Source organism: Temnothorax longispinosus, chromosome 2 (assembly GCF_030848805.1).
Source record: "Temnothorax longispinosus isolate EJ_2023e chromosome 2, Tlon_JGU_v1, whole genome shotgun sequence".
In the NCBI taxonomy this organism is placed as follows: Eukaryota; Metazoa; Arthropoda; class Insecta; order Hymenoptera; family Formicidae; genus Temnothorax; species Temnothorax longispinosus.
Genome location: NC_092359.1, coordinates 14,507,298 through 14,579,386, shown reverse-complemented (window position 1 = coordinate 14,579,386; position 72,089 = coordinate 14,507,298). Strand labels below are relative to the sequence as shown.

Sequence of the window (72,089 nt, the reverse complement as noted above, 5' to 3'; positions counted from 1 at the left end):
AAAGGCACTGAAATTATCTATAGCTCCATGCTTCTGACATTCCTTAGGTAAGTGACTGACAATGAGTGAGTGTACATTATACACTACAAAACTCGTTCCATAAAGAACTACTGAATGAGAGATAAAAGTTTTAATAAATTGCTCAGCAAGGTGGAAATGAGTATGAACAAGAGTAGAACTAGCCAAAATATAGGCAGCACTATGCAAAAGGAGAAAATGTTTGTAGATTTTATCATGAATCAAATCCTTGAAAGCAACAATACCGTCATACAAGAGTATGCGACGAAATTCAGTGGCCTTGAACAGTTTAAAATCGTTTAGAGATCTTGGTTTTCGATTAAAATCATGGGGACAGAATTTTTTAAGAAACACAAAGACTTCAGATATAAGATTGATGACATCTCTATGAAGTTTCCATACTCCAACAACAAATAACCAAAAATAAAGCAGCCTCTTGAACACACCAATATATAAAAGATGCATTGCATCAAGACGGAATTGTGACACAAGCCCAGTTCCTAATCTTTCAAGTGGTGAGATTCCTTCATGGTGTTGAGGTTGCTCGCGATTTCTGAAAGACTCATCTGTACGGAGGGGTTGATTAAGATCCACGAAAGTAATTCTGTGATTATGGTATTTTCCAATGACAGTGCATTTCTCACAACCTGCATAACCTGAGTGCCCTTTACAACATTTAATAAATGCCCTTGCAGGAGCATCTAGAACATAATTTCTAATTACAACTTCATAATTGTTACCCTCATACTCATAGCCATTATGAAATAAATCTTCTAATTCACTAACATACTTTTCTAGATATTCCTCAATATTCTGAGGATCACTTTTCCCACAGTATACAGCAATAATAAAGGGTTCATTAAAGTCCCAACAAGATGTCCTAAAATTGGCCAAAACTTAAGCTTAGAACTGTTGAAAAGCGGCAAACCGTCAATATTAATATCAATTATAATCTTTCCATGAGTTCGCAAATAATCTTGTAATAACATGTAACGGCCTGACTTTATCGAACGCGGACTGGTGTGCGGGATCAGGAGTCCGATGACAGGCCCAGAAACAATAATCAATTTAGTGAGACATGCAGTAGTTTATTCACAGTTCAATTATATACACGAAATGACGCGATATATACAACGAAAAGGGGCAGTGCAGATGCACTCGCTAACGGACGGGGTAGCACGCTATTCGGCGGACTCGGTATACCCGAAGCGGGATGTTAGCGCGGTATGTGCGCAGGGACGGACAGAACGCGATATATACAACGACGAGGTAGTGCGGATGCACTTGAGTGCATAGGCGGCCGCGGTATCGTTTACGGGCTCGGTATATTACATAGACGTATCACATACAGGCGGACGCGGTATATTTACAGGTAGTGCCCTTGCACTTGATAACGGCGCGGTATTTAACAACGAACGCGGTATCGTTACATAGACGTATGACATACAGGCGGACGCGGTATATTTACAGGTAGTGCCCTGGCACTTGATAACGGCGCGGTATTTAGCAACGAACGCGGTATCGTTACATAGACGTATTACACGGGCTCGGTATATTACCTAGACGTATTACATGTAGGCGGACGCGGTATAATGCCTGGAGGCTCGCGGATGTCGCGGTATCGCGATGACGTGCGGGAACGCGTAGCGTAGGAGGATTTCCGGAGCCCCGGGGCGGCGGCAGCGAGAGCCCTCGTTGCGAGGCCGAGCGCGCTCGACCCCGCGTAACCGTGCCTTCGGGGTTTAAGTTGAAGGAGTGCGAGAACACCTGAGAGCTCTCAGTCGAGGCTCGGAGCACCGGACCTCGTTGGCGTGTTCCCTAGGAGTCGGGAATAGGTTTCGTCTTGGAAGCGGATCTCTAGACGAAGTGTCTCTTTTTCTCGGAACGGCGGTTTATATACCCGCCCGGCGCGGCGGGTTTGCTAGGAGCGCCGATCGTCGCGCTGTGGTGGGGAGGCGCGGCGCCGCGCTCGTCCTCGGGGCGGCTCGGCTCCCGTCGTCGCTCGTCGGGAGGCACCGGTGCCGCGCTTGGCCCGCGCACACGGTGCGTTTTGAAAGGCGTTTAAAATGTGGGCGCACCGCGCCCTGGTTTTCGCCCGACTGGTCGTCGGTCGGGCGGCATCCGGCGGTCGTTTGCCGGGAACGATGCTTAGCGCACGGGGTGCATCGTTACAAACATCTGGTCCAAATTAACTGTAAATTCTTTATACCACATTTTTCCTCCACTTTCAAGATTACTTATCTCCAGATTAAAATTACTTTTCAAAAGTGTCTTGTGACTTTTAGGCATATTAGGAAGACCAACACTGAGGCGCTTTAACAAATTATCAACTTTTAACATGGAAAGGACACCTGATTCAGAAGCCCATTCTCGCACTGATTTAATAACAAATTGTTCCATTTCAGCAACGTTCCTGAAAACCATCACATTCTCTTCGACTTCACTTCTGTCAGACTGTGAGCTACTCTCACTGCTCAACCCACTCTGCATATCAGCCATAATATGTATTTCTTCGGCAACTTGTTCGTCATTTTGTAAAGATATCGTATCACTATTATTATTATTTTCAGAAGCAGTAGCAACATGATAGCCTTCGTCAAAATTTGCAATTTTTTCAGAATCGGATGATATCTCATAATCTGAATTACTATCCGAAGATTCTACATAAATTTTATTGATTCTCAATCGCAATTCATCTACTTTAAGCTTTTTCATGGCAGTTTTTATAGCTTTTCTATGCAGTTTCCTCTTCACAGGTTTAGAATAAATCTGACATATAACAGATTATAAAAAACAAAGTTAATAATACTTCGAAGCCGTTACAAGTACTAAAACGGATAATACTATAAATAACTAAAGTACTAACAGATAAAACATGTAAAAGACACTAAAAGATAAGAATTGATGTCTCTACTACACGCAACTGAGAAAATTATAACTTAAAAATAGTAATAACCTAAAAAATTTACCGGACTTTTTTCCATCGTTACAGCAATCCACAGCAATCGCTTTATGGTCACACACTCAAGCACAGCGAAATGAGATAAAACCTCTTAGGCAGAATGAGTAAATTCACTTTCCTTATTTCTGTATACAGTTTCGTTGAGTGAAACGAAAAAGCGCGGCAAGACACGGAAGGCGTGTGATGGCTGATGGCTCCTGCAGTCTGCACACAGGATGCGGAAACGCTTGTCGCGCGACAAAAGAAGCGGCTCGGTACTTATGGTAGCCAACCAACGATCATTTTTCCGGGAACCAGAAGCTTATTGGCTACCGTGTTGCTATACCGCGGAGCAATATTATAAATGCGTGTCCTGCACACGAAATATACGCGCAAACTATAACGACATCGTTTCGACGTCATTTCGACGCTTAACAACTTCTCGACATTAATGACGTCGAAACGATGTCGATTCGATCTCTAAATAATAAACTTTAAGAATATTGAATTATATATAAACCATATGTTATATAATGTCTAAAATATTAAAAATTACACAAAACTCGCGATAAACTGTCTATTATACGCAATTTTTTGGTTGCTCGATAAATTCTAAATTTCGACACAAATTTCGAATCGACATGAACGACGTCGAATCGATATTATTTCGATGAATCATTTCTGACTGGGTCCAAGCCGCCCGCAACTCGAAAATATAGTGTTATACGCAGTTCTCACTATATCCGTCTCGCCAGTGCCGTACGCCTGATCGAATTTTCGTGACGCGTTTTCGAGTCGCAAAATCGAATTTACTTACCGATCCAAAAGGAGTTTCACTTTGTACGCCTGTTAGTCGAATTTTCGTGACACTATTTCGTGACGTTTTTTCGTGTCGCACAATCGAACTTACTACCGTACCAAAGAAGTTTCATTTCGTACGCCTATTGTCGAATTTTCGTTACACTTTTCGTGTCGCATAATCGAACTTACTACCGTGCCAGAAGAAGAACCGTCTCGCCAACGCCGTTACGCCTATTGGTCAAATTTTCGTTACACTTTTCGTGTCGCACAATCGAACTTACTACCGTACCAAAGAAGTCTTATTTCGTACGCCTATTGGCCGAATTTTTGTTACACTTTCCGTGTCGCACAATCGAACTTACTACCGTACCAAAGAAGTTTTATTTCGTACGCCTATTGGTCGAATTTTCGTTACACTTTTCGTGTCGCATAATCGAACTTACTACCGTGCCAGAAGAAGAACCGTCTCGCCAACGCCGTACGCCTATTGGTCAAATTTTCGTTACACTTTTCGTGTCGCACAATCGAACTTACTACCGTATCAAAAAAGTTTCACTTCCGTTACACTTTTTCGTGTCGCGAATCGAACTCACTACCGTACCTAAAGAAGTTTTACTTCAAAAATTTAAGTATAGATAAAAAAAAAGAAAATTTTAAGGTTCCTGGGTGTTTACCGCTTCTGTTGTTCTGTAATGACGTCACAAGCGAGAAATAACACGTTAAAAATTCTTGCGTGCAATTTCCAAATAAAAAGATATTTGCATAAAAAAACAGTTGAGATTAATTCAGTACACTTTGAAAATACTCCGAGGTCTATCCCTTTCCCTTGACAGTTAATAAACAACCGTAAAATGAATGTAATACGACTAGCTTAACCTTGCAGGTTTATACGCAGGCGCATGACTAGACTTCGTATTACATTCACTTTGCGCCTGTTTATTAACTGTTTATTAACTGTAAGGGAAAGAGATAATTCTCGAAGTATGCTGAAGTAATCTAAAGTATTATTTTGTGATAATTTTGTAATGAAGTGATCTAAGTGTTATTTTATGCAAATATTTTTTTACTTGGAAATGGCACGCAAAATTCTCCACGTATCATTTTTCGCTTCTGATGTAATCATCAAACAAGGATAAAAGCGGCGAGTACCTAGGAGGCTTAATAAAAAATGTGTACTTACTACTGCATTTGGACTGATGTACTAATTCACTTATTGTATCAGAATTTGTAGAATTCTGTCTACTATCTATATAAAAAGAGAATATATAAGAAAAATATATTAAAACTTAGAAAAAAAGCAATTTTTGTTTACTTACAAATTTGTTTCGATGGGAGCAATTGCGACTTTAATAAAATATTTTTATTTTTTTCTTGATTATACTGCATCTCTTTTTTAATATTGCTTATACTAAGAATTGATAAAATAACATGCTCTGCTTTTTTGGTGGATGATGGCAGCATATTAGGATTTATATTTTCAATATTACTTGTTGTTCTGAAATAGATTAAAATTTATGACCGAATCAAAATTGATTTTTTAAAAAATATTTAAAAGCTGACTTTTATAGAAAAAATTTTTATGAAATTGGAGAAAAGATAGGAATGAATAGCAAAACAGAGGGATTATATGATAGATCAATATGAATTATGTGTTCTTCTTAATACAAGATTAAAATTTAAATTCATAAAACGACATTCCATTCTTTTCACGCAACCCTATATATGTATTATATTTATACATGTACACTCGCGTGAACAGAACGATTAAAACACTTGTTATTTTGATGAGTTTCAAAAGACTTAAGAATTGTGAGATCGATATTAAATCTTGAGACCTTGTGTAACTATTGAAACAAGTGTTTGAATTATTCATTGAATCAGTGTTTACAAGTATACACATATCACTTATTAATAAAATTTATTATATGTACTTTCTGTAATTTATTGTTGGCACTAAAAAACGTAAACTTTCGTAAAGAAGCCAGCTGCTCCTTTTCTTTACAGCTGCACTGCCACTCGGAACGTAAGTACATTCTATAGTGTGTTCTTTGACAAACCGATCTCTTAGGCTTTTCCATTTTATTTGACTTGTGCCAGGAGTTGTACCTACATGCAGTTTTTATTATAACATTTAATTTATAGCTTTTTTAAGAAAAACGAATAAATTTAATCTGCAACGATTAATCCCTCTTTTTTACAAGATTATAATTCTCTAAAAATATCTTTAGAAATTAATTAAGTATTAATTTACAAAATAACAAGTAAATATTAATTCAATTTCTATTTTACAAATCAAAGAATATAAAACTGATATCCATATATGTTTCTCGTTACAAATAAATTCAAAAAATTTAATTTTGTCAATATGTAATAATAAACAAAGTTTGCATAACTAAACAATAGAAGAAAACAGAGCTAGCAAACGAAGTTTAGGTATTCGTGCTTAGAATATATATTTTAAATTAGTAACATAAAAAATAACAAATATTTTGACCTTGAATTTCATCTTAAGCACTAAAGATGAAACGTATTGAAGATCGAAACTGTTGCTGTATTTCATGTTACTAATTTATAAGGCTGCGTTTGTCTTGACGCTTTCAGCGCTGAAAGCATCGCTCTATCTTTGTTTGATGTTCGATGTGCAACAAAAATAAAATGATGCTTACAGCGCTGAAAGCGTCAAGACAAACCCAGTCATATTCTAAGCACGAATACCCAACTGTGTCCCCCCCCCCCTTAGCCCTGCCTCCTTCTATAGTTTAATTGCTTCACATTAGTTAAATCTAGTTTCATTCATAAACATGATTAGTGGAAAATAAAGTACATAGCTTTAGGACTTTACACAGTGTTGTATGATTAGTCACAATTTATATATGTTCATAAAACCTTACCCAAACATGTATCCATCTCAGTCCATAATAGTTTTATCTGTAATGGTCCCCTAAGTTTGTAAGGCAGTTTTGAATTCCACAAAATTTTTCTTTCAAATACCGCAGCAATTAACCTCTCTGAATAATCATTTTTATTGGAAGTATTACTAGTACTACTACTACTAATCGTACTATCAACGTAAATACTGCAATCATGATTCTCTGAAATTGGGACCACAGTATCACAATCCTGACACCACTGCAAAGAAGAATGAGGTATAAATTATTTTTTAATATAAAATATAAATAACAATTTGTGAAAAAATATTAATGTAATACAAATTTATTTGTACTATGTATAATTTAAGTTTTATATCTATTATTACATAAACTAATAACCATGTCATACATAACTGTACATGAATATTTACATAACCTATAATTACTGCAAGTATTAATTAGCAGTTTTCTTTCTTATTACTCACTCTATCTTGTATTTGATCATCATCCATTTTATATCACTATTGTCTCTTCCGAAAATAACTTTAAATATTTAGTTGAAACCTCTCAACTCAAATAGTTTTTATTACTCTTCACGTGCCGACGATAAATCGCACAATGCGTCTCCACTCTCCGCGTTCAAGAATTTTTTTAAGATTCACTAGAAATTAATTATGGTATCTATTGGTACAATTGATTGACGTTCTCTTCCGCGCGGCAAAAGTAGGATCAAGTTCAACATTTCACGCGCGGCGGAAGTTACATATCTATTATTTCCGGAAAAGCGGTCGATTGATTGGCTAACGCGTGAGCCACGCGTTATTCCCTAGCGTTGCCGCATCCTGTGTGCAGGAGCCATAATTCAGAGTCGACTCAGTTGGTCATTTTAAATTTTCAATTCTTCGAATTTTGTAGTTTTACAATAGGTGTACTTTAGTGAGTTACGAAATGGAAGAGATGGTAGGGTCCAGTGTTAAATGAGGCCAAATCTATTATAGAAAATTTACTTTATTCGTAAACTACGTCGCGGTATTTTGAGGTCAGTAACATAGTATTTCCCGATGTCTTTACCGGATTTGTAAGCTCTACGACCATTGGCTCCACTATTCTCCTTACAATTACTGGCCTCGAATAGCGATGTGCTAATTTGGAGGAATAATTACCCGACGTTAAGATATTTAACGTTCGTTATACTCTGCACTACACTTTTCGAACGACTTCAATACGTAATTCCCAACGTAAACCAACGTTTTGTTATCAAACGTTGTAAAACGCTAACGTTGTGAAACGTCGCCTATGGCCATTTCTGACTGACGTTGTGGAACGCTGACTTCGCCATTTTCATTCCTCAAAGAGGAAGGCAAATAATCCGCCATTTTCCAGTATCTTTAGATTTATATTTTTTAACGCACTTTATTAACAATTTAAAGCATTTATATAATATCTGTTGTTAAAGTTTTGACAACTTGTTTATCTTAAAAGTAATTTTGATAAAAAAAAATTAAGATCTACATTTTGAAAATTTTAGTTATTTAATAGAATATTTAGTAAATTCGAATATTTTAGAAGGGATTCATCTAATTTCGACCTATTATTTCCACATTTATCAATAAAGTGCATGGGTTTCGTTATAAATTTTCAGTGCTGGGTTTGTGTATTTATGGCAAAATTACAATAGTATCAAAGACTGCGCAAACTATATTTTTCCTCTAAAGCCATTTTATTTGTGCCAAATTGATAAGTACGTATTATGATACATTTATTACACCAATGCCGTCATATGGTTTGAATAGAAGCACGAAAACTACACCTAAAATGTACGTTGTGAAAAAATAACCTCAGGTCTAGCAGAGTGTACAAAATCAAAGTTTACAAAAATTACTTATACCAATGTTAAAACTAGTGGAAAAAATGTAACCTTAATTTAACTTATATAAGTCGGATCCCAACGTTGGTACAACCTAAATTTGATTCCCCAAATTAGTGCAAAAGAGGGTTGAAACGACTAAGCAAAAACGTTGGATACCAACGTTAAGTGTGTTTATCTTAACGTCGGGCGGACGTCAAAATGCTGCTTGGGGTATTTCGCAATTCCGTCGCGTAACGCGATGTTTTTTGTTCTCTGTCGCCCAAGATAAAAATTGACGAACTTCAGAAGAGACAAGAAACATTACGTTACGCGACGGAATTGCGAAATACGGGAGAGTCGTTAAGAGCAGAAAACAGAAAGCAAAGAGCACATTGTAAATCAGCCTTAGGGTCGGCGTAACAAGACACAAAAACAAGATAAGAAATTTGCCATAATTATGATAAACAGATAAATATTTGACATACATAAATCTCTAATTTTTTTGTATGTTTATCACGCATAAAGGTAAGGGCATGTGAGCGGTTAAAAAAAGGTTGAATAATTAATAAAATATTGAATAAATAAAATATTAAATAAAAATTTATGTTAATTCGGTTGTTTTATTTTTTTTTAGTTTTGGATATGGATGTAAACACCTAGTCTTATTCATTTTAGTACAATTTTTGACAAACCATTTTCGACAAACTTATTAATAACTGTATACGCTTACACAGCGACTTACAATCTGATTAATAAATACGTATACTATCCGATCAAAAATTTTTCTTTTGTTCATAAAATAATTATTTAAATAAGAGTTTCTAATACTTAAACAATTTTTAAAGTATATCTCTCTTATAAGTGACCGTAGACAATATTCTAATAAAATAGGAGTCCGAAGTGAGCTCACCAGCGTAAAATAGCGGATATTTCAAGTTTGTTTATTTACAAAATAAATTTTACGGCTCATATTTAAGTGATCATTATGATAAAAAGAAAAATTTTAGATCGGATAGCATACGGTATATAAGTTGCTGTGTAAACGTATAGTCGTAGACTTATAAGGAAAGGCTCAGAACTGAACTCCACCGATTTCAATGAAACTTGCAGGATTTACAAAGAAAGTTCTTAAGAATATAATGAATCGGTCGACTGTCTGCACCCAAAAATAGAGGTGACATTATATTCGGTGGAACTTTCTCTGTAAATCCTGCCAAGTTTCATCGAAATCGGTGGAGTTCAGTTCTGAGCCTTTCCTTGTTAAATAGAAACATAATATTGCGATATAAAACACTTCTAATTGGAATTGTAAATATATAGGTGCTTTTATGAAAACTTTTATATCTACTGCATTTTTGTTCAGCAATTAATAGTTTTGCTACGTCTATTTTTTTAATATTTGGATCGATTATTAATATTTGTATATAAATTTACTTGCTAAGGAAACCCGCGGAAGTGTCCCCCTCCAATTTTGATGAGTTTCTAAGTATGTTGTTCTCTAGATGAAAATAAGGGACACGTATTTTTTACACGTGCCCGTACGTTTAGGGGGTGAAACACCCCTTGAAAAAGAATTGGTTTTTCTTTTTTAAGCCGAATATCTCCGAAACTATAAAAGAGATGAGAAAAACAAGTTTTTTAACAAAAGTTGAGCGGTTTAAAGAGCACTTTAGAATAATAACAAAATAAAGTTTTTTATTTTAATCTTTTTTTATTTTTATTAGAAAATAAAAATTTAAGAAATTTTTTGTCATTGTTTTAAAGTACTCTTCAAACCATTCAACTTTTATTTCATCTAGAGAATAACATACTAAAAGCTCATCAAAATCAGAGAGGGTCACTTCCGTGGGTTTCCTTGTTAGTAAATCAGTCAGCTGTCTTTATAACATTTTTTTACACGATTTCTAAGATTTCTAGTAACGTACTGCATAAGAAATAATTGAACCACAACGTTTACATATAGGTATACTTATTTAGAAGCATTTTCAGAATGTGAAATATTTTTCCGTTTTTTTTTAATATCTTAGACTTCATGAAAGTTATATTCTTTTAAATGTTGTCTTAGTTCATGTCTGTGTGTACGACTACAAAAAATATCGCGTCAATCAGGACATTTTATATTACCGTATATATTGCCATATAAATCTGTTGGAATAAAGTATTTCTGTATGTCACTAAGTTTTAAATTCTTATGTATACGCATAAGCTCATCGATGCTTTTTTAAATTAATTTTTTAATGTTATAACATTTTTGTGCATGTTTCCTAACAATGTCAATGTCCCGTGCATAAGAACGGTATTTACCACAAAGTTTACATTGACCCAAATTTACTTCTGGTAGGAATGTGACATAATTGTCTAGAACCGTCTTATCAGAAAAGTACTGGTTTTTATGAAATATATTATGTGTTGATAAGTGTTGTCTTAGGTCACGTCTGTCTGCATAATTGTCAAAAATCATGGGACATCTAGGACATTTAATTTTAGCTTCACCTGTAATTGGATCAAAGTAATCCCGTATGTCATCCAATACTATAGCCTCGCTCGTCCGCAGAAAGTCCATGATATTTTTAGGCAAAAATTGAGTGTGCGACTCTTGCCTGCCAGGGAGTACGTGCTTTTTTGCCATATCCGAATGAAAACCTGCATAACTTGTTGATCCTGAAGGACCCGGAGCACAACTGCAATATGATTTAAACAAATCGAAAATACGGTATTAAAGAAATTTATTTAAAGTGTTATAATAATGTATATTCCTCATTATCAGATAAAAAAACGTTGTTTCCAAAATTATAATTTTTAACAGTAAAATTTATCAATGTTATATATAATGTATGTATGTATGTATGTATATACACTTACTCATGCGTGCCAGGTAGTACGTGCTTTTCTGCCATATCCGAATAAAAACCTGCATAGCTTGTTGATCCTGAAGGACCCGGAGCACATCTGCAATATGATTTAAAAAAATCGAAAATACGGTATTAGATAAATTTTTTAATTAGATAAAAAACAAATATACAGCGATTGCATTGTCACGTATCTAACTGCCCAGATTATTTGAGTAACGTACAAATACAGGATTCAGGTTTTTCCAGCCAAACTGTGCCAGTATAATATGTTTTACAAGTAGAAATAAGAAAAAAATTTTCAATGGTGTATTATAACGTCTATGAAGATATTCAAAACGAATAATTACCTCTCATCAACTCCTGATGCTTTTCTTTTCCTTTTAGTCATCTCATGTTGCGTGCCAGATAGTATCATATCCGAATGAACTGAAGAGCCTGGAGCACATCTGCAATATGATTTAAAAAAATCGAAAATACGGTATTAGATAAATTTTTTAACTAGATAAAAAACAAATATACAGCGATTGCATTGTCACGTATCTAACTGCCCAGATTATTTGAGTAACGTACAAATACAGGATTCAGGTTTTTCCAGCCAAACTGTGCCAGTATAATATGTTTTACAAGTAGAAATAAGAAAAAAATTTTCAATGGTGTATAATAACGTCTATGAAGATATTCAAAACGAATAATTACATCTCATCAACTAATGCTTTTCTTTTCCTTTTAGTCATCTGATGTTGCGTGCCAGGTAGTACCGTATCCGAATAAACTGAAGGGCCTAGAGCACATCTGCAATATAATTTAAAAAAATCGAAAATACGGTATTAGATAAATTTTTTAATTAGATAAAAAACGATCAACGTCAACAGTACTTCCCTTTACGCTAGAATCAGAGCCGACATTATACCTGACGATTACGTACTCCCGGACAAGCCGACCCTTTAAACGTAGGGGCACGGTTTCCCGTAACGCACTCATGACTCACTATTGTACCTGTGGTGTTCCCCAGATAGCAGGGTTCCTGCAGCGGGCGTGATCCACTCGGATTAGATCAGCCCAACTGACAAGGTTGGGGTGCCATAACACCCCCATTATAGGTAATGCGCAACATAAGCTTCATAGTGTGACCCACACTAGGCCCCCTATGCCGCTCACTCGGCTTTGCGAATCTTCTGCCCCTACGAGTCCGACACCATCTGGTAGGGCACCGGTAGCCTCCCGGCGGGGCTCCCTACCCCCGTAGTACTCGTGTCGAGCGATCTTAGCTCACGTTTGACGAGTCGCCGTGGTCGGTGCCATGCCCCCAGCTACCACGTAATCGCACAAGTCGCCCCGTACTATTAACATTAACGCGTCGCTCATCGGTTGCCCGGAGATCCGGGATTCGGCAGCAGTCGACGCGCCTTAGGAATATACGGCACGTGGTGCGCCATATACCCCGCTCGTATTGGGTACCTCCCACGCACGAGCACGCCGCGCTCGCCTCGCGAAACGCTACCCTGTTCAGTACTACCGGCTGCATCCGTTACCCAGCTGATAGGACCTGGGATTGGGCAGCAGCCCAGCAGTTTTATGGGTAAAGGGCACAGGGTGCGCCGTTTACCCGCGCTTGCTTGAATTTCTTCACGTTGACATTCAGAGCACTGGGCAGAAATCACAAGCGTAAACATACGGCTTGTTTTTCCGTATGTTTAGGCTTCGTTTTATGGCTGTTTGTTTATTGTCGAGGGAAAGTATCTGGTCAATTTTAGAAGTGTGCTGAAACGATCTATAATGATTTTTTATTGAAATGTCTTTTTATTTCGAAAAATACCGCAACATAAAATAGGATAATTTCTCGCCGAGATAGCAAGAAATTCAATATGGCTGCGGTGACTACCCAGGAGCCTTATTGTCTCAATTTGGTGCGTATTGTCTCGCAGGTCGCTAATCTTGCTTTCCATTTCTTCGAAACGTTGCTGCAAGTTGCAAGTATAAAGTATTGTTCCATATCAATAAAACTCAAAACGTTAAGTTCACTTCTTTATTCGAATATATATAATTTTGATTACAATGAAATATAAAATTCATGTGTATAATGTAAAAACCAAGCTTTCGAGAAGTGATAAGAAAAAATGCAAAAACATTACATGCAAGTTATACATTCTTATGCAGGAGAACAGTTACAACTTTTCGTTTTCTTAGTAATAATCAGAATCTTGTGTTATCTTATTTTACAAAATCTTTATTTTTATATTTATATTCGATTTACTTCTCCTCGTATACCTGACACTTTTCTTCTAGAGATAAGCTCTTCTGTTTAAACAATCTGTCCCGTTCGGCGAGATCCTTCTCGTATTGCTGCACGATTAAATCCTTCTTGAACAACTGGTCCTTTAGCTTTTTTACTTCATCATGCAGTTCCTCGATATTTCGCACTCGATCGTTGTTCTGTTTCTCCCGCAGCCGCGTTTCCGTGTCTAATCGCTCTCTGAACTGCGCCGTCGTCCATTTACCGACCTTGCCTCGATCTGCAGAAATACAAGACAAATTAATTATGCGGAGTATCAGCTTTACGTTTACATCAACTTCTACTTTACAACTTCTGTGCAAGATTAAAAAAACAGAAAATTAACGTAAGACAACAGTTCCGCAGTGTGACGTAACGACATGTACAAAGTGCAATCTATTTCTGAAGAAAATGACGATAGAACAATTACAGCAGTAACTGTCTGTTGGTCTTTGTAGTATTGGGATACCAGATTGACGATAAGACCGAGGCAAGGACGGATGTAAAGAAGAGAAGAAATCGCAAAGCAGCATAAAAACAGAGTGACAAGTCCTTTATATTAGGATTGTAGCACGAGTAACATTAATATATTCAATCGCAATGTATTCCGTTTTAATGGAGCGTTTTATCGAGGTAATAAACAAGCGGGAAGTCCTTACCTGCCGCGCTCATCACAGTCGTATAAACGTGAACTCACGCTATGCGATCTCGCGTTATCTACTACATTTAAGCTGTTACTACTGTCGCTATTGCTGAGAGATCTCAAGGAGCGCACGCTACGCGATCTCGCGTTATCTACTACATTTAAGCTGTTACTACTGCCGCTATTGCTGAGAGATCTCACGGAGCGCACGCTAAGCGATCTCGCGTTATCTACTACATTTAAGCTGTTACTACTGCCGCTATTGATGCAGATTTCAAGTAGCGCTGGTGCAACGGATCCAAGTTATCGTATAATTTTTTAGCATCGTAGGGAAAGTGCTTTTCAAGTGCCCAGTATGATCTATAAAAAGCGATAAAATTATCAACGTTATTGAATTGATCTCGTCGTAAACGAAGACAGGCATCGTTGGAACTTATCCGTCCACAAAGGACTACTTACTTCCTGGCAAAGTCTCGCGCTTCAGAGTCGGAATCCGCGATGCCCTTTTTAATCGCGTCCAACAATATTTCTTTGTGCTTCTGCAATATCTTCGTAGACCAGGTCTCCAGAATTTAAATGCAAGGTATTTAATAAAGAATAAATTTGTTTTATTGTCCTGCACAATTGTTTTCTGGGTCAAAATAAAAAAGAGAAAAATCGCTAATTTTTACATTATTTTCACTTATTTGTATCATTTGTGTTTAATGTTATTTAAAAAAATTTGGCAATTATACCGTTCAATAAAGCAAAGTTTCAGCTTTAAGAATCTGTTTTTTAAATTGCGATACAATGATTTTTTAAGAGAGTTATGAGCAATCAAAGACAAAATCCTGATTTTTTATTCAATCCACGATAACTCAGTAACAAAAAATCGTAGAAATATTAAAAAAAAAAAAAGATTTTGCAAGGAAAACTTCAAGGTTTCACGTTAGAAAGTCGAAAATTTTCAGATTTTTTTTGTGAGAGAAATGGTTGTTGATGAAGGTGGCACGGAGGCATTGTTGTCGTTAGCGCTGGATGGCATAGTCGAGGGAAAGAAACAAGCTTCGCTAGCTTTGGTCCGTTTGGCACTCACGAAACGTCCTGAGGTTATATTTCCTGGTCAACTACTCACGGAGTTTGTTCAACCTATCGTAAATTTTCTGAACCCAGAGTGTTCCGTTAATGAGAATTGCCAGACTCTAACAGCTTTGTGCAATTTAGCTAAAGTCAACGACAGCATGCGATAACATATATTCAAAGAAGGAGTATTTCAGAAGATTGAAGGCTTTAGATACAAGGGAGATTATCTTTTGAGATTGGCGTCCTTAATTTTGTAAATAATAACATGTCGTACGATAAAGTATCGCAAAATGTGTATCACTATCTTCGACAATATTTATCCGTTACTTTTACTGTTCCAGCCTGCTTATTAACTAAGTCATAGGTAGCATAGGCGGCTAAAACTAACTTACCAAAAAAAGCAATACCCACTTTTACTACTTTCTGTACATTAGGACGCTGTAATAACTCGGTATGATAGGCATTCTTTTGTATTTGTTTTAGCGCAAGTCTAGCTGCTTTTTTTAGTTCTTGTTCTCTACGTGCACGCTTAAATTCCAATAAAATTGCTTTTGTACCATTTTTAAGGGTGACCGATATATCATATCTTCCTAATCCACTTTCTTTATTGGAGTTTACATAGTATTCTTTATCATCGAGGTCAAACAGCTTAGCTAAGAAAAACCAATGGTAATTACTTTCTGCTTGTTTATCCGCTGTATTATGATAACTAACAGTTTTCATAATGTAAGCACTTAAATCTCGTATAAACTCATCTGCAAATCTTATAAACATTTTGATATTAAGCCGTGAAGTCGCTATTTAGTATTTCGAGCAAGATAATTCTCGAGTTGAGTATCTTATGTTATTGTACAAGGACGAGAATCAAGGATAAATCGTTATAAACAGTAAAAAAGTACGATTCTTTAATTCTTATCTCTGCAGTAGTGCCAAGTGTTGATGTAACAGAATGAAATGGATAGAACTTGAAGTATTTTTGAAGTGTCCTGAAGTAATCTCAAGTGTTATTTTGTGCAAATATCTTTTTATTTGGTAAGAAAGACAAAAATTAGATAAAATACAATAGAAATTGATAAAATTTAAGTGTTAAAATTAAGAAACCGATAATATCAGTTAAGTAATAGATGATATTAACACTCTAACATTCTCATGTTATGCTCGGGGGGGTATCAAATGTTCCCCGGATTTGCGATTGACCTGTAGTAGGGTGGTTCGAAGGACCAAAAGGGCAATCCCCTCACGAATGCAAACGAAATAGAATTCACGAAAAACGGGATAAGCAAGCGAAGCGACTCACCGTATCGCAGCCCGGCGCCCTCCTGGAGTAGTCTCTCGGCCGTTCTCGTCTGTCCTCTCCTCAGGTGCGAGTCCTCCTCGATAGCAAGCGGGAGGCGTGCAGGCGGACAAGGTAGCGAGCAAGCAGGCAAGCGAGCAGCAAGCAAACACACAAAACGGGCAAGCAGGCACACGTCGTTATATTCTTCGAGCACTCGACTCTGGCTCGTACTCCGTCTCAACGTGTCGGCGATTCTTACGGGCGTAACGTGCTCCGGAAACTCTCTCCTGGAAGTACGGCGCGAACCAGTACTATTGTCCCAATAATTAGGCTTGCCACCCGTGGGCGGGCAGCACGAGTCGGGTGAGTCGCGCGAGTATTGACACCTGTCGCGGTCCGCCAACGTTTCGCGCGAGTCTCAAACCGACGATAACTTCACGATTATGCTTACTGACTAATACACAAGAGAGTATCAAACGCAATTCAAAACATATCTTACAATTATGTACATTATTTACATGTGAGCGCCAACCATGCCGCCCACCAAAATACAACGTTTTGTATTTTTCTACTCGGGATCGGTCGCCCGTGATGGAGGGCCCATGGACAAGGGGCACGGCCTCACCAGGGTCCGCTGAATCGAGCCGTTCGCCTCGCACCGTGGCGACTTGGATAACGCGGTGGAATTGTTCAATAACGAGTTCGGTTGACCGACGATTAGTAGGCAATAGAGCAGGGTGCTTGGTCTCGAATGGCCACCCCGATTCCGCGAGCCGGCCGCCCACCCTGGGAAAGCCCGCAGGATCAACACAGCAAAGCAACCTGAGTGATCGCAATAAGTGGCCTGTCCACGAGATCGAGGTAATGGTGCGCGCGCAAGCGATGCTCGTTTGACCTCCGAGTGAGGTCCGGTCGTTTGGCGACACCCGAATGACGATACGCCAAGACGGCGGTAGTTTATGACCTCCGAATGAGGTTCGCCTTGACGGCGAAGCATACGAACAGGCATACATATGCCTTAAATGAAGAGACTCCTCGAGCTCGGCCGGGGGTTATCGAAAACGGACCCGCGAAGTCCACGCCGCTAATTGAGAACGGTTTGACCGCGCCAACCTTCCGACCGGTAGATCGGCCATGGGGGGTTGGAGTGTGCGAGGATTTGCTCGGAAACACCCGTAACAATCGGAGAGGACCCGTCGTATCGCGCGATCGACTCCGAGTATCCAGTATTGCCGGCCGCTTCGAAACCCAGTCCCGAGTGGCTGAGTCTGCCGCCCACCCTGAGAAGTCCCGTTGGGTCTAGAAACGGAGCGAGTTTGCTGAGCGGCTTGGGAGCCTCTTTCCGTTCCTCAATCGATCAATTTCCTCGCCGAAGGACTCTAACTGAACCAATTTTACCACCGCCAGTAGCGCCGAATGCGCTTCGAGTTGATCCACGGTCAAGGTCGCGGGTACCGGCTTGGCCCTGGATCGAATCGTAAACCGTATGATATACGCGATTACCCTACTAATTTTATCTAACGACGAATCCGCTTATTTGTAACGAGATTTGAACGAGTGGATTTGCAAAATCCGCGGAAGTCGAAGGGTCGGACACAAACGGATGCGAGACAACATAGCGCTCCGAATGATTGCGCTAATGGGTTTGTCAAGCGAATCGAGATAGTAGGGCGTGCGTGTGAGCAACATTTGTTGACGACCTCCGACTGAGGTCTGGCCGTTTGGCGGCACCCGCCCCCTCCGTGAGCGCGGGAGAAGCGCGAGTCCTACGCCAAGACGTCGGCAATTTTGGCCTCCGAATGAGGTCCGGCCGTTTGGCGACACCCGAATGGTGACGCGCCAAGACGGCGGTGATGCGGTCCTACCGTTCGGCGTCACCCGAGTGGTGACACGCCAAGGCGGCGGTGTCCTCGGACACCGTGAGTGTCCGATGACTCGACGGTGCACGATAACGGGGCGAGGATGTAGGGCCTCGCCCTCGTTCAGCGAGCTACGATTACGCGAATATCTTCGCCGCGACGTGCCCATGCGACGTGCGGACGAGAGACCTCACGCGTGACGATGTGTGACCTCCGAATGAGGTCCGGCCGTTTGGCGACACCCGAGTGGTGACACGCCAAGACGGCGGTAACGAGAGACCTCCGAATGAGGTCCGACCGTTTGGCGACACCCGAAGCCCTCCGTGATAGCGGGAGGACGATGGTGCTACGCCAAGACGGCGGTAATGAGGTCCTACCGTTCGGCGCCACCCGAGTGGTGATGCGCCAAGACGGCGGTGTCCAAAAGCACCGTGAGTGTATGGTGACTCGACGGGGCACGATGAGTCGTAAGGGACCCGGGACGGGGTGAGTGTGTAAGACTCGACCTCGCCCAAACGAACTATGAGTACTCGCATATCTTCGCCACGAACGTGCCCATGCGACGAACGGGCGAGAGGTATCATGCATTGCAAATTGGTGACCTCCGAATGAGGTCCGGCCGTTTGGCGACACCCGAGTGGTGACACGCCAAGACGGCGGTAACGAGAGAGACCGTGAGCATGTAGTGACTCGACGGCGTCTAAATGAAAACTACAACTAAGGCCCATACAACAACGACGAAACGGACGAGAGACATCACGAGGGGCGAAGGGCGCGCGCCAATGATGTCTCGATGCAATGTGGTTTAGTTTCCGCCGGTATCCCCCGGCACCGCGGGGTCGTCGACCGGAGTAGCCGCCGGAGCGTTCGCGGGGGGCGGGACGCTGGCCTGCTCGAAATGCAGGAGAGTGTGATGCTTCGCCTGACAAGACCGGCAGGTCCAAGAGCTAGTGCGATTCGTTAGATTATGTCCTGCCCGGAGGCAGTTTAAACAGAGTCCCTTTTCGCGTGCGAAGTTATGTTGGTCTTTGGTCGAGAGTTTTAAGAAATCGGGGCACCTAGCCAGTAGATGCTGTTTTCCACATTTGGGGCACGCGGCGTTCTGCGCGACAAGCGAGGTCGTCGACGCGGGCCTCCTCGACGACTGATTCTGCGCTTTCGATTTGTTTGACTGCGGTGAAGCGTCCGACACCGCCGCGAGCACCGTGCAATATCCCGCTAGAAACGTTGTCAATTGTTCATACCGGGGTGGTTCCGCGGACATATGGGTCGCCTCGAATTTCTCCCGTAGCGTAGGGGTGAGCTTCTTCAACAAATGATTTAGTAGCACAAAATCCCACGCCTCCACCGGATATCCCATCGTTTGCAGGGCGCGCGTGTTCTCGGTGAACACGTCCAACAAGGCGTGGAGCGATTCGGCGGTATCCGCGACCAAAGGTTTGGCGTGTACAAACGAGCGCCAATACTGCGTGGCTAAATTGCGCTTGTTTTGATAGCGCCCCCGAAGCGCATCGTACGCGATCACGTAATTCTCCGCGGTCAACGGCAAGTTCTTTACGACGCCAAGAGCCTCTCCCGACAGCGAGGCTAACAAATATTGAAACTTTTGTATATCGGCGACCCCAGAATTCTCGTGGATTGCCGTGTCGAATAAAGCGATGAAGAACGGCCATAGGGCGAGGTCGCCCTCGAATTTAGGGAGATCGATCTTCGGCAATTTAATGGCCGAAGTAGGCGCGGGTCGCGACGACTGTTGTGCGGCTGCTCGCTCCGCGGCGGTTAAAGTTTCGTATCTTCTTATTACCGCGAAACGCATCCGGTCGAACTCGTCGCGAATCGCGTCCTCGGCAGCGAACTCTTCATCCGTGGCATCTTGGATGATCCTGAGGTGAGCTTCCTCAAAATCCCCGACCACTTGGCGCACGGTTGGATAACGCACGAGAAAATTCGATTTCTGAGCCGCGTTGTCTATTGCGAGCGTCGAATATTGGTCTATCTCCCTCATACGCCGAATACACAATTCGCGTCGCGCTCGATATCCTTTAGGCATGTTGAAAGATCGAATTCGTCAACAAGGTGAGATATGTGTACACGCGCAAGACGGCCGGAAAACCGACGAGCGACTTCGAATCGAAGGGTCGACAAAGTCAGGATGATGGCAGCCGGTCAACAACGCCCGAAAATATGCCTCGCTTTGGAATGCCGAGACCAAAACATTTCGAATCAATAGGCGAAGAACACCGCGCCTCGCCAAGGCCGAAGGGGGGCGGGCGGCTCGATTCCGGACAAGTGATCGAAGGCGATGGAATATCTTCGAATATTCGATCGTCTTTGAGTTTATCAAAGTTGCAATGCGAAGTCTGCAACGTTTATGCAGAATTTCGGCGCGGCGAGGACGAACAATGGCACATGCTCGAGCTTTTACAATTTCGCTATTTGCATACAAGTACAATTATGCGGATCTCCTCGCCGCGTCGTCCATGCGACGGGCGGACGAGGGGGATCGCGCGCAAAGCTCGGGCACGCGCCGATTATTTCGTTTCTTTGTTATAAGGGCTGCGACGATTATGCAGCGGTTGCAAGAAAGATCGAGAGAAAGAACACGCGCGCGTACGACTATATTTGCGCGGATGTCTTCGCCGTGACGAGCGAGCGAGAACGCAATCACGCGATGTGAAGTGGTACGCGTCAACTATTTTATTTTGCGAGGGTCCGCACCAATTAATGCGGCTACTATATAGCGAAGTATGCACCGAGGGTGCAGCGACTCTGCGATGATCAATCACGCGGATGTCCTCGCCGCGACGTGCCGAAATGCGACGTGCGAGCGAGGGAGCGATCACGCGGTACGCGCGTGCACGCGCGGATTGTTCGATTTCACTAACGGCTGCAACGATATGCAGCGATCGAGACTTAAACGCAATAATGGTACGCGCAACGATCGGTTCCCGCGGATGTCTTCGCCGCGACGTGCCGATGCGACGCGCGAGCGAGAGAGCGGTCACGCGGTGCGAGCGTGCACGCGCCGATTATGCGATAGAATGTTCGAGACGATTAACGTTGCTCTGTAGACTCGCGCGAAAGGTCGGCGGAGTTCTCTAACGCGATTTTAAATCCGGCTCGAAAGACCAATGCTCGGGGGGGGTATCAAATGTTCCCCGGATTTGCGATTGGCCTGTAGTAGGGTGGTTCGAAGGACCAAAGGGGCAATCCCCTCACGAATGCAAGCGAAATAGAATTCACGAAAAACGGGATAAGCAAGCGAAGCGACTCACCGTATCGCAGCCCGGCGCGGCGCCCTCCTGGAGTAGTCTCTCGGCCGTTCTCGTCCGTCCTCTCAGGTGGCGAATCCTCCTCGATAGCAAGCGGGAGGCGTGCAGGCGGACAAGGTAGCAAGCAAGCAGGCAAGCGAGCAGCAAGCAAACACACAAACGGGCAAGCAGGCACACGTCGTTATATTCTTCGAGCACTCGACTCTGGCTCGTACTCCGTCTCAATGTGTCGGCGATTCTTACGGGCGTAACGTGCTCCGGAAACTCTCTCGGCTCGCGCTCCTGGAAGTACGGCGCGAACCAGTACTATTGTCCCAATAATTAGGCTTGCCACCCGTGGGCGGGCAGCACGAGTCGGGTGAGTCGCGCGAGTATTGACACCTGTCGCGGTCCGCCAACGTTTCGCGCGAGTCTCAAACCGACGATAACTTCACGATTATGCTTACTGACTAATACACAAGAGAGTATCAAACGCAATTCAAAACATATCTTACAATTATGTACATTATTTACATGTGAGCACCAACCAACGTGATTATAAAAAAATTGTGTTTTTGTTTGTTTAAACTATTAGTATTGAAATAATTTGAGAATAATAACGATAAAAAAACTTATTGTGACTTCTTATTTTATTGAAAAAATTAAGTTAGATTCATGTATTAAAAAAATTTACCATCGGTTTGTTGAAAAAAAAAGACAATTAGCAATGATTTTGCTTTGGACCAATAGAGCAATCCTATATACTTTATAGCGTATATCTATATACTACTAAAAAAAAAGCGCACTTGAGATTTGATAATACTTGCTGTGTGTAAAAGATTTTTATTTTAAAACATAATATTAATGCAGTAATACCTTAACGAATTAATAATGCAAGGACTTACAGACGTTGTTACAACCATTCGAGAAAACTGTTCAACATTTTATGCGTTGCTGCAGAAGAAATTCGTAATGTCGGCGGACAAATTATACGCTAGTGCTGCTAGAAAAGATTGTAGTATTTTAAGGCTACATGCTGTGGATGATATTGCTTGTCTCTCGTTTGCAGTTTGAAAATGTTTAATTATTAAAAACGTTTGATTATTGAAATCTTGCATTTGAAATAACGCTTATAACAGATAAAAAAAATTTTGTTTGTATTTGACATTACACTTGTGAAAATTGAGCGTGTAAAAAATCTGCAAAAGAAATGTAAACGTGCAAAGAAATTATTATCAATAACGTCACACATACACACACAGAAGAAAATGTAAAAAATTGATTTCTTTATTATTATTACAATAATTTGAATATTGAAATTATTTTATACCATGTACTTTCTAATACTTATATGTATATAATTATTAACAATATATTAATAACAAATAATAAATTAATGGCGTATTCTGGTTTGAAAGGTCTTAAAAATAAATATTTTTCATACATAGGAATTTTTTATAGGGCAACAAAGAAAGCGAATAACGTTAAACTTCGCATGTTCTTTAACCACATTTTAAGAATATATTTTTATTTTTTAGTAAGAAAAATGCTCTTTTGCTTTCTCATAAAGGAAGCTGTTTTCGTAAATTTGTATATGAACATTTGATTGCGTATAAAGTTGGTTCTAATCAACCAAATTTAAAAGAATTATATATAAAATAGGGGTAGAAAAAAACCAAAGAAAAGATTGTTTTTTGAGTTTTTGATGTCAATATGTTCAGTGTTTTAAAACGTCGAAATATTGCATTAAAAAAAATGTCTGTATGTATGTATGTATGTGTGTATGTATGTGCCAAATTTACCGAAATTTCTATAACTCCAGATAACTCTAATCCAGATAACTCTAATCAACCAAATCTTAACGAATTATATATGAAATAGGGGTAGAAAAGACTGAAGAATATAATAGAATTAATAAAAATTGTTAATAATAAAGGGGTTACCGATTTCTGTAAAAAAAAAAAAAAAACAATCAAGTTTATTGAAATTTCTATAACTCAAGAACTGATTAACTAAATTTTAAACAATTATATATGAAGCAGGGATAGAAAAGACTGAAAAATATAATAGAATTAAAAAAAATTGTTAATAATAAAGAGGTACCGATTTCTGTTAAAAACAACAGCCATGTTTACTGAAATTTTTATAACTCAAGAACTGATTAACTGAATTTTAAAGAATTATATATGAAATAAGGATAGAAAAAATTGAAGAATATAATAGAATTAATAAAAATTGCTAATAATAAAAAAGTTATCGATTTTTGTTAAAAAAAATCTACGTAATTGCTCTAATTTCCGCAAATTTTGAGATATCAAGTTTAATTTTTTTTTTAATAGATAGAGTATCATTAAAGGTAGGTTGATGTTGAATTTAGCAAGGTATCATTAAAAGAAGGTTCACCAACAGACAGGAGTCCCCACTTCCAATTACTCTTAATCAACAGCGCGTACCTTATGCTAATACAGCGAAATATCTTGGCATGACACTCGATGCTAAGCTTCGTTGGAAGGAGCATATCCTGATCAAGATTAAACAACTAAAGTCTATTAAAAAGAAGTTATATTGGATGATAGGGCGGCAATCCAAACTGTCTATCCATAACAAACTCATGTTATTCAAACAAATCATGAAACCGGTTTGGACTTGTGGCATACAGCTTTGGGGCTGTAGCAAAGCGTCAAATATCAATAAGATACAGATCTTTCTAAACAAAGTACTGCGAGACATTGTCAATGCCCGCTGGTACATGAGAAACGCTGCGACGCTATTTCTCTATATTATTTTCCCCGGGCCGTGAGGCGGGACTGAATCGCGTAGCAAATCTATGATCGGGTGGCAGAGCGGATCTCGAAAGCGATACGAAACTACTTTGGGCGCCAGGTGTGGATACGGTTACACCACCGTTTACTCTAACCCGCGAAAAGTACTCTACATAAACTCTACATAGATCCGAAACAAACTCTCATTATCGATATAACTCTTAATTCATATGTCAAGATACACCCGCTCTGACCGATCGCAACGACTGCTCAGGGTTTTCGGTAGAAGGTCGTGGTTCTTACATAGGCCGAATGCGGAGGGGTTTGACCGTGGTGAGGCGAAAACAAACACAAAAGAAAGTACTCAAGTAACATGTAAATCAGAATATAATATAAGAGAAAGCTTGATAATTGCGTTACAACTTGTAGGACACGAGCGAAGTATTCGCCGCGATCAGTCCATCGACCACGTAAGGTCTCTCGAAGGGTCTGCGCGTTGTAAATAAACTCGGACGCCGAAATAATATTCCCGGAAAAACGTACGTGTAACTTGTACTCGCCATAAGGACCAATCTACGCTATGAAGTACGCGAGGCGCAATAATATACAGCGACGAAATTATACCCGCCAGGAATAATCTACGCGATGAAATACTCGAAAAGGAATAATACACGCCGACGAAATAATACACGCAATCACAATAATCCACTCTAGGGGATGACGGAATCATACACGCGGTGAACTACGCAGAACGCAGTAATAAAGCTTAACGGGAGCGCGAAAACTAATATCAACTCATATACGAAATGCAATAATATAGGCTAACGAACGGAATAATACCCGCAAACGAAAGGATACACGCAATCGTAACTAACGAAAGAGTACACGCAATATAAGGGGTACGATTCTTCTCGCTCCTCGGTCCACTCCGCGAGCGCGTGATACTTCCGCACGATACACTCCGGGGCGCGTGATATCTCCACCCGAAGGGACGCAACTCTAAGACTAACGAAAACGCGAAACTGTAACTGGAATAATCTGAAATGCACACCCCCGACTCGTTACTCCGCCGCCTCACACTCGAAGCACCGGGCGCGGTAATTAACGGGTCTACGTGCCGATACGCCCCAGAATGAATGCACGGACGAGATTCACGCCACCGTGGACGCGAGGCTTACGATTAACGAAACACTAAGACTACCGGAAACGCGAAATAAATCCTCGGATTAACGGAAGCGCGAAAACTAATCCTAGGGTGACTGCTGAGCCGATCCGCATAATCGCATAACACTCGCAAGGATCGTGACGCGTGGCAAGGCTGCCACGTCGTACGCCGACACGCTATCACACGCAATCATACACCGGATTGTCGAGTCGAGCGGAAAAGGACCCCCCTTTTACTCTATTCACGGGGTAGCAGCGGGCGGGATATGTCAGACCCGTAAAAATGACCTAAGCAATAATCTCGAGGGATTCACGACATTAGTGCGTAGGTCGGGAAGCGATCCTACGCACATCTCCAAATACGAAATACGATACGTGAAACGGTACTCGACGTTCCGCCCCGCTGGCCCCGTTACCTTACTTTCGGGATTGCAGGTCGTTTACAACACTCTCGTGGTCCTCGATCCTTCCTTCTTAGTGGGCTTGTAGGGCCGCCGCCCTCGCTTAATACACCCTCAGGACTCCTCGCCGGACGTCCACGCACGCTCGAGATCGGCCCAACAGTGACGATCGTGGCGGGCCCGCTTCGCGGCCTCCTACAATCTTGAGGCGCTTCACCGCGCCGGCGGATGGCGCCACCCGGTCTACTCGGGCCGCCCGACCGCCTCCTCCTGTAACTAATAGCTAAACGAAAAACATGATAACTCGACGATAAGCGGGTACGCGCGCAATATAAAGGTTTGGGTGGCGAAGACTGTGACGTGCACATCGTGCAACGTCACAACGCAGATATTAGAAAAGATCTCTGTAAATGTTTAGTATAACGCTCTCCCCTCCGATTTTCTTAAAACTTTGTAAAATTGTTTATTTCTGTGTGTAAAAAACATTCTGAGAAGAAAAATCGTCGCTCAGGTCTCGTTTTTTTTAAATTTAATTTTAAAGTTTTGATGTCAGTAAGGTAGGAAAGTGATAATTTACGTTTTTAAAGTACTGCGCAACTTCATTTGAAGGTCACGTTACAACTTTCTGCTAATTAAATACAAAAACGACTCCCGGACGAAGCCCGGGTAACCAGCTAGTAAATAAGAAAATGCGACTAGCATGTAGATAAAAAATATATAAAGAAATTTACATTCTGTGAGAGATTATCTCTCGTAATTCCAAATCATTAATATGAACTATATTGGTCATATAAATAATACTCACATTTAGTTCTACATTCGCCTTGGTCAATTCCTTATTTTCAATTATTAACTTCCTATACGCCTCACTTTTTGGTTCTTGCATTGCAACGAATCTACAAATAACAGACAGCGGAGATAACTTTTGACGCAAGGACATGCGAATCGAGTCTGACTCCGATCGTTCTCTTCCGCAGCGAGGGCATGCGCGCACCTGTACGAAGGGCCGCGAAGGAAATTTTTTTTATTTACCTTTTGGGTAAATGTTTAGTATAACGCTCTCTCCCTCCGATTTTCTTAAAACTTTGTAAAATTGTTTATTTCTGTGTGTAAAAAACATTCTGAGAAGGAAAATCGTCGCTCAGGTCTCGTTTTTTTTAAATTTAATTTTAAAGTTTTGATGTCAGTAAGGTAGGAAAGTGATAATTTACGTTTTTAAAGTACTGCGCAACTTCATTTGAAGGTCACGTTACAACTTTCTGCTAATTAAATACAAAAACGACTCCCGGGCGAAGCTCGGGTAACCAGCTAGTAAATAAGAAAATGCGACTAGCATGTAGATAAAAAATATATAAAGAAATTTACATTCTGTGAGAGATTATCTCTCGTAATTCCAAATCATTAATATGAACTATATTGGTCATATAAATAATACTCACATTTAGTTCTACATTCCGCGTCAACAGTGACTGACTGTTCTGTTTCTCTTCGTACAACGCCTTGGTCAACTCCTTATTTTTCCTTATTAAACTCCTATACGCCTCACTTTTCGGTTCTTGCATTTTTGACATGTTGTACGTAATTAACTATTTAATTTCCTGCCCAACGAATCTACAGACAGCGGAGATAACTTTTGACGCAAGGACATGCGAATCGAGTCTGACTCCGATCGTTCTCTTCCGCAGCGAGGGCATGCGCACACCTGTACGAAGGGCCGCGTCGACACGTGATCGATTACGCGGGACGGCGTGATCGATCAACCCCGTGCGGATCGAATCCGTGCCACGAGACTGACAGCAGCAGTCAGCCTCGCGGCCCGACGAACACCGAAAGAAACTGAGCAGATGAAAGCGTAAGTAAATGTGTTTTGGGTAAATGTTTAGTATAACGCTCTCCCCTCCGATTTTCTTAAAACTTTGTAAAATTGTTTATTTCTGTGTGTAAAAAACATTCTGAGAAGGAAAATCGTCGCTCAGGTCTCGTTTTTTTTAAATTTAATTTTAAAGTTTTGATGTCGGTAAGGTAGGAAAATGATAATTTACGTTTTTTAAATACTGCGCAACTTCATTTGTTACTATATTCATAAATTAAGTTGTCCGCATACTCATTAACGGTGCCATTTAAGTTAAAATTTTATGGTTGTGAAACACTGTACGTGGCCAAAATTGAGTGTGTGAAGTTGGCCCCCCCAAATGATCCAAATATAGTTCTGTTTAGAGTTCTGAATTCTTTCGGACAATAGGAAGAGTTCCTGATAAGTTTTAAAAAGAGTTCTGGCGATTAAGATAACGAAAACACCTTTTGAAAAAAGGGGGGCCAACTTCACGATTTTTTAAATCAAATTTTGAGATCGAATAGTTCTGAATGGTCCAAACGCTTCATTTTGCGATTATCTAGAGTTCCTGATACACAAAAAATTTTTTTGGTTAATTAAAAAACAAAAAAAAATTTTGAAAATTTTATTTTAAAATTGAGTAGTTCTGAATGCCTTAAACGTTTTATTTTGCGATTACCTAGAGTTCCTGATACATAAAAAAATTTTTAGTTTAATTAAAAACAATTTTTTGGCAAAAGAAAATTTTCAATCATCTCTCGTTCAAATATCGATTATCTTGCAAATCGTTAGCCTAATCGCTTTGAGCCATAAGACTTTTCGTCACAACTCGTCGAAAAATGTCCAAAAGTCCTATCAGAACTATTCGGTACTTTAAAAAAATTTTCGACCCCGGGACTTAGAAAACTTTCAAGCATCTCTCGATCAAATGTCGGTTATCTTGCAAACCGTTGGCCTAATCGCTTTGAGCCATAAGACTTTTCGTCACAACTCGTCGAGAAATGTCCAAAAGTCCCATCAGAACTATTCGGAACTCCAAAAAAATTTTCGACCTCGGGACTTGAAAAACTTTCACCGTCTGTGAAGTTGGTCCGCCTTTTTCAAAATTCGGATAAATTTGTTAGAGTTCTGGATTCTCCAGCAAGAGTTCTAGAGTTCTCTATAATTTTTAGAAAGAGTTCCGTTATTTAAAATGACGAAAACACCATTTAAAAAATGAGGGGTTAACTTCACGGCGCCCCCCATTTTTGAAAAAAATGAATTTTTTATGGTAGTTCCGGATAGATTTCGATGAGTTCTAGAGTTCCCAATAGGTTTTATAGCGCTACGACCAATAATTCAAAAGTTACAGCCCTTTAAAGTGCCCCATTTCGAAAAATTTCTAAGTTCCTAAAAGTAAATTTTTTTTTCGGAAATCGGCAGTTCCCGCGGGAGTTCTGGTCGCCCCCCGAAGAGTTCTATCAAAAACTATCAGGGTCCGAAGCGCTGCGACCAATATTTCAAAAGTTACAGCCCTTCAAAGTGTCACCTCTAAAATTAAAAAATTTCTTTTGGGAGTTCTGACGGGAGTTCTGGTCGTCCCCCGAAGAGTTTTATCGAAAACTGTTATGGCCCAAAACGCTCCGACCAATATTTCAAAAGTTATAGCCCTTCAAAGTGCCACCTCTAAAAATAAAAAATTTTTTTCGGTAGTTCTGACGAGAGTTCTGTTCGCCCCCCGAAGAGTTCTATCAAAAACTATCAGGGTCCGAAGCGCTGCGACCAATATTTCAAAAGTTACAGCCCTTCAAAGTGTCACCTCTAAAATTAAAAAATTTCTTTTGGGAGTTCTGACGGGAGTTCTGGTCGTCCCCCGAAGAGTTTTATCGAAAACTGTTATGGCCCAAAACGCTCCGACCAATATTTCAAAAGTTATAGCCCTTCAAAGTGCCACCTCTAAAAATAAAAATTTTTTTTTGGTAGTTCTGACGAGAGTTCTGTTTGCCCCCCGAAGAGTTCTATCAAAAACTATCAGGGTCCGAAGCGCTGCGACCAATATTTCAAAAGTTACAGCCCTTCAAAGTGTCACCTCTAAAATTAAAAAATTTTTTTTGGGAGTTCTGACGGGAGTTCTGGTCGCCCCCCGAAGAGTTCTATCGAAAACTATTGTGGCCCGAAGCGCTACGATTAATATTTCAAAAGTTACAGCCACCCAAAGTGCCACACCTCAAAAATTTTTTAAGTCCCTAAGGGTAAATATTTTTTTTCGGAAATCGGCAGTTCTCGCGGGAGTTCTGGTCGCCCCCCGAAGAGTTCTATCGAAAACTGTTACGGCCCGAAGCGCTGCGACCAATATTTCAAAAGTTACAGCCCTTCAAAGTGTCACCTCTAAAATTAAAAAAATTTTTTTGGGAGTTCTGACGGGAGTTCTGGTCGCCCCCCGAAGAGTTCTATCGAAAACTATTATGGCCCGAAGCGCTACGATTAATATTTCAAAAGTTACAGCCACCCAAAGTGCCACACCTCAAAAATTTTTTAAGTCCCTAAGGGTAAATATTTTTTTTCGGAAATCGGCAGTTCTTGCGGGAGTTCTGGTCGCCCCCCGAAGAGTTCTATCGAAAACTGTTACGGCCCGAAGCGCTCCGACCAATATTTCAAAAGTTACAGTCCTTCAAAAAGTGCAACCACCAAAATTAAAAACTTTCAATCATTATTCAAAAGAAATCGCCATGTACGGGTCGAGCAATAGATCTAAGGCAGCTCAATATTATATTATCTATATGTATATTAAATACGCGTATTTTTCAACATGTTATTTAGAATATTGATTTTATATCTTATCGGTTTTAACATACAAGTATTAACTTTCAATTATCTCTCGATCAAATATCAGTTATCTTGCAAAGACTTTTCTTATATATTATAGCTTCTGCACACAGGACGCGGAAAAATTTTTTTAATTTTAGAGGTGACACTTTGAAGGGCTGTAACTTTTGAAATATTGGTCGCAGCGCTTCGGACCCTGATGGTTTTCGATAGAACTCTTCGGGGGGCGACCAGAACTCCCGCGGCAACTGCCGATTTCCGAAAAAAATATTTACCCTTAGGATCTTAAAAAGTTTTTGAGCTGTGGCACTTTGGGTGGCTGTAACTTTTGAAATATTAATCGTAGCGCTTCGGGCCATAATAGTTTTCGATAGAACTCTTCGGGGGGCGACCAGAACTCCCGTCAGAACTCCCAAAAAAATTTTTTTAATTTTAGAGGTGACACTTTGAAGGGCTGTAATTTTTGAAATATTGGTCGCAGCGCTTCGGGCCGTAACAGTTTTCGATAGAACTCTTCGGGGGGCGACCAGAACTCCCGCGAGAACTGCCGATTTCCGAAAAAAAATATTTACCCTTAGGGACTTAAAAAATTTTTGAGGTGTGGCACTTTGGGTGGCTGTAACTTTTGAAATATTAATCGTAGCGCTTCGGGCCATAATAGTTTTCGATAGAACTCTTCGGGGGGCGACCAGAACTCCCGTCAGAACTCCCAAAAAAATTTTTTTAATTTTAGAGGTGACACTTTGAAGGGCTGTAACTTTTGAAATATTGGTCGCAGCGCTTCGGACCCTGATAGTTTTTGATAGAACTCTTCGGGGGGCAAACAGAACTCTCGTCAGAACTACCAAAAAAAAATTTTTATTTTTAGAGGTGGCACTTTGAAGGGCTATAACTTTTGAAATATTGGTCGGAGCGTTTTGGGCCATAACAGTTTTCGATAAAACTCTTCGGGGGACGACCAGAACTCCCGTCAGAACTCCCAAAAGAAATTTTTTAATTTTAGAGGTGACACTTTGAAGGGCTGTAACTTTTGAAATATTGGTCGCAGCGCTTCGGACCCTGATAGTTTTTGATAGAACTCTTCGGGGGGCGACCAGAATTCCCGCGGGAACTGCCGATTTCCAAAAAAAAAATTTACTTTTAGAAACTTAGAAATTTTTCGAAATGGGGCACTTTAAAGGGCTGTAACTTTTGAATTATTGGTCGTAGCGCTATAAAACCTATTGGAAACTCTAGAACTCATCGAAATCTATCCGGAACTACCATAAAAAATTCATTTTTTCAAAAATGGGGGGCGCCGTGAAGTTAACCCCTCATTTTTTAAATGGTGTTTTCGTCATTTTAAATAACGGAACTCTTTCTAAAAATTATAGAGAACTCTAGAACTCTTGCTGGAGAATCCAGAACTCTAACAAATTTATCCGAATTTTGAAAAAGGCGGACCAACTTCACAGACGGTGAAAGTTTTTCAAGTTCCGAGGTCGAAAATTTTTTTGGAGTTCCGAATAGTTCTGATGGGACTTTTGGACATTTCTCGACGAGTTGTGACGAAAAGTCTTATGGCTCAAAGCGATTAGGCCAACGGTTTGCAAGATAACCGACATTTGATCGAGAGATGCTTGAAAGTTTTCTAAGTCCCGGGGTCGAAAATTTTTTTAAAGTACCGAATAGTTCTGATAGGACTTTTGGACATTTTTCGACGAGTTGTGACGAAAAGTCTTATGGCTCAAAGCGATTAGGCTAACGATTTGCAAGATAATCGATATTTGAACGAGAGATGATTGAAAATTTTCTTTTGCCAAAAAATTGTTTTTAATTAAACTAAAAATTTTTTTATGTATCAGGAACTCTAGGTAATCGCAAAATAAAACGTTTAAGGCATTCAGAACTACTCGATTTTAAAATAAAATTTTCAAAATTTTTTTTTGTTTTTTAATTAACCAAAAATATTTTTTGTGTATCAGGAACTCTAGATAATCGCAAAATGAAGCGTTTGGACCATTCAGAACTATTCGATCTCAAAATTTGATTTAAAAAATCGTGAAGTTGGCCCCCCTTTTTTCAAAAGGTGTTTTCGTTATCTTAATCGCCAGAACTCTTTTTAAAACTTATCAGGAACTCTTCCTATTGTCCGAAAGAATTCAGAACTCTAAACAGAACTATATTTGGATCATTTGGGGGGGCCAACTTCACACACTCCCAAAATTGATGAATTGATAAATTGTGATTTTTGTTAAAGCAGGGCACAAACACACGTGTGTATGCCCTGCTTTATAGAACTTGTGATTTTCGTTAAAGCAGGGCACAAACACACGTGTGTATGCTCTGCTTTATAGAAGTTGTGATTTTCGTTAAAGCAGGGCACACACACACACACACACGTGTGTATGCCCTGCTTTATAGAAAGTTGTGATTTTCGTTAAAGCAGGGCACACACACACGTGTGTATGTCCTGCTTTATAGAAGTTGTGATTTTCGTTAAAGCAGGACACACACACACGTAATTTTCTTTTTTTTTCTTTTTTCTGGGCTTATGTATGCCTTGCTTTATAAAAGTTGTGATTTTCGTTAAAGCAGGGCACACACATGTTTTAAGCAGATATTTTGTATTTAATTAGCAGAAAGTTGTCACGTGACCTTCAAATGAAGTTGCGCAGTACTTTAAAAACGTAAATTATCATTTTCCTACCTTACTGACATCAAAACTTTAAAATTAAATTTTAAAAAAACGAGACCTGAGCGACGATTTTCCTTCTCAGAATGTTTTTTATACACAGAAATAAACAATTTTACAAAGTTTTAAGAAAATAGGAGGGGAGAGCGTTATATTAAACATTTACCAAGATCTCAACATTACTACTGTTGAAGAAGAAATTACCAAGGCAGCTAGGAGACATGAACTACGTCTGGCATATCACCGAAACATCGAAGCTGTACGACTACTAAACATCAGAGGACAGCTGAGACGACTTAAGAGGACTAAGCCTACCGACTTATTCCAGCGAAGAACCAACGAGTGTAGTCCGGCCACGTTACATTAAGTGGAACTGTGTCAGGTGTTTGCATGTTATCGTGAGATGACGAGCATACTGAATCTCTCAACTCTCAAAGGAAAACGGTCAAGAATGATTAGTTTGATTTTAGTCTGTCTACCCAGACAACATTAAAAGAAGGTTGTTTTGACATTGACGAAGATTGGTGAAAGGGTTACTGCTTTCTGCTTATTTTATATGTGATCTGAAATCACGTGTCCTATTTTTTTTTAATAACTTAAATTTTTTATTACATATACGTCGCACGTTGCTTCGCTTTTGGCTTCATTTACTTCAAACAAGTTCGATATTTCTGATTTATCTGTTATAACGATTGTTACAATTACTTCTGTCTTCTATTGTAGACGGTTAAATACTAAGCGCGGTACAGAAATCGCGTTAACAAGCGTTTGAAAAATTGCTCAGCAAAACGAAGAGAGAGGGACGGTTTATTTACTTTATTTATTACTTAAACTTTTTTTGGATGTATGTAAATGTGGATATACGTATAATTTTTGACCCAACATATCATATCGTACGGCTCTATCTTCTTCCTTCGACTACTAAATTTAAACTTATTTTTAAGTTAAAACACACGCAGCGAGTATGACAATTAAAAATGTTGAAGTTAGTTAGATATATGGTAAAAATTAAAAATCAGTTTAGTCTATGAACCGCTCTCGTATGAAATGATATTTCTTGACTCGTACATATGTGTTCCTTTTTCTTTAAGAAAATAACATGTGTATAAATAAATATAAAGAAAACATTTAAGTAATAAAATATTAAGGAAAATTTTCTAGAAATACTTTTTTAGAAATATGAATAGCTAATGATTCTATCGTCAGATTTAAAAATATTGTTTTTTTTTTGTTTTTTTAGTTTTAACTTATTCGAATTTATATAAAGATACCAGTTTTCTTCTAAAAATTAACACACTTAAGAAGCATTTAACAACGAACGATAGACTTAAGTCTAGTTTAAATTTTTTTGAACTATTTGTGATTTCTTTCATTTCTGCATTTTATTGGTTTTCTAATTTTTTATGTCCATATGACGTCGATGTGTAACGCTAATGTCATCTGTTTCTTTTTAAGACAGTGTTGTTACATGTTATACGCATTATTCTACCGATTGTATGATATACGAAATATATCTTTTTGATTTATATGACTTGCTTTGATGTCAGTGAAGTTATATCATTTTCCAGCAGATCAAAAATAAAAGGGAGTTCTTGTCGCATGCAGTCGAGTTTTATAGTTCCTGATACTTTTTAGTAATAGTTCTGATGATTTTACCCAAAAAACAGTCGATCGAAAAAATGATCTGCTAACTTCCCGTAGCAGATTATTTTCTAGCAGATAAAGAACAAAAGAGAGTTCTTCTCGCATACAGTCGAGTTCTATAGTTCCTGATACTTTTTAGCGATAGTTCTGGTAATTTTGCCAAAAAAATCCATTGAAAAAAATCATTAAAACTAACGCAAATGACGTTCACGGCAGATCTTCGAAGTCGAATGTCTTCTTAACTAGTGACTGGATCGTTTTCGATCATAGAAATTTCTTTCAGAATTCTTAGAGTTCTACTAAAAAACGGAACTCCTATCAGAACGTCTAAAACTTTTAAAACATTTTTTATGCGGACTTAGTCGAATTTTACGCGTTGCATCTTCAAAGTCGAATATTTTCTTAACTGGCCATTAAGAAGTTAATATATTATGTCTTGCTCAACATTTAGAAATTAAGTTAAAAGTATCAATATCCGGACATGTATCTATATCTGGAGACCTTTATTATTTATAAGTATAACGCGAATTAAAATCAAAGATAAAAATATATTTTTTTGTAGTTTGAAACTTTAGTTATATGGTATCCAAACGTTTATTTCTATAAATTTATATTTTTTTAAAGGTATCCAGACATAGATACGTGTCCAGGCATTGGTACTTTTACCTTGTCTTAAGTATCCGGGTATTAGTACCTTTATACCTTAATTGGATCTGAAAATTAAATAATTTCCCTCTACACGAACCGAAGTAATTAATAAGATATTTTCTTTTTTCTGTTATATGCAAAATAAAGATAAACTTTATATTCTACAAATTTAGATTTTGTATTGGACATAATGATTAAATGTCTAATACAAAATCTAAATTTGTTCGAATTATTATTAGAGAATTCGATAATTTGTATACGACAATAAAATTAAATCTATATAATTAATTGCATCTTTAAGCTTATCGGTTAAATGAGTTTTGATAAATGATAGCATTTATCTTGTGTTTTTATTAAATCTAGAATTTATTGGTACCTACAGTATATGATGATGAGTAGTTCACAAAAGAGTACTTTTTAATAAAAAGTAGATTACAGCGGATATACTGAATAGTCCGAGCTTGTGAAAATATCGTTTTGTTAATGATACTACGTAAATGTAATTTTCAAAAAAGGCAAAAAACAGCGTCAAGTACACATTTATAATATATACATTAATGATACGCGAGATTCACTTACGTGTACTTGCTAAACGTCTATTGTTTTTTATTTTGTATACATTGAGTATAATTATGTATTTTTATTTTGATATTTAAAGGCGCACATTACGTCATCGGTTGAAGTTTGGCCGAAACAGCCGTTTATTATAAGTTTTAATACGATATTGTAACACGCAATTTGACGTAAAAACGCGTGAGTTTTCGTTACCGCAGAGAGAGAGAGAAAAAGAGAAAAATCTCGAGATTCCCCGTGTACATGGATTTTTACGTAACATTGTAGTGACTTAACGCATTTTTATTTTTTGATATTCTCTTTCTATATTTGTAAAGAGTGTACAGAAGAATGATGCACGGAAAAAACGGTTTTGCTGAAGTATCAAAAAATTTAGCAAGATACGGATCTGAAAATAATTTTGTTGCATCATCAAAATAATTATGTAAAACAATCAAGCTGATTACTAAAATATCAAAATTTTTACCGCATTATTATCATACTTCAGCGACCTACTATAATTATTTTAATGGTGCAACAAAATTATTTTTAAACAGAAAACCGTTCTTTTCGTATGTGTAAATTAAGAGCGTGCATTTTCATGATGCGTGAATAAGAAACTCTGATGCAAGCCTCTGGCTTTCGTTTGCGCTTCACAAAACCGAATTTTGTACCCGTAGTATCGCAAAATTTAGCTAAATACAGATCTGAAAAAAGGAGGCCAAGACCCGCATTGGGTTGTAGCGCAACTGATGATGATGATGACAGATCTGAAAATAATTTTGTTGGTCTATCAAAATAATTATGTAGAACTTAAACTGATTGCTAAAATGTCAAAATTTTTTACAGAATCATCATATTTCAGCGACTTACTATAATTATTTTAATGGTGTAACAGAATTATTTTCAGATCTGTATATTTAGCTAAATTTTTAGATACTTCAGCAAAACCGTCTTTTCCGTGCACATATTTTTATCGGGGTCTAAATATCGCTAATATATATCACTAATGTAAAATGTACATAAAAAAAGCCAGTTGTTACCATTTGTACATACACACATTAATCTAATAATTTCCTCGTCTGAACGTAGTTGGAATATTATCGAATCATTAGAGAATCTTAATATCTTGAGTTCGACTGATCGAGATTCAGCGGAAAGGCAAATATATATAATATATGAGAAGCTTGAAGAAGTGCAGGATGTCTCTACTGAGATTACCCGGAAAAGGAATAGACAGTATCTGAACATTTTTAATCCTTTAGGGGCCTGTGTACATAATTATGTACTAAAAAAAAAAAAAACTAAAAAACTCAGGGACGTCTTTTAAGACTACCTTACAAATTATAACATTTTACTCCAACGGGATCGATGTGTGGCCCTTAAAGGGTTAAAGAAAGAGAAAGTTGCGACAAATGGATTAACAACGTTAATATTTATTTTAACTGGCTCAGTAGATTAGTGTGATTATGGCATTTAAAATTATCATGTGAACGTTATTTGTTACTTTATATATTACCTTTTGTAAATCGCGGCAGAAAGGACAAAAGGTTCATGGACACATAGTTGTCTCATGTGTTGGCGCCGAACGACCGACGACACATATAGTTCGCCTAGTTTTGGCGGATTGCACTGATCCCGTTTTGTAGTAAGTCACTGGTAGGCGAGAACCGGTCGTTCCAGTTTTATTCTACAACTGCACGTGATTGTCGAAATCGAGTTCGTTCTGACCATTTTCGTGTTTGCCTTATACCTTACACCGACGGTGTTGGAGGAGAAACGTCGATCATCGGAGGTGTTTCTTCAGGATCCAAACAACGCATTGATGCTCCTGGAACTGAATATGCAACTGGCATCGCCACTCTTCGCGCAGTCACCGATCGCTCTACAACGCAAATTAGGTGAGAAGATGCATTCAAGCGAATGGGTATTTCAACTCCCATTGCTGCGCGGAGTCAACGTGGAGCTGCTTAATCGAAACCCCTGGCAGCAATTCTACGAGAATAATACAGAAATGATAATTACCAAGAGCGGTCGGCGCATGTTCCCGTCCGTTCAAATAAACGTAAACGGTTTGGAGAAACGTGAGAATTATTATGTCCTCATGGAGATAGCACCGACCTCCGATCGCCGCCACAAGTACTGTGAATACCAAAACGGAGGCGAGAACAGCAATATATGGGTGGCTGGAGTTTCGCGGGGCCGGCAGAGCCGCAACTGTCCTTCGGCTATAGGATTTATAAGCATCCCGAGAGTCTGGCAACGGGGAGCCACTGGATGGATAATCCGATCAGCTTCAATAAATTGAAGCTCACGAACAACACGTCAACGACCCCAATAATAACGTGGTATTAACATCGATGCACAAATACGTTCCTAGGATCTGGATAGTCCGTTGCTTCGATGCGAAGAACTACGACGAGCTTTTTACTCATTCAACCGCGTTGTTCGCTTTCAAGAAGACGGAATTTATTGCGGTGACGGCATACCAAAACGAGAACATCACGAAGTTAAAGATCAATAACAATCCATTTGCGAAGGGTTTTCGCCAGCTGGGTCAGTCCAGTTCAAGCGAAAGCATTCGATCGATCATCAGGCTCAATCGGATTCCAGTCCCGACGAAAGAGTCTCATTGATCTACGACTCCGAATCGAATCAGCCGAACGACCCTCCCTTAAGGGTTCCAAGCCCATTAAGATTATCTTTTACTTTAGCCGGGGAGTCGAAGTTGGCCGGCCTTGCCACGTGGGAGAAGCGGACGCGAATCCCGCCACCGTTGCGAGTCGATCCCCGGCGCCGGGCGAACTTAAAACGCAGTGTCCGTGCACTAATTTTTGAAGATTGCTGATGCAATCAGCGCCGAGTTTGGATTGAATTTTTTGAGTCTGTATTTATTATATTCGACTTGTTCTTGGCCGTTATGTGATCTTGAGGAGGATTAGGTGCCATAACATTTACAAAGAAGAAGAAAAACAAAGAAGGCTATTGGGGGCCACGGCTACTCGTGGCATGAGTCTCGTGCGTCAAGAGGCGTAATCTTTTCTATACCCGATCACTAGCGCCTACTATCGAGGAGCCAGCTACGGAGTCACTGGGTATTTGCGCACTAACCGAGTCATCAATCTCGCATCGTGCGTGCAGTGCCCGGACCATCCGAGAACCCTGGCGTGAAAATTCATTCTTAACTTCATATTTACTGCGTGTTGTGGAGCAAACGGATTGACAGCCGAGAGCTTTCCAGAGAACCGTGCCCTTCCTTGGCTCCGCAACTCACTAGCGGTACTTGGGCCCGTATCACTACAGGCTCTTAAAGGCGCAGTCAGATCGCCATTGACGCCACTTGGTTACTGCAGAACGCGCTGGCCAGCCGACATCAGATCTTGCGACCGAGCCGTACTGAATCGGGACAGCCCCATTGCAGCGGTTCAGCGAGACCACTGGGAGGTGGGCGCATGACTTGACTGGGAGAGGCTATATATTTGCATCACCAGACCAGTAACTGACTCTGACTCCAGGCCCAAAGAGACTCGTGCAGAGAATCAATGACTTAAGACAACCTGACACCTTCGATACAAAACGACAGTGCTCGCACCACCGTAGTTTTCTGGCCACTTGAATCTTTGGATAATAACACGGATTCGCCACTTTTTTCGCGTTCCTTTCTGCCACGATTTACAAAAGGTAGTAGTCTTGCCGCTGTTCGCAACGCAAACGTGAGCGAGGCATCCGTGGCCAGCGTGATAACCGGTAGTAGGTCCGAGAGAACGAGTACGTGTATACGCGATCGCGTACTTAACGTGGGTTCTGCGAGCGACCGGTCGGTCGGCCGCGGGTTTGATACACGGCCAACAGTGCCTCCGATCACGTAATCTAACTGATCGTTTCCAGTTTCGCCGGTGTGAACTTGCTTCTAGTATTAGGGCCACGTGAAGTAAGACCATCTCTGCTACTCAATATGTCGTTAACCCTTTAGGAGCCTGTGTACATTATTTTTTTGTTTTAATGTACATAATTATGTATATTTAAAAAAAAAACAAAAAAAAACCTAAAAACAAAAACGCAAAAAAATAAAAAAATACCAAAACAAAAAAAACAAAAAGCAAAAAAAAAAAACTAAAAAATTTATCACGAACGTCTTTTAAGACTATCTTATAAATTATAACATTTTACTCCAACGGGATCGATGTGTGGCTCCTGAAGGGTTAATTTAACTAAAACAATGTTAATTTAATTATTAATTTGACTAGTCAATGGAGTTAAAATAGCATTTATTGTGTTAAAATAATAAATTTTGACACATGGTAATTAAAAAGAACAAAATGTTATTTAACTCAAGGTATTGATTTAAATTTTATCTTTTGATATTTAATAGCGTAGGGACAATTATAGTACTATACCATTTTTTATTTATATCGAGTATATAGACTAATGATTGTATGTATAAAATACTTTTTAATTAATTGTAATTGCAAGCCGTTTTATCAGATACTGTAAATCTAAGTGTGTTATTTCTGCACGCATATACGTTTAAAAATGACACATTTGACTGAAGCTCGTTTTACATGTTTTGTTGCGTGTTAAATCAACATGTTTAATCATATTAATATGTTCAACCGCGTTAAATGGCTTTATTCAAAACGACAAGAAATGTGTAAGAAGAGTTTTAGTTAAAATGACACACTTGGATTTGCAATGAATTAGCCGCATAGAAAAAGAATTTCTCATTATTTCAGAAAATTATACATTTATTTTTTAAATGAAAAAAAGTAACGCACGTTGCACGTAACTTTCTTCAACTTTTTAATACGCCATGAATGTCTGTACTTGATGCATTAAATTATGCGTTTTACTCGTTGATATTGTTTACGATAATCTTATCGTTAGATTTTTAATCGATTATACGCGTATATTTCGATGCTGCGAGATTTGTATCAATATTACTCGTATAACGAACTCCCTCCGTGAATATATTTCCGATTTAAGATCGATTTAGACATAACCGTGCCGTGCCCGTATCGTTTACGGACAGAAAGATTAAGACGTTTTACACGTAGGTATCCGGCACCGGAATACCGATGCCGGGTACCCGATCGATTTTTTTTTGTTTTCACAAATCGGCTATCGGACAAATCTGTAAATGCTCCCATGTTAATCCATACACTTCGCGATCGGATACCCAGCGTCCGGTGTCGGATACGTGTGAAACGGGTCTTAGTCGAATTTTATCAGTTGCATCTTCGAATATCTTCTTAACTAGTGGCCGGATCGCTAGTAATTAGAGTTGCAGTCGTTTTGATGGGAGTTTTAAGGAGATATTCGACTTCGAAGGTCTGCCATGAATGTCATTTGCGTTTTAATGATGATTTTTTAAAACAATTCTAAGGTTTTGCAGTTTTTTACTTATCAGGAACTCTAGAACTTTTCGAAAGGAATCAAATAAGCTACTTAGAACTATTTTGATTTTAAATCAAACTTTTTTTTTTATTAAAATTTTTTTTTTTATCAGGAACTCTAGTACTCTTCAAAATGCTTCAGATGAGCTATTCAGAACTATTCGGTTTTAAAGTTATATACTTTAATTCTTTTCTTTTTCTTTTCATAATTTAATTCGTCATAAAATTTTTACAATTAAATTTTCTAACTTAAAATAGATTTTGTTACAAGAAATTTGTTTTCAATTTCTTGTAACAAAACAGTCTAGTTATAAAATTCATTTAAAATTTTATCTACCTCCTCTCTCTTGCAATGCGTAATTCTGTTTTGATGTTTAATTATTACGCGTATATCTTTATTAAGAGATTCTATAGAAAAAGTTGATTTTTTTTCAAAGAATTTCATCTATCGTGGATGTCGTGGATATTTGTCAATAATTTTTTAAATGATTCGTGCGTGTTCGCCTAAGATCGAAAATTTTGTTATTGATATATTTAATGTTTCTTAACAACAAAACATTTTTGGTTATATAACAAATATTTTTATTTAAAAAAATTAACTTATCGTATCGACCTACCTTATCAGCATCAGTACTCGGCGGTGTACTCGCATGTGATACAAGATAAAAATCAAAATGATCCGGATGGGTTAATGGTTGTATCATCGACTATTGTTCCCGTTTTTACGTTGCAATTTCTTGTGTCCAGCTCGGTGTCACTTATATTGGTGGGTTTAGGAAAGAGACATACGTGGTGTCCCTTCTGTACGATCAAGCATGTGATTTCAATATCCCCGTCGCGAGTGACTTTAGAAGCCGCTCTTCTTATAGCTTCTATTTCATAATTATTACCATATACCCTCTGTATCATTTTACACGTTGTGCTCAATGTTTCGCCCAGTTTGGCACAAAATTTTACATTGGCTCTTTGTTCCATACGTTTATCTTTATCCATGGTATTTGTTCAAAAAATGAAAATAAAACGGCGCTGTAGAGAAAAATTTAGAAAAATTAGTCACACTACAGACTGGACAGACTGTATGATTTATATTGTTTATACGAACATTTTTCACGTAAAGAAATAAGCAGTATTGCTTATATAGTTCACGGTTATACACATGTATACATATGGGGCATTCTCTGTCAACCGGACACCCCCCTCTGCCCAAAATTTATGTCGACCGATTGAGGTCAATGAGGGCTCAAATTGTAGGTAATGATATGTAGTTTCTTGTACCGTGTGACCTTTTTAAGAATTCAAGATGGCTATCAAGGTGTCACGATGATAATCGGAGAAAACAAGAAAAAAATTTGGAAAAGGCTCTATTCTGGATACCTTTAATTTTATTGTTTTTTATCTTTGGCTCCTTTCTAATACTTTATAAAATTTGAAGGAGAAAAAAACAGAAATTATTTATATATGTTAAACTGGTTAAACATTTTATACAATTTACCCACACAAAGCATCTCATTTTAATAAAAGCTATGTATCTCCTAAATTTGTTTTACAAATGCACCTCAGCTTTTAATTTTTTAAATGCTATTTAAAAAATTTTGAAAATTAAGAAAGTAAAGTAAGTAAAAAAAAATTGTGCAAATTAGAAATTTGCACTTGGTTTCCTCATAGAGGAAGTGATGTCTTAAGTGCTAATACGGCCCTCTGATTGGCTGATGACGCCTTAAGACCATGTGCACAAACGTATACGTTCGTATTTCTAATTATTATATGTGCGTAATAAGGCTTGTGAGCAATCGCTCTGTAGGCAATCAAGAATGTCAGCAAACAAAGCTGTCAGCAAAATGTTCTGGGCAAATAAAGCTGTTGACAATCGGAAATGTATAGGCAAACGGGACCCTCTCCTTACAATTAGTCCATTAGTTACATTTTTCTATTATTACCCGGGAAAAAATATTCATATATGATCATATATAATCATATATGATTGGCTATATATGGTCAGATATGGAAATTGGCCAGATCTGAGGATATATGATCTGGTATTATTGTATATGTTAATATCTGATCAGATATGATCAGGTATGATCAGATACGAACTGACACAGTTCAATCTGGACATATATATTTAAGTAAGTTTCAGAACATTGTTATATATTTTCAAAAGTTATTTTTTAAGTGTGCCACTTTATTATAAAAGTAGACTCCACGATACAACTGATACAAAAATTGTGCCGCTTCATAGCGCGAGACAGTGTCGTGTCTTTTGATACTATTCTTATAACACTGTTGGTCAAATTTTAAATACGAGAAACAGATCCCATCGAATGCCATCTATCGGATACTTTGAGATGCAATATCTGATCTGATCATATATAATCTTATATGACTATATAAGTTCATATATGATTATATATGATTTTCAGTTTAAATTATAAGATATTATGTTTGCAAAATAATACGATTAATATATTTATTTATAAGAACTATAATATATATTATATAACAGTTTTTTTCACGAAGGTAAAATTTCATTGTTTATAAAAATATTTGATAAAAATTAATATGTCAATTAAAAAAGATTAAGTGTCTTATGCAAAATTAGAAAAAAAGAAAAATTTAAAATAACACAAGCAATGAGATGCCGTTTTTGGTCGAAGTGGATCTGGGTGCTTAATAATATTTCACAATATCAATTATTATTAAATACATTTTTCAGTTTTTTAAACTGCGTGCCAATATGGACTTTGTCGGACTTAAAACACACATATATATATATATAAACGCTCTATATATGGGCATGTAAAACTTATATCTGTTTATATCTCATTTATATATATGTTCATATACTGTCAGATATGAATATTTTTTCCCGGGATGATATAAAATGTCCGGGAAAAATATTCATATCTGACAGCATATGAACATATATAAATGAGATATGAACAGATATAAGTTTTACATGCCCATGTATAGAGCATATATAATCATATATGGTTATCTATCGCCATATATGATTCTGATCACCATATATGATTATATATGCTCTATACATGGGCATGTAAAACTTATATCTGTTCATATCTCATTTATATATGTTCATATACTGTCAGATATGAATATTTTTCCCGCGGACATTTTATATCATTATATCCCAGTCTGGTCATATATACATCGCGTCTTGTCATATATGATCATATATAATTATATCTGATAATACATGGCCGAACATTCTTTATATACGATCATGTAAGGCCAGATACGATTATGTTTAGTGTCATATCTGCTACACATAATAATATGTCTGACCATATATGAACTTATATGATCAGATCTTGTGTCATGTATAATATACGATCTGATCATATATGGCAATAGATAACCATATATGATTATATATGCTCTATATATGGGCATGTAAAACTTATATCTGTTCATATCTTATTTATATATGAACATATATGAACATATATAAGTTTTACATGTTCATATATGAATATATACTGTCAGATATGAATATTTTTTCCCGGGTAGAATTGTATGAATAACTTTATGTATATATGTATCTGTGTCAATGTACGTATATCTTTTATCTCACCATCACAGTCACCACATATCTTCATTTTTTTTTTAATTCTTTGTTTGATTTTTTGAGTTGTTTGTTTGATTTCTTTAATTTCTTTAATTTTTTTTTTAATTTTTTGTTTGATTTTTTGAGTTGTTGAATCTGTTGTTGAAGTGATTTCTTGTTTGACTTTTTAAATTCTTTAATGGCATCGATCTCTCTAAATAAGCATAATGACCTCAATGATTTGGTTGAAAGCAATCTCGCCATTTCTACAACAAAAAACAGTAGAATGAACTAAGTACGCCTCTTCTTTCTCTCATTTCTCTCCGTGCACAACTCGCTCTGAAAGTCAAGGTTGCACGCGCGTGCGACTTACTAGTGTAAGGTCAGAGCGGTCATGCGAGATTAAATATAATATTTTTAAATTTATTATATGGAGACCTAGATTCAACTTTTACAGTTATTTGTTCGATAATAGGTTTTAATTGCACCATCAAATCAAATAAATTTACATTTAACTTTTTATTTTAAATGAGAATTAATTAGATAAATGTAAATTCCTACATCTATATTTTAATATATTGTTGCGTCTACCGCCGCACCGGATCTTCCCTGAACACTCGCACTTACATCACGTCGAGTCGCGTTCGCGGTAAATAAATATAGGCGTTGTTCTTGGACAATCAACACAACTTTATTGTAAATATTCAATGCACGAGAGAGGCTTTCGTACGTCCGCCTCAGAGCAAGGACCGCCAAAATCTGTATTTCTAAATTGTTTTTTATAATTTGCATACTTAAACATTGGTGAGAAGAGTCATATAAACATAAGAAAAACATATGAGAAAAAACATGTGGATTTAATAGATACCTTGTAATGGTCCACTGATGCGGATTGAGATCCGTGTCACTGCTGGGATGCGGCATCTGGTATGCAGAGTACTCATTGTAATCTGGAGTATACATGTTACCTGCAACATTTTTACACAACATTATATATATACATATATATATATATATATATATATAGTTTTTTTTTTTAATAAAATACTAACAAAATTTTGAAAAAAGTTATAATTTATATATATATAAAATTGTCTGTATGTATGTATATCTGTTCTTTATACATTCTTAAGGATGTATCGGAGGTACAATCTGAGACAAAAGTGCATGAAATTTTAAATACTAAAATATCTACGCCTAACGTCTAGATGTAAGATACTCAAATGATAGTAGGAGTCTTATTTTTACTCCTAGAAAGGTATTTTTTACTTTATAAATGTTTTTTTCAGTATTATTTGCGATTTTTGTAATGAGCCTAAACTTTTGGCAGTAAAAATGCCCTGATTTCAACTTTATAACGTCAAATTATTAGTAAAATTAATAATTAATAATTAATAATTAATTAATTATTAATTATCATTAATTATTAATTTATTTCTTTAAAACGGTGTAGTGAAGACAATTGAAACTTGGCAGATATTTTCATCTATTCGTATACTAGATGTACAAAAAAATTCAAAATATTGATAGCGCTCCTTCAACATTTTAAAATCAGTGAAAATTAGAATCGTTATATCTCAGCAACCGTTTAGTGGATTTGTTTCTACTTTTTTGTAGCACATCAAGAAGACTAAAAGAACATTCTCACAAATTTTTATCCATTTGGTAGCGCTCTGAAAATAAGTCCGATACAGCCTTAAACTATTCGACCGAATTTTTACGAAAATTATATAAAATAGGGGTAGAATTTTCCAGGGAGTGTTATAGAGTGTACAGTTTTTTGTTACCGATCTTTTTGGAAACCGGTATCCGAAATTTTTTCAATTTTTCGGGAAATAATTGACCGAATCTTAAAGAATTGTATATAAAACGAGTAGAATTTCCCGGGGAGTGCCATAAAGTGGTATGTTTGTATGCTTCCATTTTTAATTCTTCTTTATCTGCCCAGTGTGTAAACTTTTTCGTTACCGATTTTTTCGATCAGATTCTCATTATGTGAAAAATATCGATTATTTCTGCTTAGCATACTGCTTATTATTGCTTATCCATGTTATGATCGCCCCACTACTTCTGTTAAAAGTGTCGGGATTAGCCTGTTTTTAAAAAAGGACTTTGCATATAAGGACATTTATCTTCTACAACTTACCGTGTTTGTCGCTGCTTCCTCCTGATCTAATTTTTTGATTTTTTTTCGAGCTCTATCGGCTAAAAGTCGCTCTCAAAATCAGGGTTGGCAAAAAGGTTTTTTTTATTTTAAACAAAAAACATTGTCTTTTTTTGTTTAAAACAATGTTTTATGTTTTATTTGCGTTTTAAACTAAGGTATAAAAAAAAACATGTTTTAAACAAGCAAAAAAAAACACTTGATAGCTTTGATCTATGCAAGAAGATTTAAAATATGTGCGGAGCATCCATAAGTAATAATGTCATAGCGTTTTTCATTGGCAGAACTAGTGGGCACTCAGTGCACATTAAAGCCGTTGTACACTGATTTAATCTTTGATATTTAAAGTAAAACGCAAATATTTTGATTGTTAAAATATTTTTAATTCTGCTTCTTTTGAAGTAAAAGGTTGCCCTGAGGCAATACAACGTTTTGAACGTTTGTATGCTTCCATTGTTAATTTTTTTTCTCTATCGGCCCAGTGTGTAAACTTTTTCAATCCTAACAAAAGTCGTTTTAATTCGACCCAACTGGCTAAATATTATTCATAAATTGCACAAAATTTATACATACAATTGTATGCAATAGATAGTTATAGAGTGAAAACGATACACAAAATGGTGCTCACGTTCAGTTTCCTCTTTCTCGCGGTGAATTGCTCAGTGCACATCAGTATTGTATCTTTCACGATCCAATCATCGGTGTTTATGTCATCGGAAAGCACGTATCGCTACGGGCGAACTTTGAATTCCGCAGGTGTCTGATGATTAGAAGGCCACCCGTAATGCTGCCATGTCATGTAGTGCTTTTGCGCTTAAAAAAATTTTAATATTAAAAATATTACAATGTTACAATTCAGTCAAAAACACTCGACTCAAGGTTATAAACGGTTAACAGGCTCTAACTGATAAACGTGTTACATGGCTCGACTTTTCGAGAGCGAATGGCCGAAACGGACGCGCAGAGAGACGATCGTCACTTCATCTTCTTCGTTCGCGTTGCGGAAATCGGAAGTGCGTGTTGGAGACAATAACAAACGCTGCTTGTTTACAACGACACGAGTCGCTGCATGATCGATTTATCGACCGCTATGTGAGCTATGTCGATACAATGGCTCTCTCCTCGCGATTTTATACTACGCGGTTATTTCAAACATATATTATAAGAAGTGTCTTATAAAAAAAAGGAGTGATTCCTCTTTACTTCGGAATTAATATTCCTTGCAGTACAGACGGTGCGACCACATGTTCTTCTGGTACAGTCGTTGCTGGCACATTTCCTTGCGGAACAAGCGGTGCGAGATATCCTTGCAGTACAGGCGGAGCGGGCCCATATCTTTGCGGCGCAGTCGTTGTCGGCCCATTTCCTTCCGGTGCAGTCGTTGCCGGCCCATATCCTTGCGGTGCAGTCATTGCCAGCACATAACCTTGCGATACAGACGGTGCGGACACACTTCCTTGCGATGCAAGCCGATTCATTGCAAGCCGGTTGGCTTGCTGACTTTGCTGATGTTGCTTCCGCTTCTCCTTCTGCATAAACCTACGGAAGGCCTGCTTTGTTTGCTAAAAAATTAAAATTATTATTAATATATTTTTTTATAATAACACTTTAATGTTTAAAACATTTAAAACAAGAAACTAATAAACCAAGCTAATAAAAGTAAATAATGATTAGACTAACGTTTCGACCTCGTGGTGCGAACACGTATCCTTGCGATGTAGTTGTCGGCCCATATACTTGCGGTGCAGTCGTTGCCAGCCCATATTCTTGCGGTGCAGGCGGTAGCGGCGCCGTCGCCTTTGCGGGAGGGAGGGAGGGGGGGAGGGAGGGAGGGAGGGAGGAAGGGAGAGAGGGAGAGAGGGATAGATAGATAGATAGATAGATGATTTATTATGCCCGAGCAAAGGCTAAAGGGCAAATGTGATAAAGCATATACAATAAAAAAGGATAAAGAATTTTACTTTATATACCCCAAGGGGCCTTAAAGGGCGTTTTGAAGGGACGTACCCAACCCTAACCTCCAATTCATCCTACTACCTTACTGTTTCCTACTTTCCTACTTTGGACCAACGGTTTAACGTCTCTTCCGAAAGACGGAGCCCAGTTTTCTCCGCATCTGCACGGAGGGGCGCGGTTTTTTCGGAAAAAAACTTTTCCATGATTCATGGCTCTAGTGGATTCGAACCTGGTTCCTCAGATTACGAGTCTGACGCTCTACCACTAGACCACATTGCCGCCCTAGCATATACAATAATTGCAGTATTAAAGCAGTTAACAATCTAGTAGTTACAGGATGAAATACGTTGCTCTCAATCAAGTGGCTACTTCAGGAAGCCATGCAGTCCACAATCACCAGCAGACACAGCAGTCGCAATACAGTATAATATAGCACAAAATTAGTAGACCAATCCGTAGAATTATCATCATACTCGAAGCTATCAATACGGTATAAAGCGACAAAAATCTATAGAACAGTAATAATGATAAGCTTAAACTAACGCACGCGCTATAAAGCAACAAAATTTTGAATAACAATTATAGTGATAAACTTAAGGTTAACGCTCTTATATTATTAACACACCAACAATAACAGTAGAATTGACTTCATACACGAAGCTATGCGGTATAAAGCAACAGAAAGCTATAGAACTGTAATATAAGCTTAAACTAACGCACACGCTATAAAGCAACAAAATTTTGAATAACAATAATAGTAATAAACTTAACGCACTTATATTATTATTAACGCACCAGTAATAACAACTTAAAGCATGCAACCGATGCACTCGCTTGACGTCTGTACTGACTTCAATAAACGGAAAGAACAGCAAGTTGATATATTCAGTCGGTTTCGGATACAAGCAGAAATGATCTAAGAAGACTCTTAAATGATGCGATAGTCGATGCAGAAGTTATGTTATCAGGGAGCAAGTGCCAGAAATACATTGCAGATATATGAAAGGAGTTTCTGTATGTTTCCGTTCGGTACGAAGGAATGTGGAAAGTCTGAGTTGCAACCAGACGTTCGGATCTCCTCAACGATGGATCAGGTTTGTCGAAAAGCTCACGAATGTAGGAGGGTGATCTCATATGGAGAATCCGATATGTCTAGCAGCCCATAAAATACAGCCTCCTATTTTCAACTCGAAGCCATCCCAGTTTCTTTCTGTACGTTATGTGATCATCTCGTCTGAGATCATAGATGAATCTAATGCAGCAGTTGAGCAGTCTCTGCAATCTGGTGTTCAGCTCAGCAGTCATGCCGTGATACACCAGACAGCAGTAATCGATGTGAGGCATTATTAGGGTAACAACAAGCTTTATCCTTAACTCAGTCGAGAGAGAATTTCTATTGAATTTAAGACTGTACAGTGCATGATGAACTTTCTGAGAGATATGGATGACATGCCTCCTCCAAGAAAGGTTGGCTGTAAAGATAACACCAAGGTTTCTCACTTCACTCACAAACGGAATTCGTGTATTATTCACCACTACTGGCTGTAAGAAATTTAGATTAATGGTTCCAATATGAGCTTGACTTTCAAATATAATAATCTTTGACTTGTTAGGATTGAGCTTGAGATCGTTTACCTCGGCATAGTCGAATATGGCCTTAGCATCCCTAGAAATCAATTCAAGACTACGATTGATGTCAGCCGGCGGACACGAGAGATAAGCCTGAACATCATCCGCAAAGAGCATATGAGACGTGTGAAGCAAAACACGGCATATATCATTGATATATACAGAAAATAGTGGGGGACCAAGTACAAAGCCTTGCGGGACTCCAGATGACGTGAACAGCTACTCAAATATGTTACCAAGATCATCCACCACTGCCTGAGACCGTCCAGTCAGGTAAGAGAAAAACCACAGTATGGCTTCATCTGAAAATCCGATCTCTTTCAGCTTTATATAAAGTTGGGGATGTGGGACAGTGTCAAATGCCTTGCTGAAATCAAAGAGTATCATTATAGTCACAAGGCCATCATCAATCGCGCGTTTGATATCGTCGCAGACACGTAAGAGAGCGGACTGAGTGTTGTGACCCGAACGGTAAGCGGACTGTCTAGGATTTAGCAGATCGAACTCATCCAAATACTGTGTAATCTGCAAGGCGACGATTCTTTCAAGGATCTTTGACAATTCAGACAAATTTGCTATCGGCCTCGTGTCAAACGGAGACTGCGGATTTCGAGTTTTGGAATGTGGGCGGATTAGTGCCCGCTTCTATTCCGACGGGAACGTAGAAGTTTCCAACGATCGGTTAAACAATGTCGTAAGCACCAAATAAATAACCGGCCAAGCAATGCGCAGAACATACAACGGAATGCCGTCTGAACCAGACGCATAAGAATGCAGAGGTGCAATCATAATAAGCTTGTATACATCACTTGGTAGTACGGTAGAGAACTTAAACTGTAGGCGTAGTGCTGGTCGAGGAATCAAGGCAATGGCGGCGACAAATTCTGCATATGAGCATGACAGCTGAGCCCTCGAGACTGACGCAAAGTACATATTTAACTGATCTGGTGTAAAGAAGTGCAGTGGAGAGACTTGTGTCTGTTTTACCAGACCAAGTCGTGCAAGTTCTCTCCATAGCTTGGCCGAGTCTGTAATTCTGATAAGTGAATTGTAGTGGAATTCACTTTTAGCACGCCTGATGTCAACATTGAGTCGATTCCTAAAGTGCCTGTAGGTGGCATAGTCAAGCAAACAGTCAGAGCGCTTGGCCTGTTTGTACATCCTGTTTCGGGCGCTAAGACGCGTTTTGAGATCGTCCGAGAGCCACTGCGCCGGCGGCCTCCGCACCGCGATCACACGCGCAGGGGCCAGAGCATCTAGAGCTTCATTAATGGCATCCGACAACGCAACACAGAGACCATCGACACAGTAACCGCCGTCCACATCGGTGATGGCCTGAATGCGCTCAAAGTACCTCGGATAGTTCATGATGGACCTAAGGCCACCATAGAACTCTTCAGCATCAATGTTTTTGAAGTTACGTCTTACAGTAGAACGCTTGGTGTCAAGATCTGTGCCAAGCGAAAGCTTTATTTCTATTAGGTCATGTCCAGCAATAAACGGACTTTCAGATTTGGTTAGCCGTATAATCTTGTCGCCATCATCCACCGCCAAGATATCAAGCCACGAGTCAGCAGCGGCCGTATGGTACGTAGCTCCAGTATTTACAATAATCATTGAGATGCTGGACATCAGGTCGCGCAAGTGGTTGGCCTCAGAATTGGTCGACAAGAGGTTGCAATTCAAGTCACCACCGATGATGATATTCTTGTACAAGTGTGAAGCACTCGTAAGTGTCTCAAAGAATTCATGCAGGAAGAGACCCTTGGGTCTTCTATAGACCGAAGCAAATAATACCGACTCGTTGTTGGGTAAACGAATCTCGAGAATCAAATACTCTGGAGAGTTAAAGTCGACTCTCGGAGAAACCGCTATAATTTTAGCCTTCAATGAATCGTGAACAAAGCAGGCAACGCCTCCGCCCCGTCTACCATCGCGATTATGACGAATCAGGAAATAGCCATCCAAGGCCACAAGTGCATCAGAAACATCAGAGTGCAGCCAAGTTTCAGATATCAAAATTACATGAAAAGGATTAGACGCAAACTGAATTCTGATTAAATCGATATGAGCTCGAAGTGAATTGGCATTGAACTGGGCTACGCAAAACTGAGACGAGTTCGTGAGTAATTTTCTATGATTGGTGGGTGGCGATTTACTGTTATTATGCTCAAGTCAAACCAATTTCGCAAGATCAGCTTCCGAATTTATGTTAATAACAGGCATACCCTCTGAGAGTCTGGCACAAATGCGTCTACCCTTTATCCAGACAAACTTGTATGACTTTTCCTTCGCTACCCTCCTAGTCAATTGCAACAAATCATATGTGGCCTTGGATAGCATTTCGTTTACATGGATGTTACGATTAGAATCATTGCCGCAGACCTCGCTTTGCTTGAGCACTCGCTTCGCACGCATTCTAGATATGACTCTATCCTGGACAGCACTAGAGGTCGGAGTAACCGCAAACGAGCCAGTCTCATGCGCACGCGAAGAACGATCACCATTCACATTCGAAGCTGCTTTCCGGATCATCGGTCTCACGTTCAAAACGTGACACGAGAGATCCTTAATGTCAAGGGCTTCAAACACGTTTTGGACCAGCACGGCCGGTGTGATTTGTAATGCAACTGGCACTTCCGAAATGACGAGCTCGCTGTCAACGTGCTCATCAGCCGTCGGGAACAACTGAGCAGTTTTTAGCTCTCTGAGCTCCACGACCTCACGCTCCAATGCGGAGACCGTTTGCTCAAGCTCAATAATGCGCTTACTATTTTGCGCCGCAATATCCGCGATACGATTAAGATCGTTGAGCTTATCTGTTATTTCTTTGTTGGTGCGCAACTGACTATCTATGAATCCGGCCAGTTTATCACTCAGTCCGTGTAACAACTCATTCGTCGTGGCTTGTGAGCTCGATTGAGTGCGGGAGTCGACAGAAGAGGCCATGTTCCTGAGATAGAAGTCAAATGACTGTGCGCTCTCCTCAGTTCGCGGTGTGAGAGGAGGTATGTCGAGTGACGCTAATAATGATTTGCAGCAAGCATCCGCGTATCTGTTTACTGAATACGCCCTAATAATGCAACCAGGATGAAATATCCTCCTACACTCCCTGCACTCAATCGACTTGTGCGCAATTGACTTGTTACACTTAAGGTGCGATTTCATTGACGCTAGAAACCAGCGGCAGCGTCAAGAAAATGTAGTGGGGGAAGAAGTTTCGTTGAATTTTGCGGTACGCTAAAAAGTTGAGACGGTCTGAACTTCTTCCCCCACTACATTTTCTTGACGCTGCCGCTGGTTTCTAGCGTCAATGAAATCGCACCTTTATAGCGAATTCGGGCGCTTGCACTAGTGTACACTAGTGTACACTGAGTGCAAACGTTTCCAGTGCAACGCATTCGATCAATGCCCTCGGCCGTCTCAGTGCACTGCACTCATCATATTCGGTTACATTGCACTATTATAGTACATACTTTATCGCATATTCGATGAGTGTTGCACTGACCTCGTGTAGCACTGATTTTGTATTCGGACACACAAAATAAACTGAATGAGTGCAAAGTTTATTGCACGGCCAAATTTGTCAGTGCAGTTTGCTATTACAAGCGAAAAGTAACGGGACATTAGAAATAATGAATTCTGATGATGAAATGAAGCGATTTATGTTTCTAAATGAAATTTTCGAAACTAGTAGTAGTGACGATGAGAAAGAAATAAATATTGTCATACGAATTTTAAAAACTGAAGAAAGGCCGAAAATAAAGAAATATATAAATATGTTCGATATCGTGGGGTCGCAATAGGGATCAGGACGGTGGCGGTGAGTCAGCGAGACAAGATTTGGTAATGAAACGATATATTCTTAGTCTAAATTACATATCTTATGTTTGCATTGTCTTAGGCGGCGCCTTGAAGGCGCCTAATCAAAAAATAAGTGCTAACGCACGGTTTTAAAATTCAATGTGGCGGATGGCCTTCTTTGCAAGGGGCTCAGAAGAGACCGAGTTGTTATTGAGGTCGATTTTAGAGCCCGGGGTGCGAGGTGGCTTGTCCGTCGGTTGATCCGGTGGGTCCACTGGCGATGAAGGAGCCAGGAAAGCTCTCCTGAGCACCGTCTGGCACGCTGTGGTTCGCGTCTCCTTGACGCGGATCAGGTGGAGGGCCGGTGGCCGAGAAATGCGACAATCCCGTTTCGGGAGCGTCAGTCCGGCAGGCCTGGTGCGGCGCACCTCCGGGAGCTCCAATGGAATGAGCTTCCACGGACGTATCGCCTGTCCCTTGTCTAACTCCCGTCTCGTTGCCTGCCGCTCCTGCGGCACTGGCTGGTTGGACAGACGAGATTTCCCAAGGGCCGGTGTCTCTTAATGCCGCTCCTGCGACACCGGTTTAGCGGGCTCCGCCTCCTTCGTGTGCCGCTCCTGAGGTACCGGCGGGTAGGAGAGGCGCTTCCTCCGTCTCTGGCTCCGCGTCCTGGTTCGGCACCTCTTCCGTCTGGTCGCTGTTGGAGTGGGGGCACTCCGCGCCTCCGTTTCCACTGTGCCGGGCCCGGAGGGGGCGTCGGACTTGGAGGGGGCCGCGGTCTCCACGGTGGCTCCACAGGAGTGCAATGAGCGGAGGAGAAGTCTCTCGACGCTCGATGATTACTGCGCGGAGGAGATGGAATCTCACTCGACGCGGCAAAAGAGTTAATAATTTCGAGTCTCTCAACGCTTCCTCAAAGCGAGATCGCCGAGTATAGCGGTAGGATTCAATGATGGTTTGTGCGCGGCTCGCCTTAAATTGCTACTCGAACGTACTTTAAACGCGAGTAAGTGTACGTGAGCCGGCGACGCGCCGCGGCGAGCCGCGAAATCTGATAAGCGCGTGTTGGCCGGGCGCGCATTTGTCAGGCGCGCGCGGCACATGTTCGACTTCTCGAACAAAATATTATAAATGAATATTCAGATAAAGAGGTAAATTATGTAATAATAAATATTTTTGAGAGATATATATATATATATAATATATATATATATATGGGTAGACTTCCGAAAACGGCCCCCCTCCGATTTCGATGAAACTTTGTGAAAAGCTTCGTTTTGGGTTAAAATGAAAGCCCTTAAAAGGAATTTTGGCGACTCCTATGATAAAGCCATTTTTTTAGATAAAATGATAAAAAATATAGGAAAATCTTCGTAATTCTACAGGATGTTATAAATTGAATATATACTGTTTGTATTTAATGATTTAATGTTTTTATTATATACTTACAGCAGAATACATAAATAATATGCTTTGTAATATATTACACTTTCCACGCGAACCGAGGTTCACGCACACCCCCCCGTGCTTTCGGGGGAGGTGCGGTAGTCCCGAAATAGTTCACGCATACACTTTCCACGCGAACCGAGGTTCACGCACACCCCCCCCCCCGTGCTTTCGGGGGAGGTGCGGTAGTACCGAAATAGTTCACGCATACACTTTCCACGCGAACCGAGGTTCACGCACACCCCCCTCGTGCTTTCGGGGGAGGTGCGGTAGTCCCGAAATAGTTCACGCATACACTTTCCACGCGAACCGAGGTTCACGCACACCCCCCCCGTGCTTTCGGGGGAGGTGCGGTAGTCCCGAAATAGTTCACGCATACACTTTCCACGCGAACCGAGGTTCACGCACACCCCCCCCGTGCTTTCGGGGGAGGTGCGGTAGTCCCGAAATAGTTCACGCATACACTTTCCACGCGAACCGAGGTTCACGCACACCCCCCCCGTGCTTTCGGGGGAGGTGCGGTAGTCCCGAAATAGTTCACGCATACACTTTCCACGCGAACCGAGGTTCACGCACACCCCCCCGTGCTTTCGGGGGAGGTGCGGTAGTCCCGAAATAGTTCACGCATACACTTTCCACGCGAACCGAGGTTCACGCACACCCCCCCCCCGTGCTTTCGGGGGAGGATAAAAACATAAAGTCATTAAATACAAACAGTATATATTCAATTTATAACATCCTGTAGAATTACGAAGATTTTCCTATATTTTTTATCATTTTATCTAAAAAAATGGCTTTATCATAGGAGTCGCCAAAATTCCTTTTAAGGGCTTTCATTTTGACCCAAAACGAAGCTTTTCACAAAGTTTCATCGAAATCGGAGGGGGGCCGTTTTCGGAAGTTTATCCCTATAATTGTATATAATATTCAGTTTCAGAGAAACTTTCGTTTGCAACGGTATACATACATAAAGTTAAAAGATTTATATGAAAAATCAGATTTTTGCCAAAATACTACAAACGATAATCTCATTATATCAAATGATGCAAAATTGCTGGCATTTTTGTGGTAATAAAATATTATATTCCACAGAAGTATACATAAACACATATAATAAGTACAATAGAGAAATATATATTTATTAAACGTATATATGTACCTACTTATTTATTAGTATTTTTATTAAAGGTTTGCAGGTAACAAAAGTACTATTAGAGATGTAGCAGGCAGATTTGATATGGCAGAATCTACATTTCATGCAGTTTGTGATAATATTATGGATTTTCTAAATAACTTAGCAAAGTCTATAATAAAATTTCCTGACACAATTGAAGAAAAGACAGAGGTTTCGAAACAATTTGAAAATGTAAATAAGAAACAAACACTTCTATGAATTATATATTAAATGCAGTATTTTAAGCAAGATAAACTTGCTAGACTTAAAAGACATACTACTGGACGGTCGATTTCATCTTGAAACAAGATGAAAATTACGAAAGTGAGCAGATTTACTAAATGACAAATAAAATCGTATGAGTATTTAGTGAATTTCCTTACTTTCGTAATTCTTATCTCGTTTCAAGATATATAATGGATCCCCTGTATCCTTGATTTCTTCTAGTTGCAATACATGTTTTAAAAAGATATTTTCCTATTTAATTGTTATTCGTTAAACAGCTAGTAGATAGATGCTCAATGTTTGATTAAAAAATATTCAAGTAGAATTAAAACAAATTAATAATGCTTTCTCAACCACTTTAATATTAAAGGTAATTCGTAGATGTACTTTTACAGATTAATGGTTTTCCTGGAATTCTAGGATGTATCGATGGTACTTACATTATGATACGTACACCTGCTCACAAAATAAAATCCACATACGTAAATCGACATGATATGCCTTCTTTGACGTTGCAAGCAATATGTGATGCGAAGAAGAGATTTCTTGATGTTTTCACAGGGCCACCTAGTAAAATTCATGATGCACGTATTTTCAAATTATCTTTTATAAATACTATGTTGCCAGGTATATGTGGGAATGAATGGCATATATTAAGCGATGCTGCCTATTCTCTTAAAAAATATCTCATTACTCCTTATAGAGATTATGGGAATTTAACAGAAAAGCAATAAAATTTTAATTACAAATTTTTTGTTTGTCGAGTAAAAATTGAAAATGCCTTTGGCTTATTAAAAGCACGATTCAGACAACTGATTAGATTAGACTTTTATACTGTTCAACGTTGCTGTAAATTTATTATAGCTTGTTGTGCATTACATAATTTATGTATTCTTCATAACGATGAACTAGATGATTTATTTGAGGAAGTAGATGAACAGTTTCACAATATTGAGAACAATTTTGAAGAAGGTTGTAGAAATAATGATAGAGCAGATAGAGCTGAAGGTGAAGAAAAGAGAAATTTTTTGTGTCAGATATTACATTAATTTAATTTCAACGTGGAAAAAGAAATTAATCTATACCCAATATATTTAGTAAAAAATTGGATATATATTGAGTATAGATTAAGGGGGTATTCTAGTGTAAAAGGCGCTTTTTTCGGGATTTTTTTACAAGAAACCAGTGAAAATTGTTAATATCAGCTTTTTATGTATATGTTTTACTATCTTTAGAGAACACAAAAAATATTTTTTGGAGCTAAATTAATGAATATAAATATTAATTATACCCTATCGAATACATGGCAAAAAAAAACGGTACACATGATTGCGCCTATTCTGGTTGTCTGAAACAAAAAATCCAAAAAGATTCTTAATTAGTATGAGTTTGGCTATAGCAGAAACTAAAATAAAATTTTTAAATTGAAAATTAAAAAAATGGCGGCACTTTGAAAATTTAGTATGAATTTTTTTATCTTTCGAAGGTTGTCAAAATCGTAAAAAAATTTTTTTTGACTTAATTTTAGTTCCGGCTATAGCGGCACATCTGCTGAGGATGTACGCAAAAGCCGAACTTGATCGGTCAAATAGATCTTGAGATATCGTGTGTACCAGTTCAAAAAACATGGTTTTGAGAAAAACGCGTTTAAAGTTTTGCGCACCGTTTATGAAGGATCTCTACTTACGAAGATTAATCTGCCAGTCCAGGACCATACATATACATATTGATCCGAGAGAGTAGATGTTTTCTCAGAAAGGTTAAGTAGAAACCGTTAGGCCCCTCTTTCAAACTGAAAACCTACGAGACCTGTCGAGACAAGCTATTGCTCGTCTCCCGCTGCGTTCGGCACTGCGCGCTGTAAGCCGCTCCTTTTAAACCGCTACAACTTCGTCAATTTTATGAATTTCACCAAATCCCTTTACAGACATATTTTTCATAACATATACTTTGAGAAAAAATAAAAAAATTTTTTTCGATTTTTTGAAATTTTTACACTAGAATACCCCTTTAATTGTTTGTGCATACAGTTTTTTCTGACATATAATGAGTACTGTGAACACAGTAATATGATAGTACTTATAATAATTTATTTTAACCATAAGTTAAAATTATATATATATCATGTATCTAACATAGTTATTTTCTTGCACAGCATATTTTTACAACTAAATAGTATCTAATGAAAAAACAAAGTTATATTATTAATACAGCATTATATTTAATACTATGCAAATATCCAAATATGCTTAATAATAAAATTTGTCGCAAACTTATTAAAATATATAGTAATATTACCACACATATACAGATATTAAGACAATAATAATAATATAAACATAGCTGTCATGTTTAGAGTTACATACATTTCTATTGCACAGTATGTTCTTAAAAAGTATATAGTAAGAAAATAAAATTGCGTTATCAATACAGAAATACAGCGCACGCACGCAACATATACAAAATACATGTATACATTATACTTTAATATTCTTAAAATTGGTTTTTGTATACAATACATAAACAAATCTGACTTTATATTAAGAATAAAGAAAATTACAATATTTGTATTTAATACCATAACTAAAAAAAATGTATGGTTTTGTCACATGTATTTCTTATTTTAAACATAAATATCTCTCTTTAGATTATATATTACTGTATCTTTATATCTGTTTAGAAATAACATAGAAAACTAATATAGAAAATATCGTTTGATGTGTAATATAATCACATAACATATCTTAGGAATCCTTATGAATATTTTCTTTTTCAAAGAAGCTTTTTAACAGTCTCATTTTCTCTTCATGTCGTTCTTGCTTTTTATTTTCTTTTTCCTTATGAATCTCAACTAGAGTTTCAATTAAACTAGATTTTGTTTTTTTATTTTTTATTATTTTGGATACTTCAGCTTCAGACGAACTTTTGACCTTACTTTTAACATTAACTACAAACTTATTTGCACTTTGTAATACTTTTGGTTCTATACTGTCATCTTTGGAAGCAATCTGTTTAATTTCATTCTCAAAACTTACTTTAACTCTTTTCGATCCGGAAGTCGAATTATTTTTGTCGCTAACACGTTTTCTTCTAAGGATAGTTTTATAACGATTTTCACATTGGATATACGTCTTTTGTATACCTAAAACTACTTCTAAGTCTTTTGCAATTTGTATCCACATTATCTTCTTATTTTTGAATTTCTTCATTGGACCAACTAATTCCAAATAATCGGCATACTTATCCAATAACAATCTTGTGCTTTCATCTGACCATTCGTCAACATTGCTTTTAGTACTTGCATCTAACTCGTCGTTTCCACTACAACTTGTAGATTCTTCTATTCCTCTCTTGCACAAATTAAAGTTATTTTCAGGAATTTCATATCCAGCTTGAAGCAATTCTTTCCTATTCACCATAATTATGCTTGAATCACCTGCAATAATAAAATATATAAAATGTATTGTATATATTATATTCTATATACATTTTATTAAGGGTAGAAATGTATTATAGGTTATACATGTAAAAATATTAAATATAAAGAGTATTACCTGCTTCATTTTCCACTTCGCATAAAACGCCAGACTCATCCTCTATTATTTTACCGTTTGCATCTAATATTAATTTATTTATAGTAACATCCATATTTGCACCAATAATTCAGTTTGCCACTAATGGAATGCTAAACGGTTGCAGTGTTGCATCAAGTGAGTGTTGTACTGAGAAAGTGTCGACCCGGCCTAGTGCTGCACTCGTACAGTTTAGTGCAACATTAGTGTCGACCCGACCTAGTGCTGTACTCGTACAGTTTAGTGCAAAACGGGTTCAGTGCCAGTGCAAATCGACCGAATTCACTATTAGTGCACGTTGGCTGCATGTGTTGTAAGTTTACTTGTTACTTAAACCTAAATGTCACTAGGCACACTGATCATGCAGCAGGCATGAAATACGCAAAGAACACCACATATACACATATACACCACAGCTACAGCTGTGGTTCGATTGGTGTCACACTTCTCTGCCCGTCCAATAGCAGCCGAGTACAGAGAGAGCGGTGAAAGTGGCAACTCATGCACGTGTCCACCAATAGCGATGCGCAGGGATATGAGAAGCAGAAACCATGAGCATGCGCAGCAGAAATTCTCGCCAGATGACAAATCAGACAGATAGAGGTTAGAACAGAAGCAATCTTTACCACGAAATATCCAACATTCAAGTTGCTGGGAAAGAAAGACCTTATATCTATTCTTAACAAGCAACCAGAGACCTGCTCAAACCTGCAACAAAACCGCCCGGAGGCAACTTACAGCAGAAATGGTGTTCCACAAATATCAGAGCAAGGAAACAGCGTGACACAAGTAATACTCACGAGAGAGAGAGCGAGGGAGCAGGGAGAGAGGGAGAGAGGGAGGGAGAGAGGGAAAGAGGGAGAGAGGGAGAGAGAGGGGAGAGGAGAGAGAGAGGAGGATGAGGAGAGAGGAGAGAGAGAGAGAGAGGGAAGAGAGAGAGAGGAGAGGAGAGAGAGAGAGAGAGGAGAGAGAGAGAGAGAAGAGAGGAGAGAGAGAGAGAGAGAGAGAGAGAGAGAGAGAGAGGAGAGAGAGAGGAGAATTTATTATGCCCAAGCAAAGGCTAAAGGGCAAAAAGTAACATACAATTACAATACTGAAGCAAATACAGCAATTTAACAGTTGCAAGATGAGGTGCAAGTGCTCTCAAACAATATTGAAGTTGATTGTCACTTCAAGCAGTACGATCGGCACCGTACGGTATGACATTTCATAAAATTAACAAATTGATAGATATAACATTATTCACAGAAATATACAATACAACATAAAGCAACACGAATCTATGGAACAGTAGATATAAACAACTTAAAACTACCGCACTTATAGACTAACGCACTACAAAACTAACGTACTTAAAGCTAGCCGATACAGCTAACTTGTACACTCATGTACAAATAACGTACATGGTCACTCAACCACTCGACGCATGTATTACAGAATAACGGTAATATATAATAAGCAACGATACAGAATAACGGTAATATAATAAGCAACGATATATACATAATGCTTTATATCACATTTTGCTCTCAATCTGATTCACTACAGTGCACAACATTACGGCGATTATAACTTTACTCAGACTCGAGTTCCGATGCCAGAAAGACCGTAGAAGGCTTTTAAAAGATATAAGAGAAGATGCAGATGTAACGCTAGGCGGGAGAAATTGCCAAAAATAAATAGACGAGATATGGAATGAGTTTCTATATGTGACTGTTCTATGAGCAGGCAGACTAAATGTTTGAGAAGAAGTGGCATGCCGTTCGGACCTCCTGAGTGATGGGTCAGGCAAAGTAAAAAGATCATGTAAATATAATGGGGAGCGCATGTGAATGATTCTATACATCATGCAGCCGAGGAAGTAAAGCCTTCTGTTCTCAACTCGGAGCCAGCCTAGTCTCCGCCTATACGGAGTATAATATGTACGTCACGCCTGAGATTGAAAATGAATCGTATACTGCAATTTACCAGCCTCTGAAGTTTTAAATTGAGCTTACTGGTTAGGCTATGATATACCAAACAGCAGTAATCGATATGAGGCAAGACCAAGGTGACGACGAGCTTTACTCTCAATGCAGTAGAAAGACTATTTTTATTGAACTTGATTTTATATAACGCATTATGAGCTTTGCGTGAGACAAGCAAAATGTGCTTCTTCCAAGAAAGATCAGATGTGAAGATCACCTCCAAATTCCTCACCTCAGTCACGAAAGGCAAGGGCACATTGTCTACAATGACAGGCGGTAGAGTGTCGAGGTTGATATTGCTGACATATGCCCTGCTCCCAAATATCATGACGTTGGATTTAGACGGATTAAGTTTGAGACCGTTTGAGCGAGCGTAATCAAAGATAGCGTTAGGATCTTTGGTGATTAGTTCGATACCTTGAAGAATGCAAGCCGGTGGACATCTGTAATAAATCCGAATGTCGTCCGCAAACATCATATGATCCGAGTAGCGCAAGACACGACCTATGTCGTTTACGTAGAGGGAGAACAAATGAGGGCTCAACACAGAGCCCTGAGGTACGCCACCCAGCGTAAAGAGCCAGCTGGAGAGTTCGCCAGTCTCCTCCACCACAGCCTGAGACCTTCCCGTCAGATATGAGAAGATCCATGCCAGCGCAGCATCCGAGAAGCCCAACACTTTCAGCTTCATGAGAAGTCGAAGATGCGGAACCATGTCAAAAGCCTTGCTGAAATCAAACAGCACCATGATTGTGATCAACCCCTCGTCGATACTCTTCTTTATGTCATCACAGACTCGCAAGAGAGCAGCCTGGGTGTTGTGACCAGGTCGGTATGCAGACTGTCTGGGATTTAAGAGATTTTGATCCTCAAGATATTGTATAATCTGCGAGGCTGCAATCTTCTCAAGGATCTTCGACAGCTCAGGCAGGTTGGCTATTGGTCTCGCGTCAGACGGAAACGATGGAATGCGGACTTTAGAGAGAGGGCAAATCAGAGCACGCCTTCACTCACGAGGGGACCTTCAGGCTAACGGATTTTTGTTTTTTTTTGTACTTACTGTACTTGAGGGTCATCACCCGGACATCAATTTCCCAAAGTATTAAGGCGCGCTTTTCAGAAAAACTCGAGAAAATCGACTTTGAAGAATTCCGAGCGCGTTATATGTACATAGAATTTTAATTTTAATGTAAAATTTATCAAATCATATTTAATCATGGTTTTCAATAAAAAACTTACATTTTCTTATTTTGAATTGCCACTCGCTTGAAACATCGTACTTTATATTCAAGTAATTTTGAAATCGAATATTTATAATAAATTAAAATTTTGGTACAAAAATGAAAACGTCAGGTAGGAAATAAAATACTTTTATATTTTTGAAAATTACGAGAAAATACAGCGCAAAAATGATATTAATAAAAATATTGTTTAATTTTTAAAAGTGAATTATATGATATGAAATATATAGTATAAAACATATTGTATACAGTCGTTTTACAGTAAAACGACTGTATACAATATATTTTATACTTATGATAAATTAAAATTTTGATACAAAAATGAAAAACGTCAAGTAGGAAATAAAATACTTTTATATTTTTGAAAATTACGAGAAAATACAGCGCAAAAATAATATTAATAAAAATATTGTTTAATAATTAAAAATTAATAATTAATAATTAAAAATTAAACAATATTTTTATTAATATCATTTTTGCGCTGTATTTTCTCGTAATTTTCAAAAATATAAAAGTATTTTATTTCCTACCTGACGTTTTCATTTTTGTACCAAAATTTTAATTTATTATAAGTATTTGATTTCAAAATTACTTGAATATAAAGTACGATGTTTCAAGCGAGTGGCAATTCAAAATAAGAAGATGTAAGTTTTTTATTGAAAACCATGTGATAACGAGTGAGTACTGAGTGAGAGAGACAGAGAGCAGAGCGTACGTTGGCAGTGGCCAATAAGAGAGCGTAATGGCGAGAGCCAATGAGCGAGCGAGCGTGATGGTGTGAGTGAGAGCGAGAGAGAGAAGTTGCGAGGGTGAGCAGTGAGACACGGGAGCTCGAGCGAGACGGTTGAGCGTAGGGCGGAGGCCAAGATACCGAGCGTGAGCGTACGATAGCGAGAACCCCCTGTGTAATTGATCAGATTATTAAAGCCTATTATTATACTACCCGAGAGTATCTTATTCCACGAGCCGCGACGACATCTTGAGCACTGAGAGTGAAGAGATCGTGTCTGGGCGAATCGACCAACCAGCCCGTTTAGACAGACAGAGATTATCGAGAGCATATCGTTATCATTCAGAAGTGGGATATTCTCGGGAAAACTGGTGTTGAGATTAGCAGAGATGTCTTCGGATTCCGAACAGGACGACCCCTTGGACAATACGATACGACAAATACATCCCGATGCTAGAAGATCGCCACGAGACCAAGATGGCGACGATGAACGTGGAAAAGCGCGGGAAGACCGCAGTGTTGGCGGGAACTTTCCGGAAACGGCGGGAGGAAGTGCGCGACAATCGTACACGAGCGAAGCGTCCGGCGAGTATGAGGACCTGATATCGGTAGACGAGACCGGCAATATCGACGGAGCGATGGGTGCAGCGGTGTTACCAACGAATATACCGACACGTTCGACATTGGATGATGTGCTGCGTGCGGCGGGGCGTGAAGGAGAGTCTACTGAGGCCTTGTTGATCAGGTTATTAACGCGCACACTTTTAAATGAACAAGCGCGAAATGAAGTGCCGCGAAATGAAGTGCCGCGTAACCAAGTACCGCTATATCATGTGATACCTGACTTGAGCAAAAACATCGAGAATTTCACGGGCGATGGTAAAGGTATACAACCGATAAACTGGTTAAACAATATCGAAAGCATGCAGAAGATTCATCAGTGGCCGGAGAATTTCGCGTTAGAGACGGCACGCATGCATCTACGAGGCGGTGCACGCGATTGGTATCGCGCACGCGCATCAACGTTAGTGAGTTGGGAAGCTTTTAAGATAGCGTTCAAGAATACGTTCGTGGTGCCCGAAAGTACATCGGATCGATGGCAGAAAATGATAGACAGAGTGCAACAAAAGGACGAGTCGTTAAGTGCGTATTTTCATGCCAAAACAAAGCTGTGCATGGACTTGAAGCTCGATTTCCGCGATATTAAGGAACAAGTGCTTGATGGGCTGTGGTCGAAGGAGTTGTGTATATCCTTGATGGCGCGTAACCATCATTCGTTGGACGACCTGTTGCATGACATTATGGCAAACGAGCGAGTGTTAACACAACGTGCTACGAGATTGCGGTCCAAAAAGGATCAAGTGAAACCAAAGAGCCAGGGACAACCCTCTGTGACGTCAGCGAGCACGAGCAAGGACAGCAAACCCAAGGATACCGCTAATCCAGATAAACGTCCACCCGTAACCAACGAAGAGGGTCAGCCGAAGTGCTACAATTGTAAAGTCTTTGGACACATTGCACGTGATTGCCCAGAAGAGCCGCGCGAGTTGTTGTGTAAATTGTGCAAGAAGAAGGGTCACACACAGCGTCACTGTCCAGATGCGAAACCGACGACTAAGGCGGAAGTGAACATAATTGATGAGAAGAACACGAACACGATTAGTAAATATGTGAAATTAGTGCGACTTAACGGACGACAAGTGAAGGCATTGATCGATCCCGGTAGTTCGGACTGTACTGTCAAAGCAACGCTAGTGTTAAGCGAAGGATTCGAGGTAATACCAACACGATCCGAGTTGAAGGGTTTCGGACCAGCGCATTTTGTAGTAACATCTCCGGGTATTGTGAAAGCCGAGATAGACGTGGACGGCGTGATTGTACCAGACATATTAGTGCGAATAGTGCCTGACGATACGCAGAGTTTCGACGCGATAATCGGTCGATCATTTACGGAACAACCATATGTCGAATACCGTAAAAGCGGAGACGAACTGATTTTCTCCAAGCGGGAAGATTCGTATTTATCTGTTGTAGAGCCGAGTGAGACTGCGGAGGAAGTGTCGATCGTCACAGCGCAAACTGATGTCAGTGTGCCACCAACATCCGTCCAGATCATTGACACGGTGTCGGTCAACGATCATTATGAAGTTGCCGTGCTGAACATGGAAGCCGAGCAGCTGACTGTGAACAAGGGAGAGTGCATCGAGCGAGGCGAGATTATACGTGTGCCTATGATACCGAAGCGAACGCTGGAGATGGTTAGCAGTAGGCCTATCACACGAGAAGATTTGGATATCGGCGAGGACCAACCAGAGTGCGTGATTAAGGAGTTAGTCGAACTGTTGAACAATTATCGCGATTGTGTGGCAATTGACTTATCCGAGTTGGGCAAGGCGACAGATATCGAAATGGACATTAAAGAATTGCCGAATAGTAAACCGGTTGCGTCTAAACCATATCGAGCAAGTAAATTCGAACGAGTAGAAATGCAACGAATAATTCAAGAGTGGCGTGACGCGGGTATAGTGCGTGATACAAACTCCCCTTATGCGAGCCCAGTATTGTTAGTTCGTAAGAAAAACGGAGAGGCACGTCTAGTTGTAGATTTTTGTAAGCTTAACAGACAAACACTTCGAGTTCCTTTTCCCTTACCTAATGTAGACGATCATCTAGTCGAGATTGAGGACTGTGATTTATTCATTACGTTAGATTTAGCACACGGGTATTTGCAAATTCCGTTATCCGAGGAAGCGATGCCAAAGACTGCGTTTATTACTCCTGATGAAACGGGGGAATTCACTCGAATGATTTTCGGATTGTTGAACGGGCCATTTTACTTTTCGAAGAAAATGAAGAAGACATTGGGACCACTTCGTGTACGGCGGGTATTATTTTATTTAGACGATGTGTTCATACCGGGACGTAGTTGGCCCGATTTGCGCGAGAGATTAATATTAACGTTAGAAGCATTGCGTAAAGCAGGTTTGACTTTGAAGTTATGTAAGTGTAAATTTTTACACAAACGAGTTAGTTATTTAGGCTTCGAAATTTCGGGCGAAGGTATCGAGCCGGGAGAATCAAAAGCGAAAGCGATTATCGAATATCCGACCCCAGAAAACGCACATGAGGTACGAAGATTCATAGGCATGGCCAGTTTCTTTAGACGATTTATACCAAAGTTCGCACAGATAGCCGCGCCATTACACAAGTTATTAAGTAAGGAAGCAAAGTTCACATGGGGCGAATCAGAGCAATACGCGTTTGAGGAACTTAAAGAGAGCTTAACTAAGAAACCAATTTTGCAACCATTTAAGTCAGATCGTAAAACGGAATTGCACACAGATGCGAGTGCATTAGGATTAGCTGCGATGTTATTTCAACGCGACGAACAAAATCGTTTACGCCTAGTTTACGCGATTAGTAGACGAACAAGTGAACCTGAGAAAAACTACCATTCGAGTAAGTTAGAACTTTTGGCGATTGTTTGGGCGGTCACACGGTTGAGGCCGATGTTAATTAACATACCGTTTACGATAATTACTGATTGTCAAGCGTTATTGTACTTAAGTACGCAGAAAACTGTGAATCCCCAGATAGTACGTTGGAATAATACATTGAGTGAGTATAACTATAATATTGAGCATAGGCCGGGTACGAAACTTGCGCATGTAGATGCGTTAAGTCGAGCACCAGTGAGTGAGAGCAATCATTTGGATGAGTGTGGAGTTTTCACGATGGTAAATGAGTATGACGAGATTGCGATTAACCAGAGTTGTGATGAGTTATTGAAACGTAAGAGTGCAATACTTAAGAAAGCTGTGAATGATAGAAATAAGCATGAGTTAAGTGAAATAGAAGGATACGAGTTAGTGAATGGTATTGTATACAAGCGTCGAGGAGAACGTTTACTTTTCGTTGTACCGCGAGCAATGAGGAAAGGATTAGCCGTGCGTTTCCATGATATGAGAGGTCACCCAGGATTGGATCGATCGATAGCATTGTTAACTGAGTATTATTATTTTCCGGGCGTGCGAAGATATCTGCGACAACATATAGGGGCCTGCATACAGTGTGCGTTAACGAAAGTTAAAACAGGCCGACAGAGCGGTTTGTTACATCCAATACCTCCGGGCGAGCGACCTTTTGCGGTGATTCATGTCGATCACACGGGACCTTTTGTAACGTCTAAGAAAGGTAATAAGTATATTCTAGCAATTATTGATAACTTAACAAAATATGTGATACTACATCCGGCGAAGGATACTAAGACTAGTGGAGTAATACGTGCATTAGAAAAGTTAGTACAAGACTTTGGAGCGCCGCGTAAGATCATATCCGATCGGGGAACATGTTTCGTTGCGGATCGTTTCACCGAGTTCTGTAAGACACACGGAATACACCACACTTTGAACTCACCGCGACATCCACAAGCTAACGGGCAAATCGAGAGGGTGAATTTCACTCTAATTCCAATACTACAAGCGAGTCTACGAGATGACGAAGGACGAGATTGGGACGTTCGACTGCCAGAGGTCCAATGTCATCTGAATGATGCCCCAAATGCAACGACGGGAAAGAGCCCCTTCGAGTTACTCTACGGCTACCAAGCACGAAGAAAGGAGGGAGAACTTCGAAAAATTACTGACGAGAGTACGTCGTATAGGTCACCAGTAGAGCTGCAGCGGGCGGCACGAGATAAAATCATTAGTGAGCAACAGAAGATGAAAGAGCATTATGATCGAAACCGGGCGAAAAGCATCCGCTTTAACGTGGGAGATATAGTTTACATGCGAGTAGCGCCGATCGCCACCGGCGAGAGCACGAAGTTACAGCGAAAATATTCGAGGACCGTTGTTAGTCACACAAGTGCTTCATGAGGACACCTACAAAGTAGCTGACCTGCGTCAAGACGAGCCAGGACGACGGTATGCCTCTACCGCACACGCGAGCCAATTAAAGATATGGCGACCGCAGGATGACGAAGAGTCGGATGAAGACGACGTGGAGTCCCTGTTGGAAGCAACGACGGAAGACAGTAAACTAGATCGTGAGGATGAGGAGTTCGTGAGAGTCCCAAGTGAAAATCAGCAGGACAAAGAAGAGAGCGCAGAGAGCCCACAACCGAGACGTTCGACCAGGGTGAGACGCCAACCAGCGCATTTGCGAGATTTTGCTACAACATTACCCGAGGACGAGTAATAAGCAGAATGGCCGAGTGATAACGAGTGAGTACTGAGTGAGAGAGACAGAGAGCAGAGCGTACGTTGGCAGTGGCCAATAAGAGAGCGTAATGGCGAGAGCCAATGAGCGAGCGAGCGTGATGGTGTGAGTGAGAGCGAGAGAGAGAAGTTGCGAGGGTGAGCAGTGAGACACGGGAGCTCGAGCGAGACGGTTGAGCGTAGGGCGGAGGCCAAGATACCGAGCGTGAGCGTACGATAGCGAGAACCCCCTGTGTAATTGATCAGATTATTAAATCCTATTATTATACTACCCGAGAGTATCTTATTCCACGAGCCGCGACGACATCCTGAGCACTGAGAGTGAAGAGATCGTGTCTGGGCGAATCGACCAACCAGCCCGTTTAGACAGACAGAGATTATCGAGAGCATATCGTTATCACATGATTAAATATAATTTGATAAATTTTACATTAAAATTAAAATCCTATGTACATATAACGCGCTCGGAATTCTTCAAAGTCGATTTTCTCGAGTTTTTCTGAAAAGCGCGCCTTAATACTTTGGGAAATTGATGTCCGGGTGATGACCCTCAAGTACAGTAAGTACAAAAAAAAACAAAAATCCGTTAGCCTGAAGGTCCCCTTGTCAGACGGAAAAGAGGATGTCTCCAGTGATCTATTAAACAACTCCACGAGCAATGAGCCCATGATTAACCAAGCAACACGCAGAACGAACACAGGAATACTATCTGAGCCCGACGCAAAAGAGTGAAGGGGTCCATTTGCCAAGAGTTTAAGGACATTACTAGGCGTAACAGTGGAAAAATTGAACTCCGGACGCTGGGACGGTCCAACAATCCGGGCCATAGCCGAGACGAAGTCCACACGAGTGCACGGCAATTGAGCATCATATACGGAAACAAAGTATGTGTTCAGCTGGTCAGAAGTAAAGAAGTGCAGAGGAGAAACTAAAGTCGATTTGATCAGTCCGAGACGCGCTAGTTCTCTCCATAGCTTATTTTAATCGGTGATCTTTATTAAGGAGTTGAACAGGAACTCGCTTTTTGCTCGCTTAATATCCGTATTTAGCCGATTTCTAAAGAGCCTATAGGTGGCATAGAGATTGATTGATTGATTGATATGTATTTATGCCCAAGCAAGGTTAAAGGGCAATATGATTGTTACCGCTAACATAACAGACGCAGCTTATAATATAACTTAACTTACAGGTAACATAGCGCAACTTAAAACTAAAACCTTAAAACTAAAGAAAAGAAAACTAAAGAAAAGAAAATCATAGACAAAAATTAACCCATAGACAAGACCTAACACGCAAATTCAGACGAAACCAAATAGGCTCGAAGAAGACTTTTAAAGGATGGAAACGAAGACGCCGATGTAATATGAACCGGAAGAGATTGCCAAAAGTAAACACCCGAAAGATGGAAGGAATTTCTATATGTAACGGTCCTATGTGCAGGAATATGAAAGGCATGAGAAGAAGTGACCAGACGATCAGATCTTCTAAGCGATGGATCCAGAGTAGTGAAAAGTTCCCGCAAATACGCAGGCGAATCCATATAGACTAACCTATACATTTGGCAGCCCATGAAATACAGCCTTCTGTTCTCGACCGAAGCCACCCCAGACGACGTCTAAACGGAGTTATGTGCTCATTTCGCCGCAAGTTATAGATAAATCTGACACAGCAATTAACCAGCTTCTGTAATTTATTATTTAGTTCACTACTCTAGTCATGATAAACCAGGCAGCAATAATCAATATGGGGTAGAACTAGAGTCATAACGAGCTTAATTCTTAACTCAGTTGAGACAGAATTCTTATTGAATTTTAGCTTATATAACG

General features: G+C 39.3%; 1 protein-coding gene and 2 pseudogenes across 1 annotated transcript; 2 read left to right on the top strand and 1 right to left on the bottom strand.

The window, feature by feature from the left end:
• Window positions 1-518: 518 nt before the first annotated feature.
• On the bottom strand, window positions 519-12,984 carry LOC139825269 (uncharacterized). Its single transcript, XM_071797846.1, has 11 exons — window positions 12,028-12,984; window positions 11,679-11,777; window positions 11,342-11,428; window positions 10,973-11,160; window positions 7,116-10,353; window positions 6,652-6,889; window positions 5,692-5,866; window positions 5,077-5,255; window positions 4,941-5,006; window positions 2,446-2,678; window positions 519-719 (listed from the first exon to the last, which is right to left on the bottom strand). Exons 5-11 carry the CDS (start codon window positions 7,140-7,142, stop codon window positions 519-521), a joined length of 1,119 nt encoding a protein of 372 aa, XP_071653947.1. The 5' UTR covers window positions 7,143-10,353; window positions 10,973-11,160; window positions 11,342-11,428; window positions 11,679-11,777; window positions 12,028-12,984.
• Window positions 12,985-33,555: 20,571 nt separating this feature from the next.
• On the top strand, window positions 33,556-39,026 carry LOC139825268 (T-box protein 2-like; annotated as a pseudogene).
• Window positions 39,027-55,638: 16,612 nt separating this feature from the next.
• LOC139825267 (putative nuclease HARBI1) lies at window positions 55,639-59,133 on the top strand (annotated as a pseudogene).
• Window positions 59,134-72,089: the final 12,956 nt, after the last annotated feature.

What these genes read in the sequence shown, in the direction of transcription:
- LOC139825269 (XM_071797846.1), bottom strand. Translation starts at nt 7,142, where the DNA reads ATGGATGATGATCAAATACAAGATAGA. An exon ending in ATGATCAAATACAAGATAGA is followed by an intron (nt 6,890 to 7,115) that starts GTGAGTAATAAG and finishes TCTTCTTTGCAG; the next exon opens with TGGTGTCAGGATTGTGATAC. An exon ending in ACATCAGTCCAAATGCAGTA is followed by an intron (nt 2,679 to 4,940) that starts GTAAGTACACAT and finishes AAATTTATGTAG; the next exon opens with AATCTTCGGATAGTAATTCA.